Genomic DNA, 72,089 nt, shown 5'->3' on the forward strand with positions numbered 1-72,089 from the left:
AGCCCTGTAATAAGTCAGCTAGAAGGCTGGGGACAGCTGATAGAAGAGAAAAAGCAGTTGGAGAGTGGCAGTTAATGAGCCGCAATTGTTCTGTGGAAAGTGTGGGGAGAAGAACAGCTGTGGAGGTCATCTGGGGAGGTGGAGACATCAGGGCTGAGCGAAGACACTCTGAGATTACAGTTAAGATGGTTACACATGGATACAATCATTATGCCAATCTTTCAATTTTAATCTGATATTGTAGGACCAGCAAAATTATTGTATTCATGTGCATACAGTGCCAATGCAGGAGCTTATAGCTAAATGTATTATAGCAGCACGCATCATGCAGCTATAACACTTCCTGCTGCGCCTCATTACCGAGGCGAAGCAGGAAGGGACATCGACAAGATGTATCAACATCTTGTCTGTCGAATCCCTCCGACAAAGTCCCCCTGAGTTCACAGCACATCAGCACAGAGCTGATGTGCTGTGTCTCCTTCCCGGCTGGCTCCTCTGCACATGCACGGGATTTCACTGCTCACGCGAGATCCCCAGCGCTGTCAGGAGGCGGCACCCACCACAAGTAGGGACTGCTCTGTCCCTGCGGTGATCTATGGGGATTGCCACTTTCAAATCGACAGCTGCAAGTGTCACAACGGTCAGCGATGCTGACCTTTCATACATTGCCCGCGCATATTGGCCTGCTATATTTTAGATAGCAGCGCTGATATGGACAGGGGCGCAGTGTAAAAATAAAGCAGCCAGTATTTACCCTGCACAGAAACGCTATAACGCACCCAAATCTAACTCTCTCTGCACATTTTACATCTGATCCACCTGTTGTGCAACATGGCTTTGCCCATTAGTGTGCTTTTTTGGTTTGCTAACAAACCTGTATACCCCCCTAAGTCTTTTGAAGAGTGTTAATGCCTATTATAGCAAGATTTATTACATATGTTTCAGGTATCTTCATCCTTTAATTATTGAGCTACACTTTTTTACAGACATTCTGCTTGCAGAATAACTATCACAATTCCTTTACTTGTTCTGTACTGTCCTTGCCTCTCTGCCAGGGTGTGGTACAGCAAGAGAGCATCTCAGATGAGAATCTGACCAAGAACCTCATGCTACTAATTTATGCTCAGTGCACCCACTATGACTCTCACCACCACGGGGTACCACTCATCATGTGGAAATTATACTCTTTTACTGCATACTTTTCCAGCTGCCTGAGCACCAGGAACATTAAAAAGCAAAGTTGAAATAATTGTTCTTCATGTATCAGCGTCTCCACTACTTCCCAGTAAATTAATACTGTAGGATGAATTATCTTGGATGTTAGGTTAGCCCTGAAAATGTATAGGTGATAGTAATTATTTATAGCGTATCAATAACCTTACTATTAGGCACTTTCATTTGGACATGGAAAGTACAATAATTGTCATGGAAACATTACCAGTTAAACAGCCCATTAATGTTTGACCAGTAATTTTCTAATTGCTGATGCAAATGTCAAATTATAGAGCAGTAATGTTCTGTGAGTTCAGCAAATCTGATTTGTTATAGCACCGTACGTGGAGTTTGCCTTCCTGGAAACTCATATGATTCGGTGCAGGTACTTGCCAGGAAATGTAGAATTGTTCTATAGCTCAGTATAATTTATGCTAATGATCATAATCAGAGTCTTAAATTGTGTTATTGGCTGGGTCATTATTCTCTTGCGCTGGAAAGTATCTTATTTGGAAAAGCTGATTTCTGTTAATGGGGCATGTGATGTTTGTATATCAGTTTGACAATAAGAGTTATTAAAAATGACATTGCTATAGAAATAAATAAAACAGGACAGTAATAATGCTTGCCGACAAATACGATGTACAGAGCATGGAATGGAATGCTTAAAAACAGATATCCTACATACAGGAATTACTTAGATTGTATATTGAGCATTTCAAGTTTAGTTGTTTTAGGATAACAATTGTGAAAATATGGAGCACAGAACTCTGTAAGTTTTATGTTGTTTGGAGACTCTGGGACATTCTCAAGTATGTTTGAAGAGTCTCAATGTTATTACTACTAGAGTCTCTGCATCTTCTAGAATAGACATTTTTTTAGAAACAACCAGAGGTTGTTCAACTAACATTACAGTTGGCTGTTGACTTGATTCATTATTCGAGCTCTATTCAATGGCTTCAAGATTTGATTTTGTGACTGCCCTCCCTCATTTATTAAGATTTAATTTACATGATGATGTCATAGGCTTCCTTCAACATCAACAACATGTATTAAGAAATCCGACCACAAAAGTATTTTTTCCTGTTGACCTTGAACTCTCTAGTTGGTGCTTGAAACATATTTATGAATTGTTTGTAATGGAATACTTTATGGACATCTGCTTTCGCTCAGGTCACTGCTGAGGAACATAATTTTTGGTGTTTGCCATAAAAAATATGATATTGTTGATTTTTTTGTTGTAGAGTAATTGGCTCATGGCTCATAGCCTCGATAGCCTTCCTGAATGTCTGAACCAATCTTTCAGCCAATCCATTGTTCAAATTCTTCTGAACTAAACTGACATTCATTTTCACTGCACATTTGTTTAGGTAATCCATTTCTCAACAACATAGTACTCAAAACAGCAATAGTTATGCATTAACTTGTGGACTTCGGGAAACTTGGAAAGTGCTTCCAAATTTCCTGAAGAGAAACACATGATCCAAAATTGGATGTGCAAATCCATATGAACTCTATGCCATGAGGAGGATGGTCATGTTTAGGAGTGTAATGAAGCTGATGGAGGTGAATTTTTTTTTTCATCCTCTTTTGTAATTGATTTGATCTAACCATCAATTTCAGGACACTATACAGTACATAACTTCTAACTGATGTAATAATTTGCACTGTGCCAAGGTGACCTTCATGGCTTCATGCAGATCTTGTAATATTCTTGTATGAAGCTTGGTAAGCATTTTTACTCTAGAACCATACATTAATGACATACAGACAGACATTAATGACATACAGACAGTTGAACATCAGAAATACAATGACTTGCCATGTTTCGTCCAAACTTTAACTGTAATATTTGATACTCACATGTTGTAGACAGAATAGTGACAATCTGCCAGCTTTGTCCTGAAGTTTTACCCCTTTAATTTGTATGTCATATATAGACGAGCTCTCAGAAATAAGGACCATCTTTGTAATCTTGCAGATGCTATTAAAATTGTAGATTTCTTAGGATTAAAGATAGTGACAAGAAGTTAGTGGTCTTTTAATAATGTCAGCTCCTGTCCATAATGTTACTGGTGGAATTTCCTTACTCCTCACACAAAACTTTAAGCTTCACAACTGACTTGTATATAATTACATCCTTCCTCTGTCCAGGCTCTCCATGCAAATGCAATTGGTTGTTCACTGCATACAGGAGAAATTTGTACTCACAATTTTTCTTCAAACCTGTGCGGGCCTTTTTATTTGTTTTCATAAATTACGTGTGTGCATTGAGACAGTTCTTCTTTAAAGAGCTTACTTTTGTATTGATCTTTCCATATGCAAAATACTGTAATTCCCAATTTAACTTTCTTCAATACTGGAACTATATAACCATTAACCACTTGCCTGGTGTGGTTGTATCAGATGCGATCACACCAGCCTGGGCTTTCCCTGACATGGTTGCATCTGATGCAACCAGTCAAAAACACCCACTGTGCACAGCAGCTGCAACTCTCAGAGGAACCTCCTGGCCTCTCTGTTTCCTAGCTCCCTCCTCCAGTCACTGCTGATTGGGCAGCCCCGCAGCAATCTCCAACTCGCCATTGCAGATATTAGCAACCACTCGGAAAATGCAATATAAGCCGTCATTACCTTCCTTGTGTACACCGGAGGTTGCAGCACGCAGCAGCCACCTGAAAATTTAAATTCGCAATGGTTGCAATTTTCCAGTATCACAACCACCAATGTTTAACTGATATTTGTTAGAATAAAAATAAGATTTTAAACCTACCGGTAAATCTTTTTCTCCTAGTCCGTAGAGGATGCTGGGGACTCCGTAAGGACCATGGGGTATAGACGGGCTCCGCAGGAGACATGGGCACTCTAAAGACTTTAGAATGGGTATGCACTGGCTCCTCCTCTATGCCCCTCCTCCAGACCTCAGTTAGAGAAACTGTGCCCAGAGGAGACGGACAGTACGAGGAAAGGATTTTTGTTAATCTAAGGGCAAGATTCATACCAGCCCACACCATCCACACCGTATAACATGGAATATACGAACCAGTTAACAGTATGAAACAAAACAGCATCAGCCCGAGACTGATCAAAACTGTAACATAACCCTTATGCAAGCAAAAACTATCTATGGACTAGGAGAAAAAGATTTACCGGTAGGTTTAAAATCTTATTTTCTCTTACATCCTAGAGGATGCTGGGGACTCCGTAAGGACCATGGGGATTATACCAAAGCTCCAGACCGGGTGGGAGAGTGCGGATGACTCTGCAGCACCGATTGAGCAAACATGAGGTCCTCCTCAGCCAAGGTATCAAACTTGTAGAATCTAGCAAAAGCGTTTGAACCCGACCAAGTAGCCGCTCGGCAAGGTTGCAATGCCGAGACACCTCGGGCAGCCGCCCAAGAAGAGCCCACCTTCCTAGTGGAAGGGGCCTTTACCGAATTTGGTACCGGCAATCCAGCCGTAGAATGAGCCTACTGAATCGTGTTACAGATCCAGCGAGCAATAGTCTGCTCAGAAGCTAAGGCGCCAACCTTGTTGGCTGCATACAGGACAAACAGTGCCTCTGTTTTCCTAATCCGAGCCGTCATGGCTACATAAAATTTTAAAGCCCTGACTACATCAAGAGACTTGGAATCCTCCAAGTCCCCCGTAGCCACAGGCACCACAATAGGTTGGTTCATAGGAAACAATGAAACCACCTTAGGCAGAAATTGAGGACGAGTCCTCAACTCTGCTCTATCCACATGGAAAATCAGATAGGGGCTTTTGTGAGACAAAGCCGCCAATTCGGACACCCGCCTCGCCGATGCCAAGGCTAACAACATGACCACTTTCCAAGTGAGAAATTTAAACTCAACTGTTGGAAGAGGTTCAAACCAGTGTGATTTAAGGAACTGTAACACCACGTTAAGGTCCCATGGTGCCACTGGGGGCACAAAAGGAGGCTGGATGTGCAGCACTCCCTTTACAAAAGTCTGGACTTCTGGGAGAAAAGCCAATTCCTTCTGAAAGAATATAGATAGGGCTGAAATCTGTACCTTAATGGAGCCTAACTTCAGGCCCATATCCACTCCTGTCTGTAAAAAGTGGAGAAAACGGCCCAGGTGGAAATCTTCCGTAGGCGCATTCTTGGATTCACACCAAGAAACATACTTTCTCCAGATACGGTGATAATGTTTCACCGTCACCTCCTTCCTAGCCCTTATCAGAGTAGGGATGACTTCCTCCGGAATACCTTTCCCAGCTAGGATTCGGTGTTAAACCACCATGCCGTCAAACGTAACTGCGGTAAGCTTTGGAACACGCAGGGCCCCTGCTGCAACAGGTCCTCCCTGAGAGGAAGAGGCCATGGATCTTCTGTGAGCATCTCCTGAAGATCTGAATACCAGGCCCTTTGAGGCCAATCTGGAACAATGAGTATTGTCTGCACTCTTTTTCTTCTTATGATTCTCAATATTTTGGAGATGAGAGGAAGAGGAGGGAATACATAGACCGACTGAAACACCCATGGTGTCACCAGGGCATCTACCGCTACTGCCTGAGGGTCCCTTGACCTTGCACAATACCTCTGAAGCTTCTTGTTGAGGCGTGACGCCATCATGTCTATTTGAGGAAGTCCCCAAAGACTTGTTATCTCTGCAAAAACTTCTTGATGAAGTCCCCACTCTCCTGGATGGAGATCGTGTCTGCTGAGGAAGTCTGCTTCCCAGTTGTCCACTCCCGGAATGAAGACTGCTGACAGAGCGCTTACATGATTTTCCGCCCAGCGCAGAATCCGTGTGGCTTACGCCATTGCCACTCTGCTCTTTGTCCCGCCTTGGCGGTTTACATGAGCCACGGCTGTGACGTCTGATTGAATCAGAACCGGTAGTTCGCGAAGAAGATTCTCCGCTTGTCGTAGGCCGTTGTATATGGCCCTTAATTCCAGTATGTGTAGACAAGCCTCCTGGCTTGACCATGTTCCCTGAAAATTTCTTCCTTGTGTGACTGCTCCCCATCCTCGGAGGCTCGCGTCCGTGGTCACCAGAACCCAGTCTTGAATGCCGAACCTGCGACCCTCTAGAAGGTGAGCACTTTGCAGCCACCACAGGAGAGACACCCTGGCCCTGGGGGACAGGCTTATTTTCTGATGAATTTGAAGATGGGACCCGGACCACTTGTCCAGAAGGTCCCACTGAAATGTCCTCGCATGAAACCTGCCAAAGGGGATGGCATCGTAGGTTGCCACCATTTTTCCCAGTACTCGGGTGCATTGATGGACTTACACTCTTTTCGGTTTTAACAGGTCTCTGACCATGTTCTGGAGTTTCTGGGCTTTTTCCATCGGGAGAAAAACCCTCTTTTGTTCCGTGTCCAGAATCATGCCTAAGAAAGATAGCCGAGTCGTTGAAACCAACTGTGACTTTGGTAGATTTAGAATCCAGCCATGTTGCTGCAGCACTCTCAGGGAGAGCGACACGCTTTTCAGCAACTGATCTCTCGATCTCGCTTTTATCAGGAGATCATCCAAGTACGGGATAATTGTGACTCCCTGCCTGCGCAGGAGCACCATCATTTCCGCCATTACCTTGGTGGAAAGCCCAAACGGCAACGTCTGAAACTGGTAATGACAGTCCTGTACAGCGAATCTCAGGTACGCCTGATGAGGGGGATAGATGGGGACATGAAGGTATGCATCCTTTATGTCTAGTGACACCATAAAATCCCCCCATTCCAGGCTGGAGATAACTGCCCGGAGCAATTCCATCTTGAATTCGAACTTTTTCAAGTACAGGTTTAGGGATTTTAAATTTAGAATGGGTCTTACCGAGCCATCCGGTTTCAGGACCACAAATAGGGTTGAATAGTACCCCTTCCCCTGTTGAACTAGGGGAACCTCGACAACCACTTGTTGTTGACACAGTTTTTGGATTCTGGGGTAGAAGCTGGTAAAGCCGATTTGAAAAACCGGCGAGGAGTCACGTCTTCGAATTCCAGCTGGTAGCCTTGGGATACAATTTCCATTGCCCAAGGATCCACGTCTGACTGAACCCAGACGTGGCTGAAGAGTTGCAGACGTGCCCCCACCGGCGCGGACTCCCTTAGCGGAGCCCCAGCGTCATGCGGTGGATTTAGTAGAAGCCGGGGAGGACTTCTGCTCCTGGGAACTAGCCGTAGCAGGCATTCTTTTCCCTCTACCCTTACCTCTGGCGAGGAAGGAAGAGCCCCGACCTCTTCTAGACTTATGCGACCGAAAGGACTACATCTGATATTGTGGAGTTTTCTTTTGCTGTGGAGGAACATAAGGTAAAAAAGTAGATTTACCCGCGGTAGCTGTGGAAACCAGGTCCGTGAGACCTTCCCCAAATAAAACCTCACCCTTGTAAGGCAAAAATTCCATATGCCTCTTTGAGTCGGCATCACCCGTCCATTGGCGGGTCCTCAGGGCTCGCCTAGCAGAAATCGCCATGGTGTTGGCTCTCGAACCTAGCAGCCCAACGTCTCTCTGAGCGTCTCTAATACATAAGACTGCGTCTTTAATGTGAGCTAAGGTCAATAAAATGGTATCCCTATCTAGGGTATCAATGTCAGCTGACAAGGTATCTACCCAAGCTGCTACAGCGCTACAAACCCAAGCTGACGCTATTGCTGGTCTGAGCAAGGCACCCGTATGTGTATAAATTGATTTTAAGGTAGTTTCCTGTCTGCGATCAGCAGGATCCTTGAGGGCTGCTGTGTCTGGGGATGGTATCGCCACCTTTTTGGACAAGCGCGTTAAAGCCTTGTACACCTTCGGTGAGGATTCCCACCGTAACCTGTCCTGTGCCGGGAAAGGATACGCCATAAGAATTCTCTTGGGAATCTGCAGTTTCTTGTCTGGAGTTTCCCAAGCTTTTTCAAATAACTCATTCAGCTCATGAGATGGGGGAAAAGTTAGCTCAGGTTTCTTTTCCTTAAACATGCATACCCTCGTGTCAGGGACCGAGGGGTCATCTGTGATATGCAAAACATCTTTTATTGCAATAATCATACAATGAATACTTTTGGCCACCCTTGGGTGTAACCTCGCATCATTGTAGTCGACACTAGAGTCAGAATCCGTGTCGGTATCAGTGTCTGCTACTTGGGACAGTGGACGTTTCTGAGACCCAGAAGGGCCCTGTGACACAGTCAAAGGCATGGATTGACTCCCTGTTTTATCCCTGGACTCTGCTTTGTCCAATCTCTAATGTAATAAAGACACATTTGCATTTAAAACATTCCACATATCCAACCAATCAGGTGTCGGCGTTGCCGACGGAGACACCACAATCATCTGCTCCACCTCCCTAGATGAGCCTTCCACTTCAGACATGCCGACACACACGTACCGACATCCCCACACACTCAGAGATATATCTATATGGAGACAGTCCCCCAATAAGGCCCTTTGGAGAGACAGAGAGAGAGTATGCCAGCACACACCCAGCGCCACCGGACACTGGTATAAAACCCAGTTAGTACAGCGCTTTTATAGAAATATATATATAATTACACTCACTGCGCCAATTAAATGTGCCCCCCTCCTCTTTTATGCCCTCTGTAACCGTGTTCAGCAGGAGAGAGTCCAGGGAGCCAGCTTCTCTGCAGTGTGCTGTGGAGAAAATGGCGCTGGTTAGTGCTGGAGGATCAAGATCCACCCCCTCAGCGGCGGGCTTCGGTCCCGCTCAAATTATTTATACTGGCGGGTTTTTTTTTAATATACCACCTCCGCAGTATCTAAATCATATGCCAGTGTCCCTTGAGGTTAATATTGCTGCCCAGGGTGCCCCCCCTGCGCCCTGCACCGTTACAGTGCCTGCTGTGTGTGTATGTGTGGGAGCAATGGTGCGCAGCGTTACCGCTGCGTGTTACCTCAGTGGCTTCTATCTTCCGGCTCTGTGAGGAGGACGGCGGCGCGGCTCCGGGACGAACGGCGAGGGTGAGACCTGCGTTCCGACCCTGTGGAGCTAATGGTGTCCAGTAGCCTAAGAAGCAGAGCCTATCATTTAAGTATGTCTGCTTCTCTCCCCTCAGTCCCACGATGCAGGGAGCCTGTTGCCAGCAGTGCTCCCTGAAAATAAAAAACCTAACAAAAAGTTTTTTTCAGAGAAACTCAGTAGAGCTCTCCTGCAGTGCACCCAGTCTCCTCTGGGCACAGGATCTAACTGAGGTCTGGAGGAGGGGCATAGAGGGAGGAGCCAGTGCACACACATTCTAAAGTCTTTAGAGTGCCCATGTCTCCTGCGGAGCCTGTCTATACCCCATGGTCCTTACGGAGTCCCCAGCATTCTCTAGGAGGTAAGAGAAATTCCATTTAAAAAAAAAATCATGTTGGATATGTTTTAAATAGATGTCCTTACCCTAATTCAATCATTAAAAAAGCTACGAAAATTTCTGAGCAGTTTTTGGAAAAATATTAGCCAGTGGTTGCCATTCAACAGGAGACAAAATTCCACAATCTTCTAGTCTCTCTTGCTCTCCCTCAACCTTTGGCTGAATAACATATGGTACAGGTCAAGCTTGGTGATATATCAGAGGAGCTTGTTCATGTAGTACATTGCTGGCTTTCATCCCTTTGATTGTTACAGGTATGGATCATAGGGTCCACCTGGAAAAAGTCAACAGTCACTAGGTCCACCCCAAATGGTCGATACACAACAGGTCAACATGGTTAACTCCATAAAGTCACTGGAAACCCCAATTAGTGCACCACTTCTCCTTGCATGGCTCGCTTCGCAATCATAGCCCACAGGGATGGGAAAGTATGAAAAAGATGAAAATGATTTCCACCCCTGGAAAACTCATGTAGACCTTTTTTCCTGTGTCGACCATTGCCATGTCAATCTTTTAAAAATGTAAATATTTTGTCCATGTCAACCTAATGCATGTTGACCAATAGTGGTCGACCTTTTGACTGTCGACCATAGTAGTGTCGACCACCCACCCGGATACCAATTGTTCTTGTCCCTTTTTCAAATATGAGTTGAGCATCAGGAGCATCAGCTAACAATTTGTTTCATCTCTTAGCAGCAGCCACATTATTTAATACTGTATGTTGACACCTACACTGCTTTAAAAAACCGCCAGTCAGCTGGAATTTCCATAGGCCACTCTCGGCCAAGCAATACTAGCCTGCCATTTTGTAATACATAAGAAATATAATTTGTGTTTCATCTTTGTATTTCACATTAACTTTCATTTTCCCTAGAGGAGACACTATTTTTTCCCAGTATGTCTTCAATAATACAGATGTTTTTTTTGTTATGGAATTTCTGCAAATAACTTGTAATGTTCTTTTGCTGTAATAACTGAAAGGGTCACTTCAGGGATGACCCACATTTCTTGACTGTCAGTTGAGTCAGACTCATTTTCTGTCACCTTATGCACCCGTGAAGGTTTGCTTCATTCACTGTAATTTGCTGTGTGATTACTTTATGGTACAGTCTGCATACTGCATACACTTTCAATATACATTCTTTATCTCTAAACCAAAAGTGACTGGCATTGCAACAGCTCTGCCCACATCAAAATAAGAGATGTTCTGTGTATATGACATATTGTGTGTCATACATTCAAGCCATTTGTAAGTCTTGTTGATGAATCCTTTACTGCTGTCTCCAGTGTCCATTACAGGAAAAAGATTTGAATTGTATAGTAAATAAATAAATATATATATATATATATATATATATATATATATATATATGAATAGGTCCCAGCAATAACTAAATAGTATCTGGAGGCAATAAGCAGCAGATCTAACAGTAGTGCAGTTTGTATTTAGGGTCTAATTCATGTTTGCCCAGATGTAATACACGCACAATATTGATGGCACAGGAGAGCGTACCCCTAAACCACACACACACACACGGCAAAGCCTGTAAACGTAATGGATAACAATAACCCTTTTATTTGGCGCTTTTATAATAATTTCTGCTGCGGGGTACACTGGGCTCCACAAGTCTGGACAATGGGGGGTGTAGAGTAGGATCTTGATCCGAGGCACCAACAGGTTCAAAGCTGTGACCTTCTTCCCAAGATGCATAGCGCCGCCTCCTATATCACCCCGCCTCCCAGCACAGGAGCTCAGTTTGTCAGTTGGTGCTGCAGTAAGCAAGCACTTAACAGAGGGGCTGCTCCAAGCAACCCTGAGAAAAGCTTTTTATGAGGTAAAAAGTGAAGACTTCAAGGGCAGCAGCGGTGGAAAATGTCTTGTAACGTTCACTGCTGCAGCTCCAGCTCTCCCCAGCGGCGCTGTACACTCCCGAGCCCTGGTTGCCGGGTACCTACAGCGGAGGCTCCGGTTTTCTTCATGTTAGACACTCACGGCTGGGGCTATCCAGGATCGCGTGGCCGCGCTTTGGGAGGTGGTAAGTGGGTCCCGCTCGCGGGACCTGGTCTTTATCGCGATCCGGCGTGGTCAGTGGGAGGCGGGCCGCGCGCGCTGGCGGTGGACACTGTGGATACAGGCGATCCCACTAGATCACCAGGGCATGGGCGCAGGTCAGGTTTTCTCTTAAAATCGATTTTAATATCGCCCATAGTAACCGGTGGTTTTGCCAGCAAGGGGGATAAGGCTTAGACCTGAAGCCCCTCCCCCAGCCCCAGGGAGCCATTTCCAGCAAGTGTTCCCGCCCTGGAGCCTCATCTCTTTCTTTTCCTCACTACCTGTCAGTGTCTGCGGCGCCATTACTCCTCAGCTCACTGTTCCTGGGACTGCTTGGGCAAATCCTCCTATGTAAAGCCGCCTGGTTGTCAGCGCTGTGCCTTTACATGACACTTAAGTATTCTACCTGCCTTTTTAGTCAGTGTTAGTAAGAAAGAATGCATTTAGTCAGGGGTTTATAGTACAATTACCCTGTGATATACATCCAGTTTCTTACTGTGTAGTGTTATATCTATTGACTATATAGCTGTGTAAGCTAGTCCAGTGCAGTATTATTGTCTGTAATAACCTCTGCATTGAACAAACTGTGACTATTTGTGTGTGCATTGATAGCTGAGTGGTGTCCATCTCGTGTCTTTCACTCAACTTGCTATCCCTATATTCTATAACCTGAGGGGGCTTGGTGCGTCAGGTGTTATTTAATATAGGATTTTCACAAAGATATACTGTATTACGTATTTCTCTGACGTCCTAGTGGATGCTGGGTACTCCGTAAGGACCATGGGGAATAGACGGGCTCCGCAGGAGACTGGGCACTCTAAAAGAAAGATTAGGTACTATCTGGTGTGCACTGGCTCCTCCCTCTATGCCCCTCCTCCAGACCTCAGTTAGAATCTGTGCCCGGCCCGAGCTGGTTGCACACTAGGGGCTCTCCTGAGCTTCTAGGAAAGAAAGTATTTGTTAGGTTTTTTATTTTCAGTGAGATCTGCTGGCAACAGACTCACTGCTACGTGGGACTTAGGGGAGAGAAGCAAACCTTGCAGCTAGCTTGTGCTACTAGGCTACTGGACACCATTTGCTCCAGAGGGATCGAACACAGGGCCCGACCTCGATCGTCCGTTCCCGGAGCCGCGCCGCCGTCCCCCTTGCAGAGCCAGAAGACGGAAGAAACCGGAGGAAATCGGCGGCTGAAGACTTCGGTCTTCATTAAGGTAGCGCACAGCACTGCAGCTGTGCGCCATTGCTCCCTATGCACACCACACACTCCGGTCACTGATGGGTGCAGGGCGCTGGGGGGGGCGCCCTGGGCAGCAATTAGAGTACCTTACATGGCAAAAAGCACATAATACAGTCTAATAAACTGTATATGTGCATAATCCCCCACCATAAAAGTATATAAAAAAGCGGGAAAAGTCTGCCGAGAAAGGGGCGGGGCTATCTCCCTCAGCACACCGGCACCATTTTCTCTTCACAGCTCCGCTGGAAGACAGCTCCCCAGGCTCTCCCCTGCAGTTTCCAGGCTCAAAGGGTAATAAAGAGAGGGGGGGGCACTAAATTTAGGCGCAAACTGAGTATATTAAGCAGCTATAGGGAAAATTCACTTTTGTTAGTGTAAATCCCTGTTTATATAGCGCTGTGGTGTGTGCTGGCATACTCTCTCTCTGTCTCCCCAAAGGACTTTGTGGGGTCCTGTCCTCAGTCAGAGCATTCCCTGTGTGTGTGTGCGGTGTGTCGGTACGGCTGTGTCGACATGTTAGATGAGGACGCTTACGTGGAGGCGGAGCAGGTGCCGATAAGTGTGATGTCGCCCCCTGCGGGGCTGACACCTGAGTGGATGGATATGTGGAAGGTATTAACCGACAGTGTCAACTCCTTACATAAAAGGTTCGATGACGCAGCTTTGGGACAGCCGGCATCTCAGCCCGCGCCTGCCCAGGCATCTCAGAGGCCGTCAGGGGCTCAAAAACGCCCACTACCTCAGATGGCAGACACAGATGTCCATCACAGCCTAAGAAAGCACCGTATTATCAAGTACAGTCCTTTCGGCCTCAGAAAGGCAAGCGGGTTAGAGGCGCGTCCTTTCTGCCCAGAGGCAGGGGTAGAGGGAAAAAGCTGCACCATACAGCCAGTTCCCAAGAACAAAAATCCTCCCCTGCTTCCACTAAGTCCACCGCATGACGCTGGGGCTCCACATGTGGAGTCAGGTGCGGTGGGGGCCCGTCTCCGGAACTTCAGCGACCGGTGGGTTCGCTCACAGGTGGATCTCTGGGTTCTACAAGTGGTATCTCAGGGATATAAGCTGGAGTTCGAGACGTCTCCCCCTCGCCGATACCTCAAATCAGCCTTGCCAGCTACTCCCCAGGACAGGGAGGTAGTACTGGCGGCAATTCACAAGCTGTACCTCCAGCAGGTCATAATCAAAGTTCCCCTCCTTCAACAGGGACGGGGTTACTATTCCACAATGTTTGTGGTACCGAAACCAGACGGTTCGGTGAGACCCATTCTAAATTTGAAATCCTTGAACAATTATATAAGGAAGTTCAAGTTCAAAATGGAATCGCTCAGGGCGGTTATTGCAAGCCTGGAAGAGGGGGATTACATGGTATCACTGGACATCAAGGATGCTTACCTACATGTCCCCATTTACCCACCTCACCAGGTGTACCTCCGTTTTGTGGTACAGGACTGCCATTACCAATTCCAGACGTTGCCGTTTGGTCTGTCCACGGCACCGAGGGTATTTACCAAAGTAATGGCCGAAATGATGATACTCCTTTGAAAGAAGGGAGTTATAATTATCCCGTACTTGGACGATCTCCTTATAAAGGCGAGGTCCAGGGAGCAGTTGTTGGTCGGAGTAGCACTATCTCAGGAAGTGCTACAGCAGCACGGCTGGATTCTGAATATCCCAAAGTCGCAGCTGGTTCCTACGACGCGTCTGCTGTTCCTGGGTATGATTCTGGACACAGAACAGAAGAAGGTGTTTCTCCCGGAGGAGAAGGCCAAGGAGTTGTCATCTCTGGTCAGAGACCTCCTAAAACCACAACAGGTATCGGTGCATCACTGCACGCGAGTCCTGGGAAAGATGGTAGCTTCTTACGAAGCAATTCCATTCGGCAGGTTCCATGCAAGGATCTTTCAGTGGGATCTGTTAGACAAGTGGTCCGGATCGCATCTTCAGATACATCGGCTGATCACCCTGTCCCCGAAGGCCAGGGTGTCTCTGCTGTGGTGGCTGCAGAGTGCTCATCTTCTCGAGGGCCGCAGATTCGGCATACAGGACTGGGTCCTGGTGACCATGGATGCAAGCCTCCGAGGTTGGGGGGCAGTCACTCAGGGAAGAAACTTCCAAGGACAATGGTCGAGTCAGGAGGCTTCCCTACACATAAATTTTCTGGAACTAAGGGCCATTTACAATGCCCTAAGTCAGGCAAAACCCCTGCTTCAAAACCAGCCGGTGCTGATTCAGTCAGACAACATCACGGCGGTCGCCCATGTAAACCGACAGGGCGGCACAAGAAGCAGGATGGCGATGGCCGAAGCCACAAGGATTCTCCGATGGGTGGAAAATCACGTGATAGCACTGTCGGCAGTGTTCATTCCAGGAGTGGACACCTGGGAAGCAGACTTCCTCAGCAGGCACGACCTCCACCCGGGAGAATGGGGACTTCATCCAGAAGTCTTCCAGCTGATTGTAAATCGTTGGGAAAGGCCACAGGTGGACATGATGGTGTCCCGCCTCAACAAAAAGCTAAAAAGATATTGCGCCAGGTCAAGGGACCCTCAGGCGATAGCTGTGGACGCTCTAGTGACACCGTGGGTGTACCAGTCGGTTTATGTGTTCCCTCCTCTTCCTCTCATACCAAAGGTACTGAGGATAATAAGAAAGAGAGGAGTAAGAACTGTACTCATCGTTCCGGATTGGCCAAGAAGGACTTGGTACCCGGAACTACAAGAAATGATCTCAGAGGACCCTTGGCCTCTGCCTCTCAGACAGGATCTGCTACAGCAGGGGCCCTGTCTGTTCCAAGACTTACCGCGGCTGCGTTTGACGGCATGGCGGTTGAACGCCGGATCCTGATGGAAAAGGGCATTCCGGTTGAAGTCATTCCTACGCTAATAAAAGCTAGGAAGGATGTGACAGCAAAACATTATCACCGCATATGGCGAAAATATGTTGCTTGGTGTGAGGCTATGAAGGCCCCAACAGAAGAATTTCAGCTGGGTTATTATATTCAGCCCCCTTTTGTGCCTCCAGTGGCACCTTGGTGTCACAACTGAGGGCCTGAGCTGACAGGAGGCAGCCTCAGTTGTAGGGGCTGAGATGTAACGGAACCTGGGAGGTTGTATCAGACCCCTAGACATGTAAGTAACATGTAGAATAACTGCCCGAAGGCGTGACCACGACAACCAGGATAAAAGTCAATGATGTTTATTATGACAAACTCCGTAACACAGCAGCAGTAAAAGGAAACATAAAAGTCAACAGAGGATAAATACAATTCCTGGGTACTACAGGGTGGCAAGGGCCACAGGCACTGGTAGTGTGAGACAGTTCTTATAATCTTCTAGTTGGAAAGTCCTTACCAGGCCTGACTGTAGCAATGGAGAGAACCCAGGATTGTACCAGCTGATGTTCCAGGAAAGGCTGGGCTGCTGAAGGTAAAACGGCTGCTGTGGATACTGGCTGGAACCAGACTGTTGTTGGTACGGAGTGGATACTGGCTGGAACCAGTTAAATAATAAACGAACTTGAGAGCGATGAAATAACAATGAAGTTTGGAGTTTGAGAGCGGTGAAATAATAATACCGGTGGAGAGTGGTAAACTGCAGAAAAGGACACCGGCCCTTTAAGAGAAGCTATACACTGCTGGAAGCTGGGCTGGAAGCAGGTGATTGTTTGAGAGCGGTGAAATAATAATACCGGTGGAGAGTGGTAAACTGCAGAAAGGACACCGGCCCTTTAAGAGAAGCTGTACACTGCTGGAAGCTGGGCTGGAAGCAGGTGATTGTTGTAGCTGGAAACAGGTGAGTCCAGAATGGATCGGAGAGTCAGGCTACACCGCAGATGGAATGCTGGTGCGGGTCTCTATAGCAGAAGTCTGGAGACAGGAGCTGGAACCTGGAAGACAACCACAGGAGAGAGACAAACTGGAACTAGGTTAGACAACCAAAGCACTGACGCCTTCCTTGCTCAGGCACAGCATACTTATACCTGCAGCAAGGAAGGGGTTGGCTAGGCAATTATGCAAATCAACAATACAGACAGCAGATTGGAGGAAATAATCAGATGACAAAATCCAAGATGGCTGCGCCCATGCAGACACTTGGAGGGAAGTTTGGTTTGTAATCCATGTGAGAATTGAAACAGTAATGGCGACGCCGGCCACAGGAGACAGGAGACGCCAGACTGACAAGCGCACATTTAACCACGCGGGCACAGCGGAGGCCGCGGCTGATGAAATCACCACTCTGACATTCTGCATGTGGAAACTCAGGAACAGCGGGATCCGGTCCTGGAACGCTGAGCCAGCCTTAGGAGGCATCTGAAGGGTAAGTAATGGCGTCCAGATACACGGATCGTGACAGCACCCCCCCCTTTAGGAGTGGCCCCAGGACACTACTTAGGCTTTAAAGGAAACTTTGCGTGGAAATTTCGGACTAAGGCAGGAGCATGGACGTCTGAGGCATTGGTCCAAGAGCGTTCTTCAGGACCATAGCCCTTCCAGTCAATGAGGTATTGTAACTGACCGTAACGGAAACGTGAGTCCAAAACCTTGGCCACCTCGTACTCGACTCCCCGTTGAGTCTGAACTTTGGGAGCTGGAGGAAGTGCGGAATGAAACCGATTCAGGATCAGCGGTTTCAACAAAGAAACATGAAATGTCCTGGGTATTTTCAAGAAGGATGGTAACTGTAACCTGTAGGCAACAGGATTGATGACTTGTTCAATCTTGAAGGGTCCGATGTAGCGAGGTGCAAATTTCATGCTGGGAACGCTCAACCTCAAATTCTTCGTGGACAGCCACACACGATCACCCACCTTGAGAGCAGGAACCGCTCTACGCTTCCTATCGGCAAACTTCTTATACCTGAATGAGGCTTTAAGCAGGGCTGCGCGGACGTTCCTCCAGTTATTTGAAAACTAACGCAAGGTGACATCCACTGCTGGAACAGAAGTTGCGGGAAGCGGTTGGAATTCTGGGACTTTAGGGTGGAATCCATAATTAATGAAGAATGGTGTAGAAGAAGATGAGGAATGGTATTGATTGTTGTGGCTGAACTCGGCCCAAGGAAGGAGTTGAACCCAGTCATCTTGAGAGGAAGACACATATATACGGAGGAAGGCCTCCAAGTCCTGATTCACCCTCTCGGTTTGACCATTGGTCTGAGGATGGTAAGCCGTGGAAAACTTTAACTTGACTTGGAGGGCTTGACACAAACTTCGCCAAAATTTGGCTACAAATTGTACTCCACGATCCGAGATGATCTCTTCAGGAAGACTGTGAAGTCGGAAGATCTCTTGTATAAACACTTGAGCCAACTTGGAAGCTGACGGAAGACCGGTGAGAGGGATGAAATGTGCCATCTTAGTGAACCGGTCAACTACCACCCAGATGGTATTAAACTTGTTGCAGATAGATAGATCGGAAACAAAGTCCATCGACAAATGGGTCCAAGGTCGACGGGGAACAGATAATGGAACCAGTTGCCCCGCAGGCGACTGGCGGGAGACTTTGTGTTGGGCACACTTTGGGCAGGAGGCAATAAATTCCATAACGTCCTTCTTCAGAGTTGGCCACCAGTAGGACCTAGAAATAAATTCAAGGGTTTTCTGAATGCCTGTATGTCCAGCAAAACGGGAAGCATGGGCCCAATGCATGAGCTTCTTCCTTAGAACTGGCTTAACAAAACTTTTCCCTGGTGGAGGCGTAGAGTCCATCCCTACCGTGGAGAATGCCAACGGATTAATAATAGGATGCTTGTCTGCAGACTCGGACTCATTTTCTTGCTCCCATGAGCGGGAAAGGGCATCGGCCTTACGATTCTGAGAACCCGGACAGAACTGGAGTTTAAAGTCAAACCTAGAGAAGAAAAGTTCCCATCTGGCCTGACGAGGATTCAGACATTGTGCGCCTTTGAGATATAAAAGATTTTTGTGGTCGGTAAGTATGGTGATTGAGTGGGAAGCTCCCTCCAACAGGTATCTCCACTCCTCCAGAGCGAGCTTGATGGCTAGCAACTCCTGATCGCCAATGGCATAGTTGCGCTCAGCTGGGGAGAACTTCCGGGAGAAGAAACTGCAAGGATGTAGATGTCCATCTTTGGCCCTCTGGGATAACACTGCTCCTACTCCAACGGAGGAGGCATCTACCTCTAAGATAAAAGGAGAGTCGGTGTCGGGCTGTTTCAGAACTGGTGCAGAGATGAACCGTTGCTTCAGAAGGTGAAAGGCCTGTGTAGCTTCCTCGGACCACTTGGACGGATTAGCACCTTTCTTGGTTAATGCAGTGATAGGCGCCACGATGGTGGAAAAGTCTCGTATAAATTTTCTATAATAATTGGCGAACCCTAAGAACCTCTGGACCCCTTTGAGGCTTAAGGGTATAGGCCAATTCTGGATTGCTTGGAGTTTCTCAGGATCCATCTCTAGTACGGAACCGGACACAATGTAACCTAGAAACGGAATGGTTTTAACTTCAAACACACACTTCTCCAATTTACAATAGAGGTGATTGACACGGAGACGGGTAAGAACCTCTTTTACCCAGAAACGATGATCTTCGAGATTATTAGCAAAGATGAGGATGTCGTCTAGATAAACCACGACATGGCGGTACAAGATGTCCCTGAAAATCTCATTCACGAAGTGCTGGAAGACTGCTGGAGCGTTGCTCAATCCGAAGGGCATGACGAGGTACTCATAATGTCCGTCACGGGTGTTAAAGGCGGTCTTCCACTCGTCACCCTCACGGATTCGGATGAGATTGTAGGCACCCCTCAAGTCCAGCTTTGTGAAAATAGTTGCACCACTAACTCTATCAAAGAGCTCGGTAATCAGGGGTAAAGGGTATCGGTTCTTGACGGTAATGTCGTTCAGACCTCTGTAGTCGATGCACGGACGCAGACCACCGTCTTTCTTCTTCACGAAGAAGAAGCCTGCGCCGGCTGGAGAAGAAGATGGTCGGATGAAACCCTTCGCCAGGTTCTCTTTGATGTACTCTTCCATGGAGTGTGTCTCAGGCAGAGACAACGGATAAGTTCGGCCTCGCGGTGGAACCTTCCCTGGAATGAGGTCGATTGGGCAGTCCCATTCTCTATGAGGAGGAAGGATATCAGCAGAGGCTTTACTGAACACGTCCGTGAAGTCTTGATATGGAGGAGGCGGAACATCAGATGACCTGGGGAAGGAAGAACAAACAGGAAGAACTTTGGCTAAACAAGTCTCAGCACAGGAGGGACCCCATGCCAGTATTTGCGTAGTCGTCCAGTCAATTGATGGGTTGTGGAGACGGAGCCATGGAAGGCCTAAAACCACTGGATGTGTGGCTCTTGGAATCACTAAAAAAGAAATATACTCAGAATGAAGAACTCCCACTCTCAGACGAACTGGAAGAGTCCTTAAGGAAATGACTGCGTCAAAAATCTTGCTGCCATCCACGGCAGTCAAAGAGATGGACGAGGACAGACTCTCGGTGGGTAGGGACCACCGTTTAACATAAGCTTCGGTTATGAAATTCCCAGCTGCTCCGGAATCAAGGAGGGCAATGACGTTCCTGTAACGTTGAGCAATTTGGAGCGACACTGGGAGGTTACAGTCATGAGGAGATGGAGAGGAGATCATTACTCCTAGCCGGCCCTCTCCTTGGCGAGCTAGGATCTGGAGTTTCCCGGACGTTTGGGACAGGCATTGATAGTGTGCGACGGAGCTGCACAGTAGAGACAGAGAGACTCAGAGAGACGTCTTCGGCGCTCAGCGGGAGATAGACGGGAACGACTAATTTGCATAGGCTCATCCTTGGATGGAGATGGTTGACGAGGAGGAGGAGCAGAAGATTTAGGAGTAGATGATCTTCCTCGCTCGGTTGCTCTCTCTCTGAAACGTAGATCAACCTTCGTGCAAAGAGAAATTAGCTCATCCAACTTAGAGGGCAAGTCTCTGGTAGCTAACTCATCCTTGATGCGTTCTGATAAGCCATGCCAGAATGCAGCATACAGGGCCTCGTCGTTCCATGCCAGTTCGGATGCCAGGATTTTAAACTGTATAAGATACTGTCCCACAGTACGTGTTCCCTGGCGTAAACGGAGAATCTCAGATGAAGCAGATGTTATCCGGCCTGGCTCGTCGAAGATGCGCCTGAATGTAGCTACAAAGTCAGTATAGGAGGATAGCAGGGGATCAGACTTCTCCCATAAAGGTGATGCCCAGTCAAGGGCTGAGCCACTGAGAAGGGAGATGATATAGGCAATTTTGGTACGGTCACTGAAGAAATTGCCAGGTAGAAGCTCAAAGTGGATTTCACATTGATTGAGAAATCCCCTGCAGAACCTTGGAGATCCATCAAATTTTGCTGGCGTTGGAAGATGAAGATGTGGACTGGAAATGGGTAAGGTGGGTGGGGTTACAGCTGGTGTTACTGTAGTGGACGCACCGGACGTGCCAGGTCCACGGAGGGTCGTTTGAATCCCATCCAGCCGTGTAGAGAGATCCTGGAGACAGCGGATGATGTGGCCCTGTGCAGCCTCCTGATGTTCAAGTCGGGCTGCCAGTTCTTGCATCGGCCTGGTCGCTTGATCCTGGTCTCCGGCTGGATTCATTAGGTCAGTGCTTACTGTCACAACTGAGGGCCTGAGCTGACGGGAGGCAGCCTCAGTTGTAGGGGCTGAGATGTAACGGAACCTGGGAGGTTGTATCAGACCCCTAGACATGTAAGTAACATGTAGAATAACTGCCCGAAGGCGTGACCACGACAACCAGGATAAAAGTCAATGATGTTTATTATGACAAACTCCGTAACACAGCAGCAGTAAAAGGAAACATAAAAGTCAACAGAGGATAAATACAATTCCTGGGTACTACAGGGTGGCAAGGGCCACAGGCACTGGTAGTGTGAGACAGTTCTTATAATCTTCTAGTTGGAAAGTCCTTACCAGGCCTGACTGTAGCAATGGAGAGAACCCAGGATCGTACCAGCTGATGTTCCAGGAAAGGCTGGGCTGCTGAAGGTAAAACGGCTGCTGTGGATACTGGCTGGAACCAGACTGTTGTTGGTATGGAGTGGATACTGGCTGGAACCAGTTAAATAATAAACGAACTTGAGAGCGATGAAATAACAATGAAGTTTGGAGTTTGAGAGCGGTGAAATAATAATACCGGTGGAGAGTGGTAAACTGCAGAAAAGGACACCGGCCCTTTAAGAGAAGCTATACACTGCTGGAAACTGGGCTGGAAGCAGGTGATTGTTTGAGAGCGGTGAAATAATAATACCGGTGGAGAGTGGTAAACTGCAGAAAGGACACCGGCCCTTTAAGAGAAGCTGTACACTGCTGGAAGCTGGGCTGGAAGCAGGTGATTGTTGTAGCTGGAAACAGGTGAGTCCAGAATGGATCGGAGAGTCAGGCTACACCGCAGATGGAATGCTGGTGCGGGTCTCTATAGCAGAAGTCTGGAGACAGGAGCTGGAACCTGGAAGACAACCACAGGAGAGAGACAAACTGGAACTAGGTTAGACAACCAAAGCACTGACGCCTTCCTTGCTCAGGCACAGCATACTTATACCTGCAGCAAGGAAGGGGTTGGCTAGGCAATTATGCAAATCCGTGACGGATTGCACCTGACTGAGGAGGGGGCAGCGGTGCTGGGGGGAAGGATGGTTAGAAGGTTGGAGGAGATTTTAAACTAGGAGCCTGGGGGGAGGGTTTAGCTAAAAACTACGGGTCATGCAGTGAGAATAGTGGGGATGGCGGTAGTAAACAAAAGGGGGGAGAAGTTGGGGGGAGGGTAAGAGCAGGCAGTAAGGTTATTAACATGGGTACTAAAAGGGATTTTACCAAAGCACTAACCAATGACGATTACAGGTCATCCTTGCCACATAAGGTGAAAGATGTCCCTAATGCAAGGGAAAATACTTATCTTAGTTGTATGTATGTAAACGCCAGAAGCATTACTGGTAAAAAGGGTGAACTAGAAATACTTGCAGCAAGCAAACAGTATGATATTATAGGCATTACTGAAACTTGGTGGGATGAATCTCATGACTGGACAGTCAATCTAGAGGGCTATACACTGTTTAGGAGAGACAGACTAAATAAAAAGGGTGGAGGGGTGTGTCTGTACGTAAAGCCGTTTTTAAAACCTAATATATGGGAAGATACTCAGGAGGGTACTGTAGATACTGTTGAGACACTATGGGTAGAAATTGCATGCGGGGAAAAAGGAACAAAAAAGTTAGTATTGGGTTTATGCTATAGGCCGCCTGGTATCAACGCATCTGATGATGAATTGTTACTAAAGCAAATTGAAAAAGCAGCAGGAGTAGGAGACATAGTAGTGATGGGAGATTTTAACTATCCAGAGATAAACTGGAAAAACGATTCATGTGATACTGCTAGGGGCAGTATGTTTTTAAACACACTAAATGATAACTACCTAGTCCAACTAATTGAGGAACCAACTAGGTACAATGCAATCTTAGACCTGGTATTAACAAACAATCAGGATTTGGTATCGGGTATTATAGTAGGGGAACCCATAGGAAACAGCGACCATAATATGGTCACATTCAATATCAGTTTCTACAAACAGCCCTATACTGGCTCAACTAGGACTTTAAATTTTAGCAAAGCAAATTTTGAAATGATGAGGGTATTTTTCAGGGATATTGAATGGGAAGGTTTGTTTTTAGGAAAAAATACTACGGAGAAATGGGAGGTACTAAAATTCCTGCTAGCTAAAAATACACTCAAATATATTCCTATGAGTAGCAAAAAAGGGAATAAAAATCATAAACCGATGTGGCTTAACAAAAAGATTAAGGAACTTATGGGCAAGAAAAGGCGAGCATTTAAAAAATACAAATCTGACGGGGAAGCAGAGTCATTTCAGCACTATAAGGAATGTAACAAAAATTGCAAAAAGGAAATAAGAGCGGCTAAAGTAGAAACTGAAAAACTAGTAGCAAAGGAAAGCAAAGCAAATCCCAAAAAATTCTTTAAATACATCAATAGCAAGAGATTAAAAAAGGAGAGTATAGGCCCTTTGAAGGACACGTTGGGAGTCTTAAGCAAAAATGATAATGACATAGCGAACACACTAAATGAGTTTTTTTCAACAGTATTCACTAGAGAGGACCCAATTCAGGGACTGACACACAATCTCAATAAGGACAATATCACACTGATAGGTACTTATTTAAGCGAGGAAGTAGTCTGTCACCGATTAAAACATTTAAAGATTAATAAATCACCAGGGCCCGATGGTATTCATCCAAGGGTTCTAATGGAGCTTCACTCTGAACTGGCAAAACCGCTATCTCTGATCTTTGAGGATTCAGTTATATCAGGTATGGTTCCCAAAGACTGGCGTATAGCGGAAGTAGTGCCTATATTCAAAAAGGGAAGTAAAGCTGAACCAGGTAATTATAGACCAGTTAGTCTTACATCTATAGTGGGGAAAGTATTGGAAGGTATTCTAAGAGATAGTATTCAGAAGTTCCTTGAAACCAATAAGGTCATTAAAAGGAATCAACATGGGTTTATGAAGGACAGATCCTGTCAAACCAACTTACTTGGCTTTTATGAAACAGTAAGCGCAAACCTAGATCAGGGTAAAGACGTGGATGTAATCTTTTTAGACTTTGCCAAAGCGTTTGATACTGTACCACACATGAGACTTATATACAAGCTACAAGAATCAGGGCTAGGAAGCACAATATGCACTTGGGTCAAAAACTGGTTAGATAATAGGAAGCAGCGCGTTGTGGTTAATGGATATTTTTCAACTTGGACTGAAGTGCTAAGAGATGTGCCGCAAGGCTCAGTATTAGGACCGCTATTGTTCAATATTTTCATTAACGACCTAACAGAAGGTCTAGAGAGCATGGTGTCAATTTTTGCAGATGATACCAAATTGTGTAAGGCTATAAATACAGAGGAGGATGCCGAGTCTCTTCAGAACGACTTAGTTAAATTAGAAGCATGGGCAGCCAAATGGAGAATGCGCTTCAACACAGACAAGTGTAAGGTAATGCACTGTGGTAACAAGAACAAAAATTACACCTACCTACTAAATGGGGTAAAACTAGGGGATTCTGTACTGGAAAAGGACTTAGGTGTCCTCATAGATAGCAAGCTAAGCAGTAGTACCCAAAGTAGGACTGCAGCAAAGAAGGCTAATAAGATATTAGCATGCATAAAACGGGGTATTGATGCTAGGGACGAGAGTATTATACTCCCATTATATAAATCACTAGTGAGGCCACACCTTGAATACTGTGTACAGTTCTGGGCACCGTACTACAAAAAGGATATCCTGGAGCTTGAAAAGGTACAAAGGAGGGCGACCAAACTAATTAAGGGCATGGAGACGATGGAATACAAGGAAAGGCTTGAAAGACTAGGCATGTTTACATTGGAAAAGCGGAGACTAAGAGGGGATATGATCAACATCTACAAATATATAAGGGGACAATACTCAGAGCTTGCGCGGGACCTGTTTTTGGTTAGATCAACACAGAGGACTCGTGGACACTCGCTCAGGTTAGAGGAGAGGAGATTCCGCACAATACGGCGTAAAGGCTTTTTCACGGTAAGGACAATACGTGTTTGGAATTCCCTGCCCGAGGGAGTTGTAATGGCGGAATCTGTCAACACCTTTAAGAATGGGTTAGATAAATTCCTATTGGATAAGGATATCCAGGGGTATGGTGCATAGTCATGCATTATAGTTACTATTTAGTCAAATCATCATGCAGAGGACACCACAAATAGGTTGAACTCGATGGACAATTGTCTTTTTTCAACCTCAGATACTATGTTACTATGTTACTAATACAGACAGCAGATTGGTGGAAATAATCAGATGACAAAATCCAAGATGGCTGCGCCCATGCAGACACTTGGAGGGAAGTTTGGTTTGTAATCCATGTGAGAATTGAAACAGTAATGGCGACGCCGGCCACAGGAGACAGGAGACGCCAGACTGACAAGCGCACATTTAACCACGCGGGCACAGCGGAGGCCGGGGCTGATGAAATCACCACTCTGACATTCTGCATGTGGAAACTCAGGAACAGCGGGATCCGGTCCTGGAACGCTGAGCCAGCCTTAGGAGGCATCTGAAGGGTAAGTAATGGCGTCCAGATACCCGGATCGTGACACTTGGGATCTCAACGTTGTGTTGGATTTCCTAAAATCACATTGGTTTGAGCCACTTCAGACCGTGGAGTTGAAATATCTCATGTGGAAAGTGGTCATGCTTTTGGCCTTGGCTTCGGCTAGGCGTGTGTCAGAATTGGCGGCTTTGTCCTGTAAAAGCCCCTATCTGATCTTCCATATGGACAGGGCAGAATTGAGGACTCGTCCCCAATTTCTCCCTAAGGTGGTATCAGCGTTTCATTTGAACCAACCTATTGTGGTGCCTGCAGCTACTCGGGACTTGGAGGATTCCAAGTTGCTGGACGTAGTCCGGGCCCTGAAAATATATGTTTCCAGGACGGCTAGGGTCAGAAAAACTGACTCGCTGTTTATCCTGCATGCACCCAACAAGCTGGGTGCTCCTGCTTCTAAGCAGACTATTGCTCGCTGGATCTGTAGCACGATTCAGCAGGCTCATTCTGCGGCTGGACTGCCGCATCCTAATTCAGTAAAAGCCCATTCCACGAGGAAGGTGGGCTCTTCTTGGGCGGCTGCCCGAGGGGTCTCGGCTTTACAACTTTGCCGAGCTGCTACCTGGTCGGGATCAAACACGTTTGCAAAATTCTACAAGTTTGATACCCTGGCTGAGGAGGACCTTGAGTTTGCTCATTCGGTGCTGCAGAGTCATCCGCACTCTCCCGCCCGTTTGGGAGCTTTGGTATAATCCCCATGGTCCTTACGGAGTACCCAGCATCCACTAGGACGTCAGAGAAAATAAGAATTTACTCACCGGTAATTCTATTTCTCGTAGTCCGTAGTGGATGCTGGATTTTCTGCAATACTTGTATATAGTTATTGCTTAACTAAAGGGTTATTGTTATGAGCCATCTGTTCAGTGAGGCTCAGTTGTTATTCATACTGTTAACTGGGTATAGTTATCACGAGTTGTACGGTGTGATTGGTGTGGCTGGTATGAGTCTTACCCTGGATTCCAAATCCTTTCCTTGTAGTGTCAGCTCTTCCGGGCACAGTTTCCCTAACTGAGGTCTGGAGGAGGGGCATAGAGGGAGGAGCCAGTGCACACCAGATAGTACCTAATCTTTCTTTTAGAGTGCCCAGTCTCCTGCGGAGCCCGTCTATTCCCCATGGTCCTTACGGAGTACCCAGCATCCACTACGGACTACGAGAAATAGAATTACCGGTGAGTAAATTCTTATTTTTTCCTCTGTGATTTAGTCACCATATCTCTCCTTTATCTCTGCTGGTGCTGACTACACTGCGCAGGGGTTTGGGTTTAGGGATATAGTGCTGCTAATAATTGTACTGTGTTACCTCATACGGCAAGTTATATCATGTTTGCTTCTGAGGGTAACGGTTCTGGGGCGGAACACACTGCTGGTGTTGCTGAAGCCACAGGCACATATGGGGAGAATATAGCAGCTGTGGGCTCTGGTTCTGGGGGCTCCTTGCCCCCCAGTGGGACTGTGGCAACGGAGGCACATACTGACCCTCCGTGGGCCGCTTTTTCCACGCTTCTGCATACGCTAGTTCATAAACTAATACCACCTATGGGACCCCCAATGCTGGTACAACCGTATGTGGTCCCTGCAGCTAACCCGCCGTGGGCGGACGATTTATCTGCTCAATTAAAGAAGTTGAACCAGTCCCTGACTACTAAAAAGTCTGACCAATGCTCGCCTAAGTCCAATAGGTCCTCTAAGCGAGCGCTCATCTCCTCACAATCCACTGCTGTCACTGACATCTCGTCTGATGAAGACAGCACATACACTGACCCCACAGGTTCTGACTCAGATACGGCTGAGGGGGAGGGTAGTTCACATGTGGATGTTCCTGATCTTTTGGAGGCTATTAAGTTAATTCTGCAGATTACGGATGATCCCGAGCCATCCGTTTCTCCTAAGAAACCGGATAGGTTCAAGCGTCAGAAGGTGAGTAAACAAGTTTTACCTCACTCTGACCACCTAGTGGATATACGTCAGGAACCCTGGCAAAGCCCGGGTACGAAGTTTGTGCCTCAAAAGAAGACGCTGGCTCGCTATCCCCTCGCACCAGAGCTATCTAAGAATTGGGAAACGCCTCCTCCAGTAGACTCACATGTGGCTAGGATGGTGGTTTCCTCAGCTCTACCTGTCACTACGTCACGTCTCTAAAAGAACCTATGGATAAACCTGTCGAGGGTTGTCTTAAAGCGTTTTACACCCTCACGGGTGCTGCACAAAGGCCCACTATTGCAGCTACATGGGCGGCAGAGGCTATTGAAGCATGGGCCTTGGAGTTAGAAGCTGAAATCTCCTCTGACCATGCTAGACAATGCTTGTCATATATTGTCACAGCTTCTCGCTATATTAAAGAGGCGGCTTCTGATGCCGGTATCCTAGCAGCCAAGGTCTCTACTACATCAGTCCTGGCTCGCAGGATATTGTGGCTGAGATCCTGGTCTGTGGATCTGGACTCTAGAAAAACCCTGGAGGTACTCCCTTTCAAGGGGGATATTCTGTTTGGGGAGGACATAAATAAGATAGTGGCTGACTTGGCTACTGAGAAAACTGCCTGTCTGCCTAATACAGCTCCTTCTGTGTCGAAGGCCAAAGGCACGTCCTTTCGCCCCTTTCGTCCTTCAGGTAAAGCAAAAGGTCAGGCGTACCATAAGCAGGCCCGCACTTCCACACCTGGTAAGCTGAAGCCCAAAAGAGCCTGGGCTGCCCGTCAGCCAGCAGCCAAGACCGATAAGCCTGCCGCATGATGGGGCGGGCCTCCCCCTGGGGGATCCCAGGGTGGGGGTCCGGCTTCTAGGGTATACCCAGGAATAGTTGAAGACCACTTCAGATGCCTGGGTACAGGAAGTCGTCACTCAAGGTTACGCCATAGCCTTCAAAAACTGACCCCTTCATCATTTTGCAAGACAGACGTCCGGTCGGACCAGATAAGGCAAACACTCTGCATTCGGTGGTACAGACCCTCCTGGATACAGGAGTCGTAGTACAATTGCCTCTTGCTCAGAGGGGCCGGGGGTACTATTCTCCGCTGTTTCTAGTCCCGAAACCGAATGGGTCCTCCCGGCCCATTCTCAACCTCAAGGCACTGAACAAGTTTGTGAAGGTTTCCAAGTTCCGTATGGAAACCCTTCGCTCTATAGTTCTGGCTTGGAACCTGGGGACTACATGGTCTCCCTGGACATACAGGATGCTTAACTGCATATTCCTATAGCAGTGTCACATCAACAATACCCGGGTTCGCTATTGGCAACCTCCATTACCAGTTTCGGGCATTACCTTTTGGTTTAACAACGGCTCCGCGAGTCTTCACCAAAGTTATGGCGGTGATGACGGTGGTACTCCGCCGTCAAGGGGACAGGATACTGCCATATCTGGACGACTTGTTAATCCTGGCAAATTCCCCAGATCTTCTCCTGCGTCATCTGGATATGATGGTCCGGTTTCTACAAGCCCACGGGTGGCTCATCAACTGGAAGAAATCCTCCCTGGTCCCTGCTCAGAGCATGGTGCATCTGGGAGCGCTGTTGGACACTCACAACCAGAGGTTGTTTTTGTCTCAGGAGAAAGTCCTGAAACTTCAGGACAGGATTCGTTGCTTCCTTTCTCGTCCGCAAGTGTCGATACATTCGGCAACGCAGGTGCTGGGCCTCATGGTATCAGCATTCAACATGGTGGAGTATGCTCAATTCCATTCTCGCCCCCTCCAGAAGCTGATTCTAGCCAAGTGGGACGGTCTGCCTCACCGGATCAGGTCTCAAATGATCTCTTTGACTCCGGAGGTCCGTCTGTCGCTGCTCAGGTGGCTCCAGGACCGACTATTGTGCAGAGGCCGTCCCTTCTGGATATCCAACTGGGTACTGTTGATGACAGATGCTAGTCTAAGAGGTTGGGGCGCGGTGCTGGAGCAGCACTCCTTGCAGGGTCGGTGGACCAAGGAGGAATCTCTCCTCTTGATCAACATTCTGGAATTGCGGGCGGTCTTCAATGCGTTGAACCTAGCCGAGTATTTGATTCAGAAACGTCCTGTTCAAGTACAGTCGGACAACGCCACCACAGTGGCTTACATAAATCATCAAGGCGGCACTCGAAGCCGTTTGGCAATGAAGGAAGCCTCACGGATTCCACGTTGGGGAGAACGCCATCTACCGGAAATATCGGCAATATTCATTCCGGGAGTCCTGAATTGGGAAGCGGACTTTCTCAGTCATCAGGACGTGTATGCCGGCGAGTGGGGCCTCCATCCAGAAGTGTTTCAACTCCTCGTGGAAAGGTGGGGTCTTGCAGATGTGGATCTGATGGCGTCTCGACACAATCACAAGGTTCCGGTCTTTGGAGCAAGGACAAGGGATCCTCAAGCAGCATTCGTGGATGCGCTGGCAGTGCCGTGGAGGTTTCGGCTGCCGTACGTGTTCCCTCTGGTGTCATTCCTGCCCAGGGTAATTCGGAAGTTCAAGCAAGAAAAAGGAAATCTGCTTCTCATAGCTCCGGCGTGGCCCAGACAGCACTGGTTCTCAGACCTGCAAGGCCTATCGTCAGAGCGTCCACTTCTACTTCCACAACACCCAGACCTCCTCGTTCAGGGCCCCTGTGTCTACCAGGACCTAGCCCGGCTGTCTTTGATGGCGTGGCTCTTGAAGCTTCCGTCTTAAGAGCTAAGGGTTTTTCTGAAGAGGTCATTAAAACTATGTTGCGGGCCCGGAAACCGGCCTCTGCTCGGATTTATCATCGGGTCTGGCATTCCTACTTTGTTTGGTGCGCATCTAACCATTATGACGCTTACAAGTTTAGTACAGCCAAACTTTTGGCTTTTCTACAGCAGGGCCTAGATTTAGACCTGCGTCTGGCCTCCCTCAAGGTTCATATTTCTGCCTTGTCGGTGTGGTTTCAGAGAAAAATTGCTACTTTACCTGATGTTCATACTTTCACTCAGGGTGTGTTGCGTATCCAACCTCCCTATGTCCCGCCTGTGGCTCCTTGGGACTTGACGGTGGTTTTGGAGGTGTTACAAGAGTCTCCATTTGAACCTCTTGGTTCAGCTGACCTTAAGTGGCTTTCCCTTAAGGTGGTGTTTCTGTTGGTTATTGCCTCTGGTAGAAGAGTGTCGGATTTGGGTGCCTTGTCTTGTAGTTCCCCATATCTGATTTTTCACAGTGACCGGGCGGTTCTTAGGACTCGTCCCGGATATTTGCCTAAGGTGGTTTCTTCGTTCCACCTTAATCAGGAGATTGTGGTTCCAGCTTTTGTCTCTCCTGATTTGTCTCCCAAAGAGCGGTCTTTGGATGTGGTACAGGCTCTCCGTATCTATGTGAAGAGAACTGCTTCTATTCGAAAGTCTGATTCTGATTTTGTTTGGATTTCACAAACGTGGCTGGCCTGCTCACAAGCAGACCCTGGCCAGGTGGATCAGAATGGTGATTGCGCATGCTTATGTGAAGGCTGGTCTGTCAGCTCCTGTTCACATTACGGCCCATTCTACTCAGTCTGTTGGACCTTCTTGGGCGGCCCAACGTGGTGCGACCCTTGATCAGTTGTGCAAGGCGGCTACATGGTCCTCCGGGAACACGTTCATAATGTTCTATGCCTTCGATACTGCCACTTCCCAGGATGCTTCCTTTGGACGCCGGGATCTTGTGCCCACTACAGTGCGTCCCCTCCCATAAGGAACTGCTTTAGGACATCCCCATTGTCCAGACTTGTGGAGCCCAGTGTACCCTGCAGCAAAAAACGAGTTTTATGGTAAGAACTTACCCTTGGTAAAACTCTTTCTGCGAGGTACACTGGGCTCCACAAGGCACCCACCCTGACGCACTTAGCTTCTTTGGGTTGATATGGCATTAGCCGCTGACACTTCACTTGTCGTGAGAGTGCGGTGTATGTGGCTACTAACCGTTGTCATCTCTTTTCCTGCTACTGCATTGGGCTGGCTAACTAAACTGAGCTCCTATGCTGGGAGGTGGGGTGATATAGGAGGCGGCGCTATGCATCTTGGGAAGAAGGTCAAAGCTTTGAGCCTGTTGGTGCCTCGGATCAAGATCCTACTCTACACCCCCATTGTCCAGACTTGTGGAGCCCAGTGTACCTCGCAGAAAGAGTTTTAACAAGGGTAAGTTCTTACCATAAAACTCGTTATGCAGCTCAGGCGAGCGTACCCCTACACCACACAGGGCAAACTCTGTAAAAAGTATTTGGATAATAATATAAGTAATGTATATAACCCTTTTATTTGGAGTAAATAATATACAGCACAGGACACCACCACTGGACTGATGCAGCACAAACAGCACCACTGGACTGGACTTATTTGGCAGTACCCATGGACTTATATGGCAGTACCCCTGGAGTTGTACGGCAGTGTCAGACAAGATGGCACTTTGAAAAACTAGTCCCCAAACAGCACATGATGCAAAGAAGAAAAATAGGTGCAAGATGGAATTGTCCTTGGGCCCTCCCACCCACCCTGATGTTGTATAAACAGGACATGCACACTTTAACAAACCAAGCATGTCAGCGACAGGGTCTGCCACACGACTGTGGCTGAAATGACTGGTTTGTTTGGGACCACAACAAAAAAGAAGCAATCAATCTCTCCTTGCACAAACTGGCTCTACAGAGGCAAGATGTCGACCTCATCCTCATCCTACAATTCCTCACCCCTTTCAGTGTGTACATCCTCCTCCTCCTCACAGAGTATTAATTCGTCGCCACTGGAATCCACCATCACAGGTCCATGTGTACTTTCTGTAGGCAATTGCTGGTAAAAGTCTTCCCGGAGGAATTTATAATTAATTTTGATGAACATCATCTCCACATTTTGTTGAAGTAACCTCCTACGCCGATCGCTGACAAGGTTACCGGCTGCACTAAACACTCTTTCGGAGTACACACTGGAGAGGGGGTAGGCAACTTAGGTAAAATAAAGCCAGTTTGTGCAAGGGCATCCAAATTGCCTCTTTTTCCTACCAGTATACAAACGGACTGTCTGACATGCCTACTTGGAAGCTGTCACTCATATAATCCTCCACCGTTCTTTCAATGGTGACAGAATCATATGAAGTGACAGACATGTCAGTAATCGTTGGCAGGTTCTTCAGTCCAGACCACATGTCAGCACTCGCTCCTGACTGCCCTGCATCTCCGCCAGCGGGTGGGCTAGGAAATCTTATCCTTTTCCTGGCAGCCCTAGTTGCGGGAGAAAATGAAGGAGGAGCTGTTGACAGGTACATTTCGCTTGAGTTGACAATTTTCTCACCAGCAGGTCTTTGAACGTCTGCAGACTTGTGTCTTCCGGAAAGAGAGATACAACGTAGGCTTTAAACCTAGGATCGAGCACGGTTGCCAAAATGTAGTGCTCTGATTTCAACAGATTGACCACCCTTGAATCCTTGCAAAGCGAATGAGGTGCTCCATCCACAAGTCCCACATACTTAACGGAATTGCTCCATCTTAGCTCCTCCTTCAATTTCTCCAGTTGCTTCTGCAAAAGCCTGATGATGGGAATGACCTGACTCAAGCTGGCAGTGTCTGAACTGACTTCACGTGTGACAAGTTCGAAGGGTTGGAGAACCTTGCACAAGACGGAAATCATTCTCCATTGCGCTTGAGTCAGGTGCATTCCCCCTCCTTTGCCTATATCGTAGGAGGATGTATAGGCTTGAATGGCCTTATGCTGCTCTTCCATCCTCTAAAGCATATAGAGTGTTGAATTCCACCTCGTTAAGACCTTAGGCTTCAGGTGATGGCAGGGCAGGTTCAGGAGTGTTTGATTGCGCTCCAGTCTTCGGTACGCAGTGGTCGAATACCAAAAGTGGGCAGCAATTTTTCGGGCCACTGACAACATCTCCTGCACTCCCCTGTCATTTAAAAAAAAAATTCTGCACCACCAAATTAATTGTATGTGCAAAACATGGGATGTGCTGGAATTTGCCCACATGTAATGCACGCACAATATTGGTGGCGTCCGATATCACAAATCCCCAAGAGAGTCTAATTGGGGTAAGCCATTGTGTGATGATGTCCCTCAGTTTCTGTAAGAGGGTGTTAGCGGTGTGCCTCTTACGGAAAGTGGTGATACATAGCGTAGCCTGTCTAGGAATGAGTTGACGTTTGCGAGATGCTGCTACTGGTGCTGCTGCTATTGTTGCTACATGAGGCAATACATCTACCCAGTGGGCTGTCACAGTCATATAGCCTTTAGTCTGCCCTGTTCCACTTGTCCACATGTCCGTGGTTAAGTGGACAGTGGGTACAACTGCATTTTTTAGGACACTGAGGACACTTTTTCTGATGTCTCTGTACATTCTCGGTATTGCCTGCCTAGTGAAGTGGAACCTAGATGGCATTTGGTACCAGGGACACACTACTTCAAACAATTCTCTAAGTCCCACTGAACTAATGGCGGATACCAGACGCACGTCAAACACCAACATAGCTGTCAAGGCCTCAGTTATCCGCTTTGCAACAAGATGACTGCTGTCATATTTCATCTTCCTCACAAAGGACAGTCATTTGCTTAGTTGAAGTAGTACAAGTGACTTCCCCTCTGGGATGACGATTGACTCCCAGCAGCATCAACCGCAGCAGCAGCAACAGCAGCAGTAGACGTACCACTCAAGGATCCTCCGGAGTAATCCCGGTTAGGAGTGGACTCCTCAGTCTTGCCAGTGACATGGCCTGCAAGACTACTGACGTTCCTGACTGAGGAGGAAGTTGACGTTGAGGGAGTTGGTGGTGTGGCTTGCAGGAGCTTGGGTACAAGAGGAAGAAGGGATTAGGTGTCAGTGGACTGCTTACGCTCTTACCCAAAGTTTCACAACTTGACACTGACTTCTGATGAATGCGCAGCAGGTGACATATAAGGGAGAATGTTCCGAGGTGGTTTACGGCCTTACCCCTACTTATTACAGATTGACAGAGGCAACACACGGCTTGACACCTGTTGTCCGGATTTGTGGAGAAATAATTCCACACCAAAGAGGTGGCTTTTGGGATATTTTGCCCAGGCAAAACAATGGGCTTATTCATCCCACGAACAACAGGTGTCTCCCCTGGTGCCTGACTTAAACAAACCACATCACCATCAGAATCCTCATAATCATCTTCCTCCTCAGCACCAGCAACACCCATATCCTCATCCTGGTGTACTTCAACAGTGACATCTTCAATTTGAATATCAGAAACTGGACTGTGGGTGCTACTTCCAGCACTTGCAGAGGGCGTGCAAATGGCGGAAGGAGGGCGTGCAAATGGCAGAATGAGCTAGCTCTTCCCGTCCAGTGTTGGGAAAGTCAGGTATTGCATCCGCCGACACACTTGGACTCTCCTTGGGGATTTGTGATACCATCTTAGAATGCACAGTTCTTTGCTGTGCTTTTGCCAGCTTAACTCTTATAATTTTCCTAGTGGGAGGATGAGGACTTCCATCGCCGTGAAGCTGAACTACTAGTCCTGAAGATAGGCCAGGGCCTTAGCCGTTCCTTACCACTCCGTGTCGTAAATGGCATATTGGCAAGTTTACGTTTCTCCTTAGACCATTTAAATTTATAATGATTTTTTGGGTCATTTTACTGAACTTTTGCTTTTTGCATTTGACATGCCCTCTACTATCACATTGGACATCGGCCTTGGCAGATGACGTTGATGGCATTTCATCATCTATGTCAAGACTAGTGGCAGCAGCTTCATCACTAGGAGGAAGTGGTTCTTGATCTTTCCCTATTTTATCCTCCAAATTTTTGTTCTCCATTATTTTTCTGGAGTTATATAACACAATATGCAGCACAGGAGAGTGTACCCCTACACCATGCAGGGCAAACCCTATAAAAATTTTATTTGGAGTAAATGTTAATAGCCCCTTTATTTGGACTAAATAATATACAGCACAGGACACTACCACTGGTCTGATGCAGGACAACACAGTGACACTGTAAGGGACTTATTATGCAGCATCACTGGACATATGGCAGCATAGGACACCACCACTGTGACTGGTCACTGGACTGACTGATGCACAGGACACTACCACTGGTCTGATGCATGACAACACAACAACTCTGTAAGGGTCTTATACAGCAGTACTGGACATATGGCAGCAGAGGACACCACGACTGACTGGTCACTGGACTGACTGATGCACAGGACACTACCACTGGTCTGATGCAGGACAACACAGCAACACTGTAAGGGACTTATTATATAGCAGCACTGGGCATATGGCAGCAGAGGACACCACCACTGTGACTGGTCACTGGACTGGCTGATGCACAGGACACCATTACTGGTCTGATGCAGGACAACACAGCAACACTGTAAGGGACGTATAAAGCAACACTGGACATGTGGCAGCAGAGGACACTACGACTGTGACTGGTCACTGGACTGACTGATGCAGCTAAGTCAGAGCTGGCCCTAACCAATATGATGCCCTAGGCAATATTTTGGCTGGTGCCCCCTAGCACCGCCGCTAGTTCCGCCTCTGACCCTGCACCTCTTTCCCAGCACCATCACCCCCCACCCATAGCAGTCCTTTTTTTTGTTTTCCTACCCCTTGTAATTTAAATAAGAACATTGTGCACATTTGGCGCACAGCCCAAAAAGGTATGTGTTTTTGCTGGCAATGGGCATGGCCACACAATAGTACCCCCAGTTCAAATTGTGCCTCACAGTAGTGCAACTTTATTCACAATTTATCATGCGATAGTGTCCCTTATTCACATTACATCACACAGTAGTACCACTTTACCTTTTATATGTTACTCCTCACAGTAGTGCCCCTCATTCACATAACATCATACTGAATTGCTCCTTATTCACATTACACCACACCATATTGCTCTTTATTCTCATTACACCACACAATATTGCTCCTTATTCACATTACACCACACCATATTGCTCTTTATTCACATTAGACCACACAGTAGTGCCCTTTCTATACGTTATGCCACACAGTAGAGCACCTTATACACATAATGCCACACATTGGTAATGCATTTATACACATAATACTACACAGTAATGCCCCTTACACATATGAAACACATTATTAATGTCTTTATAAACATAATGCACCTTACACATTATGCCAACCCTTATTAGTGCCCTTATAAATATAATTTCCCTTACACATATGCCGCACATTGTTAATGCCCTTATACACATAATGACACACATAATGTCCTTAAACATATGCAGCACATTATTAGTGCCCTTATACACATAATGACACACACAGTGCCCCTTACACATATGTTGCACATTATTAATGCCCTTATGCACATAATGACACATATAGTTCCTGGCGTGAGTTAACTGGCAGCTCTGCTAATGTCGGGTGCCTATTGTTTATGAAAACACATCTTATTTGCATTGCTATGTGGCTAGGATACACAAGCAGCTTCTGCTGGTTAAAATTATATGCGGCATGCCTATATACTGTGTGCGACTGTGGCTGTATCTGCATACAAAATGCTACACACAGGATATAGGCATGCTGCGTATCATTTTTATCAGCAGAAGCTGCTTGTGCCCCTAGGCATACCAGATGCCCTAGGCAATTGCCTAGTTTGCCTATGCCTAGGGCCAGCTCTGAGCTAAGTCACTACACTGGACTAAGCAGCACAAGACAGCACTATAATTGCCACCCCACTTTCCCGCCCTCACAGACACTGAGGACGGAGACAGGTCCTCTCACTACACTCTCCAGGACTGGAGTAAAAATGTTGGCGACGTGCGGCTTCTTATATGGTATCCAAAACTCGTGAGAATCCGACAGCGGGATGATGATGTTTTGCCTCGTTCTGGTTTCCGAGTCAGGCGGGAAAACCCGAGCCAGGCTTGGATCTGGGCTCGGGAGGTGAAGTTCGGTAGGGTTCGGTTCTCTGAGAACCGAACCCACTCATCTCTAATATATACTGTAGATATGTGTGTGTGTGTGTGTGTGTATATATATATATATATATATATATATATATATACACACACACATATGTATATATATATGTGTGTATACATATATATATATATATACAGTATATTATTTTATTTTATTTGTGATGTCAATCAATAGATTTAAACATTGAAGTATATATATATATATATATATATAGGACTTGCAATGCTGCCTCATGCGGGGGAAGGGGGGGCTGCGCTCACAACTGGGGAAAGGCCCCGCCATGTTAAGTGACCCGGGCCCCCCAAAGGCTTAATCCGGCCCTGCGCCCAGGAATGTATAGAGAATCTTACCGGAGCCATCGCAAACTCACTCGCAATTGCGTACACATTAGTGGACTGTACACAATTCAGAGAACATTGAAGCTATGGGTTGACCTAGTGCTACACGGACTGGCCACAGCAGTAGCAGCTCATACACCATGTATTTGATCACAATCGATCATGCAGCCATCAGAAGATACACGCCCCTAAAACGGCCATGAAACATCCGCATTTTCCCATCCACTCTCCTTAATCTCCCCGTTAACACCTCCAAAAGCCACTTCCTGTCAGTCACTCTGCGACAAAGACCTCAGTGTGAGCGGGGGCGCAGCGGCACTCTCACCCACATGCAATGCATTCGCAGCACATGCACAGTTTCTCACAAATCTCACTTCCTAATTTCTCAAACCTTGTGACTATGGTTTGGAATGTATTGGAGGTTGAGGGCTGCACTTATTGCTTTACTTGGTAGTTTAGCTGCTAGAGAGGGGGAAGGGGTCCACGTATCCCTTAGATAGTTAGATGATTTAAAAGTGAGGTTCCTCCCTTTGCTTTTTTCCAAGTAATGAAATGGTGCTGTATATGGTTTTTGTAACAATGCTTCCTATATATTTACTAGTTCAGAATATCTTTTCAAATTCAAAGGCATATATAAACACTACTTGAAAAACAGAGCTAAATCAGACCAATATATAAAGAAATCGTACAAAATACTTTTGACTGGGTGCTCTACAATCAAACTAGTTAATCGCAGCGCACCCAGCATGTCTGCCGGCAGGCACCCGATGCTCAGTATGGAACAGCACAAAGGAGCAAAGTGAGCCACCGACTGCTGAGCAACGCTATATGCGGTGAGTACTGGACTTCATCCTTACAACCAGAGCCGGCCCTAACCAATATGATGCCCTAGGCAAGATTTTGGCTGGTGCCTCCTAGCACCACCACTGGTTCCGCCTCTGACCTTGCACCTCTTTCCCAGCACCATCACCCCTCACCCATAGCAGTCCTAATTTTGGTGTTTGTATGCCCTATATTTTAAATAGGAAAGGTTTGCACATTTGGCGCACAGCCCAAAAAGGGGGGTGTTTTTGCTGGCAAGGGGCATGGCCACACAATAGTAACCCCAATTCCAATTATGCCACACAGTACTGCAACTTTTTTCACATTTTATCATGCGATAGTGTCCATAATTCATATTACATTCCACAGTAGTATCACTTTGCCTTATAAACGTTACTCCTCACAGTAGAGCCCCTTATTCACATTACATCACACTGAATTGCTCCTTATTCACATTACACCACACCCTATTGCTCTTTATTCACATTAGATGACACAGTAGTGCCCTTTCTATTTGCAATGCCACATAGTAGAGCACCTTATACACATTAGGCCACACATTATTAATGCATTTATACACAATTCCACACAGTAATGCCCCTTACACATATGAGACACATTAATGTCCTTATAAACATAATGCGCCTTACACATTATGACAACCTTTATTAATGCCCTTTTACACATAATGTCCCTTACACATATGCCGCACATTATTAATGCCCTTATACACATAATGACACAGATAGTGCCCCCTACACATTTGCTGCACATTATTAGTGTCCCTATACACATAATGACACACATACAGTAATACCCTGTTACACATATGCTACACATTATTAATGCCCTTAAACACATAATGACACACATAGTGCCCCTTTACACATATGTTGCACATTATTAATGCATTTTTACATGACACACATAATTCTCCTTACACATATTCCGAACACTACTGCACAACGAACCCACTCACATGCACACAGCACTATACTGCCACTAACACTGTGACCTCTGCTTCTGGTTGTTTACAGATGTGTCCTCATAAATCTTTCCTCAATTCTAACGTCGGGCACCTTTTTTTATGAAAATGCATCTTATTTGCATTGCGATGTGGCTAGGATGCACAAGCAGCTTCTGCTGATTAAAATGATATGCAGCATGCCTATATACTGTGTGAGACTGTGGCTGTATTTGCATATGAAATGCTACACACAGAATATAGGCATGCCGCATATCATTTTAATCAGCAGAAGCTGCTGATGCCCCTAGGCAGGCCCGGCGACAGGGGGGGTCAAAGGGGACAACCCTCCCGGGCCCCGAGCTTCAGGGGGGCCCCATCCAGGCCCGGCGCTACCTGCTCAGCGAAGGGATGTAGTGCAGGGAGGCGCTGGGACGGAGAGGCGCTCCCCCTGCTCTGCATTCCTTCCCTGCTGCGCCGTCCTGTCCCCACTGCTGCTGCTGTGCCTGTATAACAGGCACTGGCAGCGGCGCTTGTAGCATTAAAATCCTCCTCCCTCCGCTCCCCTCATCTGTGTGACAGGACAGCGCTGTGTATGGGACAAAATGGGGCGGAGCTACACTGGACAGAAGGGGCGGGGCTAAACGGGACCAAAGGGGGCGGAGCTACACAGACCAGGCTGCTATAGTGTGTACAGACTCAGAGGGAGACTGGCTTAGGTAAGTGAAGGGCATACTTGCCTACCTGACCCTCTCCATGAGGGAGAAAATGCTCTGTTCCTGGACTTTCCTAGTAATGTATGATTGCCATCACCTGTGGTGAAACACCTTTCTTATCAATTAACTAGCTCACCACAGGTGATGGCAATCATACATTATCAGGAAAGTCAAGGAACAGAGCATTTTCTCCCTCATGGAGAGGGTCAGGTAGGCAAGTATGGTGAAGGGTGAGAGGGAAGTGTGTGTGTGTGTGTGTGTGGTATGTCTGTGTGCGTTTATGTGTGCTTTAAGGACGCTACTACTACAGGGGGGGCATTACGTGTAACGTCGCTACTAATGGGGGGGCCATTACATGTAACAACGCTACTAATGGGGGGGCCATTACGTGTAACAACACTAGTACTAGGGGGGTCATTACGTATGAGGACGATACTACTACTTGGGGGGGCATTATGTATAGGATGCTACTATTACTTGGGGGGCATTACATATAACAATACTACTACTACTTGGGGGGCCTTACGTATAAGGACGCTCCTACTACTGGGGGTGCACTATGTATAAGGATGCTACTACTACTACTGGGGGGCATTATGCATAGGGATGCTACTGTAACCCCTCTCTCACCACCCAGGGGTACTTAATACATATGTGCCTCCACCCAAGCTAATATTTTATGGCTTGCCTGGGTAAGCCTTACTTATTAATGAATATTAATTACAAATCTATCCTATCTGTATCAATAGTGTATGTATGTTCAAAGTCCTTTCAGTATAATATTATACCTGTTCTTCTGTTTGCTCTTCAGGATCCCCGGACGAAACTCCGACTCACATCAACATATATGGTAAGTATAAGTACATACATTTATTTGTCACAAAAGAGTATTTTAAAACTGAGCATTTCTTACTTACACAGTAGAACAAATTACATTTCAATTATGTCTCACTATACCCTGTTCTTAGCCTATACAAATTATTTTGCATGCAATATACAAAAAAGTACCTTAAAATGAGTATAAGAGTGACCCGGGTACTCAAAAATTAAGTGCAGTATCTGGACCCTTAAACTAGTGCACACTAGCTAATACCTTGCATAACATTAAAAATTAAACGGGCAGAAAGCCCTTCACTTTCGACCAGGTTAAATTCCACAACGAGACTCAGTCATAGAAGGAGTTGTACAAGTAGTAGAAGTTCCTCCTCCTTAATTGTGTTAGTTTCTCCACATTCTAACCAGCAGATAATGTCTTTTAAACAGCCTGCATGAAATTGCCTGCTCTCTGCTACAATTGTATCTCTTCTTCCTGAAGTTTTATGTAGTCTGTCAACTAGTATTTAACTACTGTATCCGTCTTGACTGTAGCTGTAGTAATGTTTCGATTATTCACAACACTGTAAGTGGATATCTTGTAACTGCACATTTCCTGGCTGTTCTTTTTACTGCTAGGTTCCCTTTAGTGACACCATGCGATTTATGAAGTTGTTATCTCTACCTTTGGGGCTTTAAGACTGTATATATAATAAGCAATACAGTTGTTTCTCAGTTTAGATAAATTAGTCTTTTCCACTTCACTCTTCCTGCTGATCTCTTAAGCTATTACCACTGTCCGATAGCATACGAATAAAATATATATATATATACAGTTTATACTGTCTGATCTTTAAATGTCACTTAGGAGTGATAGATGTCCAAATTCTGTACTCCACCCTTTAAACTCATTGAGGCTGTCCCATAAATTCGTATATGTGAGGGGTGACATAGGGCCCCATTTTCTTTACTTTTATCCACTCTATAATGCAGACCCTTAATGAGTTCAAGCGGTTTCTAGTTACAGTGCACTTGTGCCCTCTCCTCCTCAGTCTTTCATAAATCTGCGTCTTTCCTCAGGGTTTAATGTACGTATATATATATATTCTCACTACTGCATTTTATGATAAGGTTGCCTAACATTGGTGTTCTAGTGCATAGGTGTATGAGAGGTGCAGGGTGGTACACTCACTCGTTTAGTAGAGCTGCAGCTGAGCGCTCCCCCGACTCCTCCTTCTGTTCTATGATGCAGTGGTGGGCAGGGCTGAGGTCCCACTGGGTGTCACTGGCACTGACTCGGCTCCCCCCTCTACCAACCAGAATGGCGTCTCTGGTTGCTATGAGCCGCCGTCACTTAGCAGGCGCCGACCAGCCTCTGGGATGCCTCCATAATTGCCGCCTCATGGATCACACAGCTGCCGCTGCTGTGCGCACCTCCACTCCTCCGCCCCGCCGAGCGCCGAGCCTGCTCAGCCCGTCCACGTCCGGATCACACTGCACCTTTATGCTGCCCGATCACCGCATGCACGTCGGGTCGCAGCGGCACAGCGGTGAGTACTCTCGCTTGTACCCGCCCCGCTGCTTTTCCGCCCTCCTCCGTCAGTCCTGTCCTGGCTACATCACCTGGACTCCGCCAGCCACTTTGACAGCTAACATCTCTGTCAGTGGCATAGGAGATCCAGACGTGCGCACTCACAGGGGAACAGCAATCTAATCTCCCCAGCGCAGGTGAGCTTCCTTTATACTCACAGCCAGGTTGACTCGCGCTGCTCAGCCGTCCTCCATTGGTTCCCTATCCTCAGTCGCTCGCGGTCAGTCCTCAACCCGGCACGGGGACCCACTCTTCCCGCCCTGCAGGTTGTTGCTCCCGCAGCACGCGACCCTATTTGCCGCCTTTACTACCCTGCAGGCTATTGCTATACAAAAATGCCTCGAGCTCACCCTGAGGTACACACAATAACCTATAATAAAGCCAGGATGGCAGCTGACATTTTCACAACTGCTCCACTTATTTACTAATCATTTCTACACATATATATATATACCTATTTCATATATCTATACATATGAGTTAATATATAATTTCTCTTAACAAAATATTTGTTTATAGGCACATTAGTAATAATGAAGAGAAAAAATGAACAACAGATTCATTCTAATACTATTAAATTGAATATAATAATTTAAGGCTAACAAATTAAATTATAAATATTCATGTTACACTCTCCCCCTGGTGATCTGCATATCTCTTCTTCCCAATTCATCAGATCACCAAATATCCTCCCCATTCCCATACCCGAAGTAAGGCCAGGTAAGTACTATACTTGGGTGAATTATTTGATTTAAATATGAAGGTTTACCTAATTCCGGATAGGTTAGTATTAAGGGAGGTTTCCGTTCCCTGGATGGCCTATAACTATGCACTATATCCTCACCAGTCTCTGAAATCCCAGTTTCCATGCAAGAATCCCTATTTATGTTAACATCAGTATCACCTATACTACCTTCTGATGTAAATTCTTTCTCAGATTCCAACCCACCATCCTCATTATTAATATTGACTGATATATTACAATCATTATCGGGGATACCCTCATGAAACCCATTGGGCGTGATACAATTGGACAACCAGGGAACAGAGCTATCAGGATCCTTATCACAATAGAAATATCCTGGACCACATTCCCTATTCTCAGAATCCTCATTAGGACCGGCTGAGATTTCTGGGGAGTGGCATTGTCCTTGAGAAGATCGTAACCTACTACCAGTTCTCCAAGTAGATCTTAACTGTGACTCATCTTCAGCTACTTCAGGGAAACGAAGATTTTGTGCTATAGGCAAAAGATGCTGTCTGTGGTAGGTGAGAATTTGTCCCTCCCCCGACTCTGACCTTAGCTTATAGACTGGTATGTTGGGTAATTTGTCTATTACCACATATGGATTAGACCTCCATCTATAAGCTAATTTTTGTCGTCTGGAACGTCCTAGTTGCTGTATTAGCACGCGGTCCCCTATTTTCAATAAATTTTCTTTTACTTGCAGATCATATCTAATCTTATTCTTAGCCCCGGCCTTTCTAGATGCCTCCTGAGCTAATTGGTGTGCTTCTCTAAGTTCTTTTCGTAATTTACTTATGTATTGGGAATGAGTTTGTCCATTGGCATACCGGGATGGAAGACCTAATGAGACATCTATGGGCAGTCTGGCTTCCCGCCCAAACATCAATTCATATGGGGAGTACCCAGTGGATTCATTCTTGGTGCAGTTATAGGCATGAACCAAATGACATATTTTCCTATTCCATTGTGTTCTGCCCCTTGGATCCAGAGTACCCATCATATTGAGCAATGTACGATTAAAACGTTCCGGCTGTGGGTTACCCTGCGGATGATAAGGAGTAGTTCGGGATTTCTTAATCCCACAGCACATACAAAGTTCATGAATGATTTTTCCTTCAAAATCACGCCCCTGGTCAGAGTGCAATCTAGCTGGTAAGCCATAGTGGACGAAAAACCTTTCCCATAGAGTTTTAGCTACAGTAAGGGCCTTCTGGTCAGGGGTAACATAAGCCTGAGCGTAACGGGTGAAGTGATCCGTTACTACAAGAATGTTACATTCTTTCCCCGGTGATGTTTCTAATGATAAATAATCAATACATACTAGATCCATAGGTCCATGGCTATTGAGAGTCACAAGGGGATAAGACTTGGTGGGAAGAGACTTCCTCAAAACACAACTGCCACAGGTTTTACAGTAATTCTCAATATCCTTTTCCATAAATGGCCAGTAAAAACGGTCAGTGATCAATCCTGCTGTTTTATCCACCCCGAGATGACCATGCTGATCATGTAATGACTTTAAAATAGTTGCCCTATAACATTGGGGAGCAACCAATTGAAACTTCACCTTTCCATTTGACCTGACTAATTTACGGTATAGTATACCATTCTTTAGAACCAATTGCTTTATATGCCTCAATAACAACTTAGATGCAGGCGTCATAGAGCTTACATCACTGTCAGCACAACCAGCCTCAATACAAAGTATAACAACAGAGATATCAGAATCACTCCGTTGATCCATGCGAATCTTCTCATGACCTATGCGGGGTAAATCTCCTAACTCTAATTGGCTTAACCAACAGTAAGCCAGGGGTAAGGCCTTGTCAGAGGCTCCAAGGGCACTGATGCATTCTCCAAGTTCTGTCCACAAGCACTGTATGTTAAAGTACAATCCCTTAAGGGTGGTTGCCGGAACTTCAATCCAATCTGACCTATCTGATTCCATCTCAGTTCTTGTTAATCTAGATAAAGCATCAGCATCTATATTATTGATGCCTGGGCGATATTTAATTTTAAAATCATAGATAGACAGTGCAGATAACCACCGGTGCCCTGTAGCATCTAATTTAGCAGTGGTCAGCACATATGTCAGGGGGTTATTGTCAGTGTACACCTCAAAGCTTGCCCCATATAAGTACTCATGAAATCTATCAGATACAGCCCATTTGAGAGCAAGGAATTCCAGTTTGTGTACGGGATATCTCCTTTCACTATTGGACAATCCTCGACTGATATAAGATATAGGTTGTAATTTTCCTTCATGAGGTTGATACAACACTGCTCCTAGACCATCAAATGACGCATCCACATGTACCACATAGGGAATTGTAGGATCAGCATATGCCAAAACAGGGGCATTAGTAAGACTCCATTTTAACTTGAGGAAGGCATCTTCACACTTGCTGGTCCATCTATCCCCAAATTCCTCAGACGGTTTAAAATAGCCCTCTTTTTTACCTGATTTGGCCAATGAGGTTTTGCCACTAGGGGGATACCCTCTAGTCAATTCAGTAAGTGGGTGACATATTACAGAATAATAAGGTACAAACCGGCGGTAATACCCACAAAACCCTAGGAAAGATCTTAACTCCTTCAACCTTGTGGGTCTGGGCCACCTGTTCACAGCCTCCACTTTAGTGGGGTCAGTGGAAATTCCATGTCGGCTCACCACATGTCCCAAATAAGTAACAGAGGACTGACAGAGCTTACATTTATCTATAGAAAGCTTTAGTCCTTTTTTTAGTAACCTGTCAAGTACTTTAAGCAGACGATGGTTATGTTCCTGCAAAGAGGACCCAAATACAATGATATCATCAAGGTATACTAATACCTCACGGTAGTTCATATCACCCACCGTTTGTTCCATTGTACGCTGGAAAGTAGCCGGTGCACCCTTAATACCCTGAGGCATCTTCAAGAATTCAAAGAAGCCTAAAGGGCAGATAAATGCAGTTTTCTCTCTGTCATGTGGGCTCATAGGTATTTGGTAATACCCACTCCGTAGATCCAGCACGGTGAACCACTGACTCCCCTGCAGACAGTCCAATGCCTCCTCTATCCGAGGAACAGTGTATTGATCTGGCACTGTGCGTTGGTTGAGTCCGGTAATCAATACACATTCTGATATTGCCATTCTTTTTACGAGCCACTACTATAGGTGAGGCATATGGACTCTCCGAATGTTGAATAACTTCAATTTCCAGCAAAGTTCTAAGATGCTGCCTAACATCCTCAAAATCTGCAGGAGCAAGACGGCGTGACCTCTCCCTGAATGGAGTCTCATCATTTAGCTTAATACAATGTTCCACACCTGCAGCTTTTCCCAAATCCCATTCCCCAAGAGAAAAAACGTGCTGCCGTTTTACCAACTCTTTACATAGGGTATCTCTTTCTACCAACCCAATGTCACTCCCATGGAAACAGGGAATAAAATCATCCAAAGACATATCCTGAGCCAAAGAGGACTCTCTGTACCCAGAATATCCTTCATGGGAGTTCATATGGTGAGTCAACATATTAACAGAAGTGACTTCCCTATTCATTTTTAAACACCAATCACTGAGGACTTTAAATAAGTGAGCATTAGTTCCCACAATCACCGGCATCACAGTCTTATCTCCTGGGGACTCTGGGCATACCAGAGCAATGAGAGGTAAGGGTTCTGACACACCCATGAATTCCTCTGGAAACTCTATGTTAACTAGGACATAACCCAAATAGGGGTATTTCTGTTCACTTAGCCCCCAGATTACCAATCCTTCCAAGGGCATAATAGGAACGTTAGAGAGATAGTGTCTATACCAGTGCTCAAATATAATGGACACCTGAGATCCACTGTCTAATAAAACAGGGCAGGGATGTCCATTCAATTTAACGACCACACGTGGAGCAGGTCCTATCATTCCATCAGGGATTGAACTACTCCACTGGGCACTCCCCATTGAATCCACATCTAGTTTCTGGGAGACGGCGAGGGGCCCGCCAGCCTCCCACTGTCGTTTCCCTGAATGGAAACATTATCCAACTGACCAGTAGTTCCCACTTCCGAATTACCCCAGCCTAAAGGACAGTTCATAACCCTATGCCCTAGCTGTCCACATCGAAAACACCCTCTGGATGTAAAATCTCCACCTCTCCTAAAATTTCCCCTACCATTGTTAATTCCCCTAATAGAATTACGGGAAGCTACATTAGACGGTGCCATCCTTTGATTTAGCGCCAAAATAAGCTGGTCCATTTTTTTATTTTGTTCCTCTACCAAAGTAAGTAATTTGTCATCCCTTGATCCCTGAGTCTCAGAGGAGGGTATTACTACTTTTACGGCTTTGGCATGGGTCTTTTCCCTATTGGCGATTAAAGCTTCCTCCTGGGTAATTTCCTTAATTAAATCATTAAGGGTGGGGCTTCCTAATAACAGAGCGGTACACCGTAAACGCTGTGCCACAGGGTCAGTTGTTAAAGCTCCTCTAATTACTTGTTTCAACCTACTACTGTTAACCTCAGCAGGAGATAATCCCCCTTTATCTATAATTTTATGGATTATTTTATCCAATCTATACACATACTGGGACAACTTCTCCCCCGTCTCTTGATAAGTATGGTTGAATCTAGCAACCAAGTCACCTACATCTTCCATAGGTGTATTCCAGTGCCTGGAAGTAATCAGCCACAGTGGCCTCAGGATTACTTTTCCTAGTGGCCTGAATGATTCCCATAGCGGGTCCCCTTAAACTTTCTACAATCCTTTGCTTTTTTATATGATCAGGACAATGCCACTCTTCAGACTGCTGTATAGCTGCCTCCCTCCAGGCTTCATACGGTTCCTCGCCAGTAGGCACAGGAAGTATTCCTGAGAAAATCCTCAATCGCCTATAACTCCCCTCATAATGCCATCTTTCTAATTGATGTACTACTTTATCAGCTATAACTTCTAACTGATTCCCTAACTTTTCTTCCGTACCCTGTGATGGACCACCTTCTCCCCCAGCTGCAGACGGATCTCGTCCAGCCGTAAAAGACATATCACCCATAACTAATGGTTCAGCAGCTCTTTCACTGTCTTCCTTTTCAGGCCATATAATTTTCCACCTGTGGTTAGGGTTAGATCTCACAGCCACCACTTTAGGTAACAACTCAGACTCTAAGTCTTGACTAGTAGTTATTAATACAGCACACAACTCTCCGTTTTCCCTGAATTGCTTATCAGAAATCTTTGGTTGTTTTATCCCAAAAAGGAATAACATCTCTGTCATAATTGTTCCATCGTGATGTCTGTGAGATCCCCACACAATACAAAACTCCTTTCGGGAGTCACTCCCTTCCTTGTGCACCAATCAAATGCTTCACTACTGGTATATTGATTCATTTTGGCTACTGTGCTTCCCTTACACCTGAGTATTTTACAAATTTATCTCACGCGGTGCCTCCAAATGTAACCCCTCTCTCACCACCCAGGGGTACTTAATACATATGTGCCTCCACCCAAGCTAATATTTTATGGCTTGCCTGGGTAAGCCTTACTTATTAATGAATATTAATTACAAATCTATCCTATCTGTATCAATAGTGTATGTATGTTCAAAGTCCTTTCAGTATAATATTATACCTGTTCTTCTGTTTGCACTTCAGGATCCCCGGACGAAACTCCGACTCACATCAACATATATGGTAAGTATAAGTACATACATTTATTTGTCACAAAAGAGTATTTTAAAACTGAGCATTTCTTACTTACACAGTAGAACAAATTACATTTCAATTATGTCTCACTATACCCTGTTCTTAGCCTATACAAATTATTTTGCATGCAATATACAAAAAAGTACCTTAAAATGAGTATAAGAGTGACCCGGGTACTCAAAAATTAAGTGCAGTGTCTGGACCCTTAAACTAGTGTACACTAGCTAATACCTTGCATAACATTAAAAATTAAACGGGCAGAAAGCCCTTCACTTTCGACCAGGTTAAATTCCACAACGAGACTCAGTCATAGAAGGAGTTGTATAAGTAGTAGAAGTTCCTCCTCCTTAATTGTGTTAGTTTCTCCACATTCTAACCAGCAGATAATGTCTTTTAAACAGCCTGCATGAAATTGCCTGCTCTCTGCTACAATTGTATCTCTTCTTCCTGAAGTTTTATGTAGTCTGTCAACTAGTATTTAACTACTGTATCCGTCTTGACTGTAGCTGTAGTAATGTTTCGATTATTCACAACACTGTAAGTGGATATCTTGTAACTGCACATTTCCTGGCTGTTCTTTTTACTGCTAGGTTCCCTTTAGTGACACCATGCGATTTATGAAGTTGTTATCTCTACCTTTGGGGCTTTAAGACTGTATATATAATAAGCAATACAGTTATTTCTCAGTTTAGATAAATTAGTCTTTTCCACTTCACTCTTCCTGCTGATCTCTTAAGCTATTACCACTGTCCGATAGCATACGAATAAAATATATATATATACAGTTTATACTGTCTGATCTTTAAATGTCACTTAGGAGTGATAGATGTCCAAATTCTGTACTCCACCCTTTAAACTCATTGAGGCTGTCCCATAAATTCGTGTATGTGAGGGGTGACATAGGGCCCCATTTTCTTTACTTTTATCCACTCTATAATGCAGACCCTTAATGAGTTCAAGCGGTTTCTAGTTACAGTGCACTTGTGCCCTCTCCTCCTCAGTCTTTCATAAATCTGCGTCTTTCCTCAGGGTTTAATGTACGTATATATATATATTCTCACTACTGCATTTTATGATAAGGTTGCCTAACATTGGTGTTCTAGTGCATAGGTGTGTGAGAGGTGCAGGGTGGTACACTCACTCGTTTAGTAGAGCTGCAGCTGAGCACTCCCCCGACTCCTCCTTCTGTTCTATGATGCAGTGGTGGGCAGGGCTGAGGTCCCACTGGGTGTCACTGGCACTGACTCGGCTTCCCCCTCTACCAACCAGAATGGCGTCTCTGGTTGCTATGAGCCGCCGTCACTTAGCAGGCGCCGACCAGCCTCTGGGATGCCTCCGTAATTGCCGCCTCATGGATCACACAGCTGCCGCTGCTGTGCGCACCTCCACTCCTCCGCCCCGCCGAGCGCCGAGCCTGCTCAGCCCGTCCACGTCCGGATCACACTGCACCTTTATGCTGCCCGATCACCGCATGCACGTCGGGTCGCAGCGGCACAGCGGTGAGTACTCTCGCTTGTACCCGCCCCGCTGCTTTTCCGCCCTCCTCCGTCAGTCCTGTCCTGGCTACATCACCTGGACTCCGCCAGCCACTTTGACAGCTAACATCTCTGTCAGTGGCATAGGAGATCCAGACGTGCGCACTCACAGGGGAACAGCAATCTAATCTCCCCAGCGCAGGTGAGCTTCCTTTATACTCACAGCCAGGTTGACTCGCGCTGCTCAGCCGTCCTCCATTGGTTCCCTATCCTCAGTCGCTCGCGGTCAGTCCTCAACCCGGCACGGGGACCCACTCTTCCCGCCCTGCAGGTTGTTGCTCCCGCAGCACGCGACCCTATTTGCCGCCTTTACTACCCTGCAGGCTATTGCTATACAAAAATGCCTCGAGCTCACCCTGAGGTACACACAATAACCTATAATAAAGCCAGGATGGCAGCTGACATTTTCACAACTGCTCCACTTATTTACTAATAATTTCTACACATATATATATATATACCTATTTCATATATGTATACATATGAGTTAATATATAATTTCTCTTAACAAAATATTTGTTTATAGGCACATTAGTAATAATGAAGAGAAAAAATGAACAACAGATTCATTCTAATACTATTAAATTGAATATAATAATTTAAGGCTAACAAATGAAATTATAAATATTCATGTTACACTACTACTACTGGGGTGCATTACATATAAGGACGCTACTACTACTTGTGGGGCATTACGTATAAGATGAATAAGATTGTGCTACATTGTGGTGTAATTTTGAATGGGGGTACTATTGTGTGGCTATGCCCCTTACTTGTGAGACCACACCCCTTTTCCCGGTGCGCGCCAAAGGAATATGGGAGGGCGCAAATTTATAGTTTGCAGGGGGGCGCCGAACACCCTAGCACCGGCCCTGGCCCCATCACTTGCTTGGTCTGGTTGGTCGTCGCTTTGTTGCCTTCATTATGTTTGCGGCATGCCTCTCTGCCGCCCCGTCCCTGTCTGACGATCTGCTGCCGCTGAAGAGCCGGGCAGCAGAGCAGCAAACACAGGCTACACTGACTGTGTGAGTCAGGGCTCCTTATAGCAGCTGCCCGCAGCACTACCTCTGTCCAACCCTGCTCCCTATGTGCCTGGATGGCACCCTCACAGCCTGTCATACTGTATACTATGTCAAGGTACTGCCATATTATTCTATATAAATGTGTGTATGGTGAGTTCTATGTGTGTATATATATATATATATATATATATATATATATATATATATACACAAAAAATGTCCCTGGCACTCTGGACTTCCGTTCACCTTGCTCCGGTGCCCTCCCCTCAGATCTGCATCTGTGTATATGGTCCTTGTATGCCGCCCATACAAGGACCATATATATATATATATGTGTGTGTGTATATATATGTATAAATTATAATATATATACTGTATATTTTATATATATATATATATATATATATAAAAGGATCCAATTCAGCCGGCACTCACATAAATAAAACAAATGCTCCGGTGTCCAGTTCAGAAAAACATCATATACCTCCAATAGGAACGGCACTCAGAGACTGGCATGATGAATAAATGTATTATAGTCACGTCATATATATATACAGTATATGTGTGTGTGTGTGTGTGTGTGTGTGTGTATATATATATATATATATATATATATATATATATAATTTTTTTACAGCGACTTTGTGCGTTATAATGGGGGGGGGGGAGTCAAGGCAGGGTGGGTTGCCCCGGAGAAATTGGTGTACCGGGCCCCAAGATTTCTCTTGCCGGCCCTGCCCCTAGGCATATCAAATGCCCTAGGCAATTGCCTGGTTTGCCTATGCCTATGGCCGGCTCTGCTTACACCTGAGCCCAGCACGGTGACCAAAGGATACTTATTTCAATACTTGAACTGCAATTGCCTTTGGACCATCACCAGAACTTTTATTACAGATATAAAGATACAAAAACCTAAATAAGGTTAAGAGTGCGTAAATCGCTTAGGCGTATCACCTTCTTGAGTGTGTATATGTTGTGAATGTCTTGTTTTATGTTTTGTCAGTATACCAGTATTAGGAGCCACAGTATAGCGCAATATGTAGTTTAATGGTCTCTTTATTTATGTTTTATACTTGAATGTGAATTTCATTGTTGAACACTATTCTCTTTTTTTTTAAGTATAAAAAGAAAAACTGCATTTTTTAGAACAGTCGAAATATTTTGTATGATTTCTTTTGATATTGGTCCGATTCAGACCTGATCGATGCAGTGGACTGTGCATGCGTAGGCACTGCAATGCACACGCGCGTCACCAAATAGCGACAAGCTGGTGCAAAAATTTCGATCGCACAGCCAGTCGCAAGCTGATTGACAGGAAGAGGCCATTTGTGGGTGATAACTGCCCATTTTCTGGGAGTGTCAGGAAAAATGCAGGTGTTCCCAAGCGTTTTCAAGGAGGGGGTGTGACGTCAGCTCCGGACCCGATCAGCCTGTTCTTTTCTCACTGTAGGAGTAAGTTCTGGGCTGCGCACACACTGCACACACTGGAAAACCATTCGATGGTGAGTGAGGTGCAAACGGATTTGCAGCTAACCGCTGACTGAGGGGCAGTTTTGCATGGCGTACACTTGCAAGGGGTGAATTTAAACTCCCTGTGGGTGGCGACTATCCGAGGGCAGAGCAACAAAATTAGTAGCACAGCAATCAGGTCTGAATTAGACCCTATATTCCTGGTGCATTACTGTGATCTTTTTATAAAGCTTTTTGCATATAAAAATTATATTATTTATATAATATATTTTATATGATATATTTTATGAATGTGTCACTTGTGATGTACTGGGGGACACAGATGTATAATCACATATGCAGTTCTACCTATAGGATATGCACAATGACAAATGCATCTGCTCTGCCTATAATTACAACCTTGGACCTGACCAGGGAGGCGTTTATTCAGTCTGCATTTGTAGAAAGAACATTTGCATTAATTAATATGATGATGTCTGCACTGCTTTGTAATGAATGGAGGTTAATGTCTGTGGTGCTGAGCTTTGAGGCTACACTTTTTCAAGGATCATTTGTTATCGTATTGCTCACAATCACAATGAACAGTTTCCAAACCAAGCATGTTTCTTTAATATATTATTAAAATTATTATCAGCATTTATTTATATAGCACAATATTTCATTGCGATTTAAAACTGGCATGTGTATTTATTTCCTTGAGATACTTTGTACAGTGGAAAATGATTAAATAGCTGGTGGTTTAATTTTAGAGATGAGCGGGTTCGGTGCCCTGAGAACCGAACCCTACCGGACTTCACTACCTGAGCCCAGATCCGAGCCCGGCTTGGGTTTTCCCGCCTGACTTGGAAATTAGAACGAGGCAAAATGGCACCATCCTGCTGTTGGATTCCATATAAGGAGCCGCACGTCGCTGCCATTTTCACTTCGGCATTGGAGAGTGTAGCGAGAGGACGTGTCTCCGTCCTCAGTGTCCTGCATCAGTACAGTGGTAGTGTCTTGTGCTGCATCGGTCCAGTCACAGTGGTGGTGTCCTCTGTTGCCATATGTCCAGTGCTGCTGTATAAGTCCAGTCCAGTAGTACTGTGTTGTGCTGCATCAGTTCAGTGGTGGTGTATTGTGCTGCATCAGTCCAGTCACAGTGGTGGTGTCCTCTGCTGCCATATGTCCAGTGCTGCTGTATAAGTCCAGTACATTGCAGTGGTGCTGTGTTGTCCTGCATCAGTCCAGTGGTGGTGTCCCTGTGCTGTTGTATATGTCCAGTGATACTGCCGCATATGTCCAGCGGTACTGCTGTATAAATCCAGCAATACTGCCGTATATGTCCAGTGGTACTGCCATATAATTCCAGTGATACTGCTGTATATGTCATGTGGTACTACCGCATAAATCCAGTGGTACTGGCGTATAAATCCAGTCCAGTGATACTGCCGTATATGTCCAGTGGTACTGCCATATAATTCCAGTGATACTGCTGTATATGTCCAGTGGTACTGCCGTATAAATCCAGTGATACTTGCATATAAATCCAGTGCAGTGATACTGCCGTATATGTCCAGTGGTACTGCTGTATAAATCCAGTGATACTGCCGTATATTTCCAGAGGGACTGCCATATAAATCCAGTGGTACTGGCGTATAAATCCAGTCCATTGATACTGCCGTATATATGTCCAGTGATACTGCCGTATATGTCCAGCGGTACTGCCATATAAATCCAGTGATACTGTCGTATAAATCCAGTGGTACTGCCATATAAATCCAGTGGTGCTGGCGTATAAATCCAGTCCAGTGATACTGCCATATATGTCCAGTGATGCTGCCGTATAAATCCAGTGGTACTGGCGTATAAATCCAGTCCAGTGATACTACCGTATATGTCCAGTGGTACTGCCCTATAATTCCAGTGATACTGCCTTATATGTCCAGTGGTACTGCCGTATAATTCCAGTGGTACTGGCATATAAATCCAGTGATACTGCCGTATAAATACAGTCCAGTGGTACTGCCGTATTAGTCCAGTGGTACTGCCGTAAAATTCCAGTGATACTGCCGTATAAATCCAGTGATACTCCCATATAATTCCAGTAATACTGCCGTATAATTCCAGTGGTACTGGCATATAAATCCAGTGATACTGCCATATAAATCCAGTCCAGTGGTACTGCTGTATAATTCCAGTGGTACTGCTGTATAATTCCAGTGATACTGCTGTATAATTCCAGGGGTACTGCCATATAAATCAAGTGATACTACCGTATACAACCAGTTACGTGGTACTGCCGTATAAGTACAGTGGTACTGCTGTATAATTCCAGAGATAATGTTATATAATTCCAGTGATACTGCTGTATAATTCCAGTGATACTGCCATATAATTACAGTGATACTGCCATATAATTACAGTGGTACTGGCGTATAAGTCCAGTGATACTGCCATATAAAGCCAGTCCAGTGGTACTGCCGTATAATTCCAGTGATACTGCCGTATAATTCCAGTAATACTGCCGTATAATTCCAGTGGTACTGGCGTATAAGTACAGTGATACTGCCATATAAATCCAGTCCAGTGGTACTGCCGTATAAATCCAGTGGTACTGCCCTATAATTCCAATGATACTGCTGTATAAGTTCAGTGGTACTGACCTGTGCTGTATATTATTGACTCCATTTAAAGGGGTTGTTAATATTTAATCCAAATAATTTTTACAGGGTTTGCCCTTTGTGGTGTAGGGATACGCTATCCTGGGCCCCATATTGTGTTATATAACTCCAGAAAAATAATGGAGAACAAAAATTTGGAGGATAAAATAGGGAAAAATCAAGAACCACTTCCTACTAGTGCTGAAGTTGCTGCCACTAGTCATGACAGACAATGAAATGCCATCAACGTCGTCTGCCAAGGCCAATGCCAAGTGTGATAGTAGAGGGCATGTAAAATCCAAAAAGCCAAAGTTCAGTAAAAAGACCCAAAAAAAGAAATTGAAATGGTCTGAGGAGAAAAATATACTTGCCAATATGCCATTTACGACACAGAGTGGCAAGGAATGGCTAAGGCCCTGGCCTATGTTCATGACTTGTGGTTCAGCTTCACTTGACGATAGAAGCCCTCATCCTCCCGCTAGAAAAAATGAAAAGAGTTAAGTTGGCAAAAGCACAGCAAAGAACTGTGCGTTCTAAGATGGTATCTCAAATCCCCAAGGAGAGTCCAAGTGTGTCGGCGGTTGCGATGCCTGACCTTGCCATCACTGTATGGGAAGAGGTGGCTCCTTCCACCATTTGCACGCCCTTTGCAAGTGCTGGAAGTAGCTCCCACAGTCAAGTTTCTGATATTAAAATTGAAGATGTCACTGTTGAAGTACACCAGGATGAGGATATGGGTGTTGCTGGCGCTGAGGAGGAAGTTGACGATGAGGATTCTGATGGTGATGTGGTTTGATTAAATCAGGCACCGGGGGAGACACCTGTTGTCCGTGGGTTGAAGAAGCCCATTGTGATGCCTAGGCAAAATACCAAAAAGCCACCTCTTCGGTGTGGAATTATTTCTCCACAAATCCGTACAACAGGTGTCAAGCTGTGTGTTGCCTCTGTAAATCCGTAATAAGTAGGGGTAAGGACATTAACCACCTAGGAACATCCTCCCTTATAGTCACCTGCTGAGCATTCATCAGAAGTCAGTGTCAAGTTGTGAAACTTTGGGTAAGAGCGTAGGAAGTCTACTGACACCTAAATCCCTTCTTCCTCTTGTACCCAAGCTCCTGCAAACCACACCACCAACTCCCTCAACGTCAACTTCCTCCTCTGTCAGGAACATCAGTAGTCCCGCAGGCCATGTCACTGGCAAGACTGAGGAGTCCACTCCTAACCAGGATTCCTCTGGAGGATCCTTGAGTGGTGCACTTACTGCTGCTGTTGCTGCCGCTGCTGTTGCTGCTGGGAGTCGATCATCATCCAAGAAGGAAGTGTGAAGACCACTTGTACTACTTCAACTAGGCAATTAACTGTCCAACAGTCCTTTGTGAGGAAGAATATGACAGCAGTTATCCTGTTGCAAAGCGGATAACTGAGGCCTTGACAGCTATGTTGGTGTTAGACGTGCATCCGGTATTCGTCATTAGTTCAGTGGGACTTAGAGAATTGTTCGAGGTAGTGTGTCCCAGGTACCAAATCTCATCTAGGTTCCACTTCACTAGGCAGGCAATACCGAAAATGTACAGAGACATCAGAAAAAGTATTCTCAGTGTCCTAAAAATAATAATAATAATAATAATAATAATTTTATTTATATAGCGCTCTTTCTCCAATAGGACTCAAGGCGCTTAACAGATACATAGCATAATATAGTACAGAAAATAATGAAGTACATTTTCATAAAATACAGAAGCATGAAGATACTAAAAGGGACATTATGGAAATGCTTGAGTAAACAGAAAAGTCTTGAGTCTACTTTTGAAGGATTCTATAGTTGGGGCCTCTCGCACTGTGCGGGGAAGTGAGTTCCATAGAGTCGGAGCCGCATGACTAAAAGCTCAACCCCCAGATGAATTACGGTAGATTCTAGGTACTGCTAAAAGTCCTTCATCTACAGATCGCAGTAATCGAGTGGGGCAGTATGGGGTCAGAAGCTGTTTCAGGTACCTTGGGCCTCGGTCATGTAATGCTTTGAAACTCAGAAAGCCAATCTTGAAGATGATTCGCCATCGTACAGGCAGCCAGTGAGGGGAGTAGAGGATGGGTGTTATGTGGCTAGAACGGGGCTGGTTGGTTAATAGCCTGGCAGCTGTGTTTTGCACCAGCTGTAAGCGCTGCAATTCTTTTGCTGGTAGACCAAGGTAGAGGGCATTACAGTAGTCTAAACGAGATGATACAAATGCATGTATGACTTTTGGCATATCATCTGAGGGAATTGAGTGCTTGATTCTGGCTATGTTCCTCAGGTGAAAGAATGAGGATTTGATTGTGGCTGATATCTGATGTTTAAGTGTCAAGCCACCATCCAGGACAACGCCAAGATTATTCTGCACACGATCACTGGTCTGTAATTCGGAATCCCCGAGTGTAAGTCCAGTTGGTTGGCTATGCTGCAGTCTTGTCCTTTGATGTTGCGGTCGTATCATAAGGACCTCTGTTTTATCCGGGTTCAGTCGCAGCCAACTGGCGCTCATCCACTCCTGTAGTTCAGCTAGACAGCCATTTAGGGTTGCTATTGGGTTATCAGTGCCCGGAGCAAAGGACAAGTACAGTTGTGTATCATCTGCATAGCAGTGGTAGACCAGGCCATGGCGCCTGATTATTTTGCCCAATGGGAGCATGTATACTGCAAAAAGCATGGGGGATAGTATAGAACCTTGTTGGACACCACATGGCAATGGCACTGGTGGTGATGAGTATAATCCAGATGATACTCTCTGTGACCTGCCTGTGAGAAATGATTTGAACCAGTTTAGGACACCACATGGCAATGGCACTGGTGGTGATGAGTATAATCCAGATGATACTCTCTGTGACCTGCCTGTGAGAAATGATTTGAACCAGCTTTGGACTGTGCCATCCAGACCACAGAAATGTATCAGTCGCTCAATCAGAAGCCCATGGTCCACGGTATCAAATGCTGCCAAGAGATCCAGAAGGATTAATATTGAACAGTCACCTCTGTCTTTTGCCATCAGAAGATCATTTAACACACACACACACCAGGGCTGTTTCAGTGCTATGTCTTCTCCTGAATCCTGATTGAAATGAATCCTAAATATCATGGGTTGTCAGGCGGGTTTCCAGTTGATTTGCAACCACTTTCTCAATAACCTTTCCTAGGAAAGGAAGGTTTGATACCGGTCTGTAGTTGGTCATGCAGTCGGGATCTAAATTAGGTTTTTTAAGAAGCGGTCTAACAATTGCTTCCTTTAGGGGTCCAGGAAAAATGCCTGTCTGCAAAGAGCATTGAACAATTTTTGTAAAGACAGGACCAATTATATCCATACAACCTATTAGAAGCTTGGTTGAGGCTGGGTCCAGATCACAGGTGGTGGGATGCAAAATCTGAGCAATTTCAGCAGTGTCCTTTACATCCACTGGATCAAAGCTGGTCCATGAAGGCAGGTAGCTTATATTGGCAGGCTTTGTAGTTTGACACTCCTTTGATGGCACTGTGGAGATTCCAGCCCAGATGGTGGATATTTCATCTGCAAAGAAGTTTGCAAACTCGTTGCATCTTGCCTGGGAGAGGGTCTCATCAGTCTGCAGGCATGCTGGCTTGCAAAGCATCTCCACTGTGCGGAAAAGTTGTGCTGGCCTATTGTTACTGCTGTGATCTCATTTGACAGGAACTGTGCTTTCTTACGAGTGATTGACGATTGATATTCGTCGTTATGCTTTATTAGTTTTATTTTGTCATCCACTAGGTTAGTCTTCCTCCATCGTCTTTCCAGTCTACGCCCCCTTTTCTTGAGCTCACTAACACTGTTGTCGAACCATGGAGCTTGACGTTGTGGTTTACGAGGTCTTAAACGCACAGGGGCGATAATATCAATTGCAGCCATAACATCCCTATTATAATAACGGACTAGGGAACAGGGATCTTCACAGGCACCCAGTAGATCAGAGAGATCGAGATTTGCTGCAAGAGCCTGGGGAGTCATACCCCTCCTTGGACGATACCTGTCACGATCCGGGTATCTGGACGCCATTTCTTACCTATCAGATGCCTCCTAAGGCTGGCTCAGCGCTCCAGGACCGGATCCCATCTGTTACCCTGATGTGCACATTCCCGCATCCTCTCCTGTCTCTCTGGACGCAGTCACAGTAACGCCTTACATCTGGCATGGCGTCTCCCGCGGCCTCCGCCGCCGTCCCTGAGCTTCTGCATTCAGAGTGGCGATTACGTCAGCCGCGGCCTCCGCTGTGTCCGCGTGGTCGGATGTGCATCTGTCAGCCTGGCGTCTCCTGTCTCCGGTGGCCGGCGCCGCCATTACTGTTTTCCAGACCACATGGATTACAATCCAAACTTCCCTCCAAGTGTCTGCATGGGCGCAGCCATCTTGGATTCTGTCAGCTGATCATTCCTACCAATCCGTTGTCAGTTTTATTAATTTGCATAATTGTCTAGCCAATGCCTTCCTTGCTGCAGGTATAAATAGGTTGTGCCTGAGCAAGGAAGGCGTCAGTGCTTTGGTTGTCAAACCTAGTTCCAGTTTGTCTCTCTTCTGTGAATGTCTTCCAGGTTCCGGTACATCTCAGCCCCTACAACTGAGGCTGCCTTCCGTCAGCTCAGGCCCTCAGTTGTGACAGTAAGCACTGACCAAATGAATCCAGCCGGAGACCAGGATCAAGCGGCCAGGCCGATGCAAGAACTGGCAGCCCGACTTGAACATCAGGAGGCTGCACAGGGCCACATCATCCGCTGTCTCCAGGATCTCTCTACTCGGCTGGATGGGATTCAGACAACTCTCCGTGGATCAGGCGCATCTGGGGCGTCAACCACAGTGACTCCAACTATAACCCCACCCACCTTACCCGTTTCTGCTCCACGTCTTCATCTTCCAACGCCAGCAAAATTTGACGGATCTCCAAGATTCTGCAGGGGATTTCTCAACCAGTGTGAGATTCAGTTTGAGCTACAACCTGGCAATTTTCCCAGTGACCGTACAAAAATTGCCTACATCATCTCACTTCTCAGTGGCTCAGCCCTTGACTGGGCATCACCGTTATGGGAGAGGTCCGACACCCTGCTATCTTTTTACACTGCATTCGTGTCAACATTCAGGCGCATCTTCGACGAGCCAGGCCGGGTAACTTCAGCTTCATCTGAGATTCTCCGTTTACGCCAGGGATCACATACTGTAGGACAATATCTTATACAGTTCCAGATCCTGGCATCTGAACTGGCATGGAACGACGAGGCCCTGTATGCTGCATTCTGGCATGGTTTATCCGAGCGTATTAAAGATGAGTTAGCTACCAGAGACTTACCCTCCAAGTTAGATGAGCTAATCTCACTTTGTACAAAAGTTGACTTACGTTTCAGAGAGAGAGCAACTGAGCGTGGAAGATCATCTGCTCCAAAATCTTCTGCTCCTCCTCCTCGCCAACTGTCACCAACTAAAGATGAACCCATGCAAATTGGCCGTTCCCGTTTAACTCCTGCTGAGCGCCGAAGACGTCTCTCTGAGTCTCTCTGTCTGTATTGTGCAGCTCCGTCTCACACTATTAATGCCTGTCCCAAACGTCCGGGAAACTCCAAATCCTAGCTCGCCAAGGAGAGGGCCGGCTAGGAGTAATGATCTCCTCTCCATCTCCTCAAGATTGTAATCTCCCAGTCTCGCTTCAAGTTGCTCAACGTTATCAGAACGTCATTGCCCTCCTGGATTCCGGAGCAGCTGGGAACTTTATTACCGAAGCCTATGTTAAACGGTGGTCCCTACCCACCGAGAGACTTCCTTCCTCCTTTTCCTTAACTGCCGTGGATGGCAGTAAAATTTTTGATACAGTTATTGCTCTAAGGACTCTACCAGTTCGTCTGAGAGTGGGAGTTCTTCATTCCGAACTTATTTCACTTTTAGTGATTCCAAGAGCCACACATCCTGTGGTCCTGGGCCTTCCATGGCTCCGTCTTCACAATCCTACAATTGATTGGACGACTACGCAAATCCTGGCATGGGGTTCCTCCTGTGCTGAGACATGTTTGTTTAAAGTGTTGCCTGTCTGTTCTTCCTCCCCCAGGTCGTCTGATGTTCCACCTCCTCCATATCAAGATTTTACGGATGTGTTCAGTAAAGATTCTGCTGATATCCTTCCTCCTCATAGAGAATGGGACTGCCCGATTGATCTCGTTCCAGGGAAGGTTCCACCTCGAGGCCGAACTTATCCGTTGTCTCTGCCCGAGACGCATTCTATGGAGGAATACATTAAAGAGAACCTAGCAATGGGGTTCATTCGACCTTCTTCTTCTCCAGCCGGCGCAGGCTTCTTTTTTGTAAAAAAGAAAGATGGTGGTCTGCGGTCGTGCATCGACTACAGAGGTTTGAACGACATTACCATCAAGTACCGCTATCCTTTACCCCTGATTACTGAGCTCTTTGACAGAGTTAGCGGAGCTACCATCTTTACAAAGCTGGACTTGAGAGGTGCATACAATCTCATCCGGATCCGTGAGGGTGACGAGTGGAAGACCGCATTTAACACCCGTGACGGACATTATGAGTACCTCGTCATGCCCTTCGGATTGAGCAATGCTCCAGCTGTCTTCCAGCATTTCGTCAATGAGATCTTCAGAGACATTCTATACCGTCATGTTGTGGTCTATCTAGATGATATCCTCATTTTTGCCAACAATTTAGAGGAACATCGTTTTTGGGTAAAGGAGGTTCTGTCCCGTCTCCGTGTCAATCATCTCTATTGCAAATTAGAGAAATGCGTCTTTGAAGTCAAGTCCATTCCGTTTCTAGGGTACATTGTGTCCGGTTCCGGACTAGAGATGGATCCTGAGAAACTACAAGCAATCCAGAATTGTCCGGTACCCTTAACCCTCAAAGGGGTCCAGAGGTTCTTAGGGTTCGCCAATTATTACCGAAAGTTTATACGGGACTTTTCCACCATTGTGGCGCCTATTACTGCTTTCACCAAGAAGGGTGCTAACCCGTCCAAGTGGTCTGAAGAAGCCATGCAAGCTTTTCATCTTTTAAAACAGAGGTTCATCTCTGCGCCTGTCCTGAAACAGCCTGACATCGACTCTCCTTTCATCCTAGAGGTGGATGCCTCCTCCGTTGGAGTAGGAGCGGTGTTATCTCAGAGGGCTAAAGATGGCCATTTACATCCTTGCAGTTTCTTCTCACGGAAGTTCTCCCCAGCGGAACGCAACTATGCCATTGGCGACCAGGAGTTGCTAGCCATCAAGCTCGCTCTAGAGGAGTGGAGATATCTGTTGGAGGGAGCTTCTCATTCAATCACCATCCTTACAGACCATAAGAACCTTCTATATCTGAAAGGCGCACAATGTCTCAACCCTCGTCAGGCCAGATGGGCACTTTTCTTTTCCAGGTTCGACTTTAAACTCCAGTTCTGTCCGGGCTCTCAGAATCGCAAGGCCGATGCCCTTTCCCGCTCATGGGAGCAAGAAAATGAGTCAGAGTCTTCAGACAAGCATCCTATTATAAATCTGTTGGCATTCTCCACGGTAGGGATGGACTCTACGCCCCCATCAGGGAAAAGTTTTGTGAAGCCGACACTAAGGAAGAAGCTCATGCATTGGGCCCATGCTTCCCGCTTTGCCGGACATACAGGTATCCAAAAAACCCTGGAGTTTATCTCTAGGTCCTATTGGTGGCCAACTCTGAAAAAGGACGTTTTGGAGTTTATTGCATCTTGCCCAAAGTGTGCTCAACATAAAGTATCCCGCCAGTCGCCTGCGGGGCAACTGGTTCCACTATCTGTTCCCCGTCGACCATGGACCCATTTGTCGATGGATTTTATTACAGATTTGCCCATGTGCAACAAGTTTAATACCATCTGGGTGGTAGTTGACCGGTTCACCAAGATGGCACACTTCATTCCTCTCACCGGTCTTCCGTCAGCTTCCAAGTTGGCTCAAGTATTCATACAAGAGATCTTTCGACTCCACGGTCTTCCAGAAGAAATTATCTCAGATCGAGGAGTTCAATTCACAGCCAAATTCTGGCGAAGTTTATGTCAAGTCCTCCAAGTCAAGCTAAAGTTTTCCATGGCTTACCATCCTCAGACCAATGGTCAAACTGAGAGGGTGAATCAGGACTTGGAGTCCTTCCTCCGCATCTATGTGTCCTCCTCTCAAGATGACTGGGTTCAATTACTTCCCTGGGCCGAGTTCTGTCATAACAACCAGTATCATTCTTCATCTTCCTCAACACCATTCTTCACCAACTTTGGATTCCACCCTAAAGTCCCTGAGTTCCAACCGCTTCCAGCAACTTCTGTTCCCGCAGTGGATATCACCTTGCATCAGTTTGCCAATATCTGGAAGAGCGTACGATCAGCTCTGCTCAAGGCATCGTTCAGGTACTAGAAGTTTGCGGATAAGAAGCATCGAGCAGTTCCTGCTCTCAAGGTGGGTGATCGGGTATGGTTATCCACGAAGAATTTGAGGTTAAGAGTTCCCAGTATGAAGTTTGCACCTCGCTACATCGGTCCTTTTAAAATTGATCAAGTCATCAATCCTGTTGCTTACAGACTCCAGTTGCCTCCCTTCTTAAAGATACCCAGGACATTCCATGTTTCCCTGTTGAAACCGCTAATCTTGAATCGGTTTCATTCCTCACTTCCTCCAACTCCGAAAGTCCAAACTCAACGAGGCGTTGAGTATGAAGTAGCCAAGATCCTGGACTCACGTCACCGTTACGGTCAACTTCAGTATCTTATTGACTGGAAGGGTTATGGTCCTGAGGAACGTTCATGGACCAATGCTTCTGATGTCCATGCTCCTGCCTTGGTCCGGAGATTCCATTCCAAGTTTCCTCAAAAGCCAAAGAAGTGTCCTGGGGCCACTCCTAAAGGGGGGGGGGGGGGTGCTGTCACGATCCGGGTATCTGGACGCCATTTCTTACCTATCAGATGCCTCCTAAGGCTGGCTCAGCGCTCCAGGACCGGATCCCATCTGTTACCCTGATGTGCACATTCCCGCATCCACTCCTATCTCTCTGGACGCAGTCACAGTAACGCCTTACATCTGGCATGGCGTCTCCCGCGGCCTCCGCCGCCGTCCCTGAGCTTCTGCATTCAGAGTGGCGATTACGTCAGCCGCGGCCTCCGCTGTGTCCGCGTGGTCGGATGTGCATCTGTCAGCCTGGCGTCTCCTGTCTCCGGTGGCCGGCGCCGCCATTACTGTTTTCCAGACCACATGGATTACAATCCAAACTTCCCTCCAAGTGTCTGCATGGGCGCAGCCATCTTGGATTCTGTCAGCTGATCATTCCTACCAATCCGTTGTCAGTTTTATTAATTTGCATAATTGTCTAGCCAATGCCTTCCTTGCTGCAGGTATAAATAGGTTGTGCCTGAGCAAGGAAGGCGTCAGTGCTTTGGTTGTCAAACCTAGTTCCAGTTTGTCTCTCTTCTGTGAATGTCTTCCAGGTTCTGGTACATCTCAGCCCCTACAACTGAGGCTGCCTTCCGTCAGCTCAGGCCCTCAGTTGTGACAATACCTGGTCAACTCCACGGGCAGAGATCTTAATTGAGGGGTTGCAACTGAGAACCAGAGGGAGTAGTGGTCTGACCAGATGACTGGGTTTATTTTTAGGTCAGTGACTTCTAATCCAATCTGAAAGACAAGGTCGAGAGTGTGACCACTTTTATGTGTGGCAAAGGGAATGACCTGTGTGAAGCCCAGACCATTCATTGTGCACAGGAGGTCTTGGCCAAGGCGTGAGAGCTCATCATCCACCCATGCATTGAAATCCCGAGGATGAGCCATATTTGATGTTCCAGAACCAGGCCAGCAACAGTGTCTGCAATTTCTTGTAGAAATATCTTTCCATCTCCAGGTGGCCGGTAAATGAGAAGTACTCTGAAACCTAATCCTGTCGAACTCCGGGCAGCAATGCACTCAAATGAGCGAGTAGTTTCAATAGGGTGGACCCTAAGTTTAAGTTCTTTTTTGAAGCAGATAGCCCCCCTGCCACCCCTGCGGTCCAGTCTTGGGTTGTGGATGACAGAGTAGTTTGTTGGTACTGCAGCCTCCAATATAGGTGCTGCATTTTCATCTAGCCAGGTCTCTGTAATACAGGCTAGATCTGCATAAAGGCAGTTGTACCCACTGTCCACTTAACCACGGATTTGTGGATAAGTGGAACAGGGCAGCCTAAGGACTCTATGACTGTGACAGCCCACTGGGTAGATGTATTGCCTCCCACAGCCACAACAACAGCCACAGCACCAGTAGCAGCATATCGCAAATGCCAACTCATTCCTAGGCAGGCTACACTATGTATCACTGCTTTCCGTAAGAGGCACACCGCTGACAACCTCTAATGGAAACTGAGGGACATCATCACTGAATGGCTTACCCCACTTAGACTCTCTTGGGGATTTGTGATATCAGACAACGCTACCAATATTGTGCATGCATTACATCTGGGCAAATTCCAGCACGTCCAATGTTTTACATACACAATTAATTTGGTGGTGCAGAATTTTTTTTTTAAATGACAGGGGCATGCAGGAGATTCTATTGGTGGCCCAAAAAATTTCAGCCCACTTTCGACATTCAGCCACCACGTGCCGAAGACTGGAGCGCTAGCAAACATTCCTGAACCTGCCCTGCCATCACCTGAAACAAGAGGTGATAATGAGGTTGAATTCAACACTCTATATGCTTCAGAGTATGAAGGAGCAGCAAAAGGCCATTCAAGTCTATACATCCACCTACGATATAGGCAAAGGAGGGGGAATGCACCTGACTCAAGCGCAGTGGAGAATGATTTCCATCTTGTGCAAGGTTCTCCAACCCTTCAAACTTGCCACACGTGAAGTCAGTTCAGACACTGCCAGCTTGACTCAGGTCATTCCCCTCATTAGGCTTTTGCAGAAGCAGCTGGAGAAATTGAAGGAAAAGCTAAGATGGAGCGATTCCGCGAAGTATGTGTTACCCGTGGATGGAGCCCTTCATTCGCTTTGCCAGGATTCAAGGGTGGTCAATCTTTTGAAATTAGAGCAATACATTTTGGCCACCGTGCTCGATCCTAGGTTTAAAGCCTACATTGTATCTCTTTCCGGCAGACACAAGTCTGCAGAGGTTCAAAGACCTGCTGGTGAGAAATTTGTCAACTCAAGCGGAACGTGACCCATCAACAGCTCCTCCGTCATTTTCTCCTGCAACTGGGGCTTCGAGGAAAAGGATAAGATTTCCAAGCCCACCCGCTGGCGGTGATGCAGGTCAGTCAGGAGCGAGTGCAGACATCTGGTCTGGATTGAAGGAGCTGCCAGTGATTACTGACATGTCTACTGTACCTGCATATGATTCTGTCACCATTGAAAGAATGGTGGAGGATTATATGAGTGACAGCATCCAAGTAGGCATGTCAGACAGTCCGTACGTATACTGGCAGGAAAAAGAGGCAATTTGGATGCACATGCACAAACTGGCTTTATTTTACCTAAGTTGCCCCTCCTCCAATGTGTACTCCGAAGAGTGTTTAGTGTAGCCGGTAACCTTTTCAGCGATCGGCGTAGGAGGTTACTTCCACAAAATGTGGAGAAGATGATATTCATCAAAATGAATTAAAAATTCCTCCGGGAAGACTTTTACCAGCAATTGCCTCCAGAAAGTACACAGTGACCTGTGATGGTGGATTCCAGTGGGGACGAATTAATACTCTGTGAGGAGGAGGAGGATATAAACACTGAAAGGGGTGAGGAATCAGAGGATGAGGATGAGGTCGACATCTTGCCTCTGTAGAGCCAGTTTGTGCAAGAAGAGATTGATTGCTTCTTTTTTGGTGGGGGCCCAAACAAACCAGTCATTTCAGCCACAGTCGTGTAGCAGACCCTGTCGCTGAAATGATTGGTTTGTTAAAGTGTGAATGTCATGTTTATACAACATAAGGCACCTCATTTTCTCCTTTGCATCATGTGCTGTTTGGGGACTAGTTTTTTAGAGTGCTATCCTATTTGACACTGCCGTACAACTCCAGAGGTACTGCCATATAAGTTTAGGGGTACTGCAGTATAAGGCCAGTCCAGTGGTGCTATCTTGTGCTGCATCAGTCCAGTGGTGGTGTCTTGTGCTGCCATAAGTGCAGTGGTGGTGTCCTGTGCTGTATGTAATTTACTCCAAATAAAAGGCTTATATACATTACTTATATTGTTATCCAAATAATTTTTAAAGGGTTTGCCCTGTGTGGTGTAGGGGTACACTCGCCTGTGGTGCATATTATTATAATAGCTCCAAATAAAAGGGTTATTATTATCCAAATTAATTTTACAGGCTTTGCCGTGTGTGTGTGTGTGTGTGTGTGTGTTTTAGGGGTACGCTCTCCTGTGCCACCAATATTGTGCATGTATTACATCTGGGCAAATTCCAACACATCCCATGTTGTTTATGCCGTACACTTGTGTCACTTAGGTTAGTCATCCAGCTACTTCATTGCACCTCTTTTTCTTCTTTGCATGATGTGCTGTTTGGGGCCTAGTTTTTTAAGTGCCATTCTGTCTGCCTTTGCAGTGCCACTCCCAGATGGGCCAGGTGTTTGTGCCGCACTCTTGTGCCGCTTAGCTTAGCCATATAGCTACCTCATTGCACCTCTTTTTCTTCTTTGCATCATGCGCTGTTTGTGGCCTATTTTTTAAATCTGCCATCCTGTCTGCCACTGCAGTGCCACTCCTAGATGGGACAGTTGTTTGTGCCGCCCACTTGTGTCGCTTAGCTTAGTCATCCAGCCACCTCGGTGCAAACTTTTGGCCTTAAAAAACAATATTGTGAGGTGTGAGTTTTTCAGAATAGACTGGAAATGAGTGGAAATACATGTTATTGAGGTTAATAATACCGTAGGATCAAAATGACCCCCAAATTCTGTGATTTTAGCTATTTTTATGTTTTTTTCAAAAATCATCCAGATTTAAAACCAAAACACGAAAGGATGGTTTTGGCAAACCAATCCAGATCCAAAACACGAACATGGAACTAGAACCAAAACCAAAACACAAACACGAAAAGTACCCGCCACACATCTCTATTTAATATACTTTTGAGTTTGTTTGTAACACCCTAACTTGTCTGCATGACCTAAGTAGGAAATAAAAGGTAAAACAAAAAACATTCAAGATTTTAAAGGTTAACAAAAAAAGTCCTATTAAATGCTATTCAAAATTGTGTTATATAGTCTAAAACTGGGTTGGGATCCCGGTGGTCAGAATAACAATGCCGGAATCCTGACCACCAAAATATCTGGGCAGGGGGGCGAGTGCAATGAGGCACCTTGCGGGCTTGGTGGCTCGCTGCACTCACCACAGGATCTATTCCCACTCTATGGGTGTCGTGGACACCCAGGAGTGGGAATAACTATGGCTGCGCTGCCGACATTCTGGCAGTCGGGATCCCGGCGTCGGTATTCAGCCTGCTGGTATCCCTACTGCTGGGATCCAGACTACATCCCATCTAAAAGTGCATGGAATACAGTTTATTTTCAATTGGTTTTGAATATGATATCGACCAGATGGTGGCTTTTGTTCGTGATACACATTTGTAGTCGATTTATGAAGTTTCGCATCACTCTACGGGTCATTTCCAGTATTATTGCTACAGTTTCTTGCTAGAGCCCATTCTCATTTGTGTGGCTATGTTACATATGATGGTGAGCTGCTCAATCAGATTGTGATTTCACTCAGGTGCTAAAAGGGAGGGGTAATTCTGTGGAAGAAAAAACAATTTGTGTTCCCTAATGCACACTGAGTGAAAAATAATAATACTACATAATAATCAGATAATACGGAGATCTTAGTTGCGTATATCTGCAGATATAGGGTTAAGCCCCCAGGCCGATCGACAAGGCTTATCCGTCACTTGGGGTCCCTAATACTAGGTATGGGTCCGGGGTGCAGGACTCCATCACTTTGGCACATGTTGGCTACCCCAGGTCAGTACACAGGTGAAAATTAATAAGGGTTAATAAGAAGCACAGAAGTGCTATGTAAGTGGTGTGATTAAAATAATACAAAAATATATACAAAGTGATAGGGAAAATCATAAGTGTTAATAAAGTGTTAGGGTGTGCCAACCTGAAGCCACCCAGCCATACCGACACAGGGGCCACCGCACCCCATACCCACCCCATAAATAATTACACATATGTCAGGGTCTAAATTCTCAGCGTAAGGCCACATGATAATGGCTCCTACAGTATCTGAGAGCCAGCTACCTGGAGACACCCCTGACTTCTCCAATGGCACTCTGGAGTCAGCAATCCCTCCTAATGCTGACCCATCCATGCCTCTCTAAATACAATGCACATATGATGGTGAGCTGCTCAATCAGATTGGGATTTCACTCAGGTGCTAAAAGGGAGGGGTAATTCTGTGGAAGAAAAAACTATTTGTGTTCCCTAATGCACACTGAGTGAAAAATAATAATACTACATAATAATCAGATAATACGGAGATCTTAGTTGCGTATATCTGCAGATATAGGGATAAGCCCCCAGGCCGATCGACAAGGCTTCTCCGTCACTGGGGGTCCCTAATACTAGGTATGGGTCTGGGGTGCAGGACCCCATCACGTCGGCACACTATGTTACCAAGCAGAATTGTTACTACTGGGTGGAAAACAATCCTCATGAATGGTCTCTACACAGCCAACAGGGCCATCTGAATGCTGAGACCTACAAACATCGACCAAGAACCACTAATTACAATATCATATTCAAAATAAAGATGTGAGACGGGCACTTTTCGTATTTTGGTTTGGGTTCTGGTTCCATGCTCGTGTTTTGGATCTGGATTGGTTTTGCCAAAACCACCTTTTCGTGTGGTTTGGTTTGGTTTTGGATCTGGATGATTTAAAAAAAAAAAAAAAAAACAGCTAAAATCAAAGAATTTGGAGGTGGTAATTTTGATCCTACGGGATTATTAACCTCAATAACATTCATTTACACTCATTTCCAGTCTATTCTGAACACCTTACAATATTGTATTTAGGCCAAAAGGTTGCACCGAGGTGGCTGTATGACTATGGGGGTCATTCTGACCTGTTCGCACGCTGCCGTTTTTCAGAGTGCAGCGATCAGGTCACTACTGCAAATGCTTATGCACAGCAATGCGCAGGCACATCATACGGGTACAAAGCTGATCGTTGCTGAGTGACGGATTTAACAAAGAATCCATTCACACAGCCGACCGCAAGGAGATTGACAGGAAGAAGGCGTTAATGGGTGTCAACTGACCGTTTTCTGGGACTGTTTGGGAAAATGCAGGCGTGTCCAAGCATTTGCAGGGCGGGTGTCTGACATCAATTTCCGGGACCAGACAGGCTGAAGTGATTGCAAGGGCTGAGTAAGTTCATACCTACTCAGAAACTGCACAAAATGTTTTTTCAGAGCTCAGCTGCACAGGCGTTCACACACTTGCAAAGCGAAAATACACTCTCCTATAGTCGGCAACTATTTGATTGCATTGCTGCAAAAAGTAGCTAGCAAGCGATCAACTCGGAATGATCCCCTAAGCTAAACAACACAAGTGTGCGACACAAACACCTGGCCCATCTAGGAGTAGCACTGCAGTGTCAGACAGGATGGCAGATTTAAAAAATAGGCCACAAACAGCACATCATGCAAAGAAGAAAAAGAGGTGCAATGAGGTAGCTGTATGACTAAGCTAAGCGACACAAGTGTGCGGCACAAACAACTGGCCCATCTAGGAGTGGCACTCCAGTTGCAGACAGGATGGCACTTAAAAAAACTATCCTACAAACAGCATATCATGCAAAGAAGTAAAAGAGGTGTAATGAGGAAGCTGTATGACTAAGCTAAGTGACACAAGTGTGCGGCACAAACACCTGGCCCATCTAAAGAGT

Source organism: Pseudophryne corroboree, chromosome 4 (genome assembly GCF_028390025.1).
Source record: "Pseudophryne corroboree isolate aPseCor3 chromosome 4, aPseCor3.hap2, whole genome shotgun sequence".
Classification (NCBI taxonomy): domain Eukaryota; kingdom Metazoa; phylum Chordata; class Amphibia; order Anura; family Myobatrachidae; genus Pseudophryne; species Pseudophryne corroboree.